The following is a 67,514-nucleotide window of genomic DNA, read 5'->3' as shown; positions in this document are numbered from 1 at the left end:
AGAGGCAGTTTACTCGCTTGCCGTTGGATCCTTACAAGGCACCCCGACCTACGTCCACGATATCTCTGTCTCTTTCTCATGCGAATGACAGGGATTTGGGCCTTGTCGGGTGTCTGTAGGATATCCTTCGCGGCCGCCTCGTTGAAGAAAAAATCTTCGTCCAATACGAGGTGAGTAATCGCTGTCTTGATATCCAGAAGCTCTTTTTGGTTATGCGACTATGGCAGACACATTATGTACAAAATAAATTACAAATAACGCGGAAAAACACACATAATAGTACAATTGGTTAGAGGGCTGTAAAACAGCAGCCATCTTCTCCGGCGCCATACAGTGGGGGAAAAAAGTATTTAGTCAGCCACCAATTTTGCAAGTTCTCCCACTTAAAAATATGAGAGAGGCCTGTAATTTTCATCATAGGTACACGTCAACTATGACAGACAAATTGAGAATTTTTTTCCCAGAAAATCACATTGTAGGATTTTTAATGAATTTATTTGCAGATTATGGTGGAAAATAAGTATTTGGTCACCTACAAACAAGCAAGATTTCTGGCTCTCACAGACCTGTAACTTCTTCTTTAAGAGGCTCCTCTGTCCTCCACTCGTTACCTGTATTAATGGCACCTGTTTGAACTTGTTATCAGTATAAAAGACACCTGTCCACAACCTCAAACAGTCACACTCCAAACTCCACTATGGCCAAGACCAAAGAGCTCTCAAAGGACACCAGAAACAAAATTGTAGACCTGCACCAGGCTGGGAAGACTGAATCTGCAATAGGTAAGCAGCTTGGTTTGAAGAAATCAACTGTGGGAGCAATTATTAGGAAATGGAAGACATACAAGACCACTGATAATCTCCCTCGATCTGGGCCTCCACGCAAGATCTCACCCCGTGGGGTCAAAATGATCACAAGAACGGTGAGCAAAAATCCCAGAACCACACGGGGGGACCTAGTGAATGACCTGCAGAGAGTTGGGACCAAAGTAACAAAGCCTACCATCAGTAACACACTACGCCGCCAGGGACTCAAATCCTGCAGTGCCAGACGTGTCCCCATGCTTAAGCCAGTACATGTCCAGGCCCGTCTGAAGTTTGCTAGAGTGCATTTGGATGATCCAGAAGAGGATTGGGAGAATGTCATATGGTCAGATGAAACCAAAATATAAATTTTTTGTAAAAACTCAACTCGTCGTGTTTGGAGGACAAAGAATGCTGAGTTGCATCCAAAGAACACCATACCTACTGTGAAGCATGGGGGTGGAAACATTATGCTTTGGGACTGTTTTTCTGCAAAGGGACCAGGACGACTGATCCGTGTAAAGGAAAGAATGAATGGGGCCATGTATCGTGAGATTTTGAGTGAAAACCTTCCATCAGCAAGGGCATTGAAGATGAAACGTGGCTGGGTCTTTCAGCATGACAATGATCCCAAACACACCGCCCGGGCAACGAAGGAGTGGCTTCGTAAGAAGCATTTCAAGGTCCTGGAGTGGCCTAGCCAGTCTCCAGATCTCAACCCCATAGAAAATCTTTGGAGGGAGTTGAAAGTCTGTGTTGCCCAGCGACAGCCCCAAAACATCACTGCTCTAGAGGAGATCTGCATGGAGGAATGGGCCAAAATACCAGCAACAGTATGTGAAAACCTTGTGAAGACTTACAGAAAACCTTTGACCTGTGTCATTGCCAACAAAGGGTATATAACAAAGGATTGAGAAACTTTTGTTATTGACCAAATACTTATTTTCCACCATAATTTGCAAATAAATTCATAAAAAATCCTACAATGTGATTTTCTGGATTTTTTTTCCTCATTTTGTCTGTCATAGTTGACGTGTACCTATGATGAAAATTACAGGCCTCTCATCTTTTTAAGTGGGAGAACTTGCACAATTGGTGGCTGACTAAATACTTTTTTTCCCCACTGTACATACACCTCCATACATACACCTCCGAGTGCAACTTCTCCCAACTATCCAAGAACAGTTTGGTGACGACCAATGCCTTTTCCAGCATGATGGAGCACCTTGCCATAAGGCAAAAGTGATAACTAAGTGGCTTGGCGAACAAAACATCGCCATTTTGGGTCCATGGCCAGGAAACTCCCCAGACCTTAATCCCATTGAGAACTTGTGGTCGATCCTCAAGAGGCGGGTGGACAAACAATACCCCACAAATTCAGACAAACTCCAAGCATTGATTATGCAAGAATGGGCTGCCATCAGTCAGGATGTGGCCCAGAAGTTAATTGACAGCATGCCAGGGTAGAATGCAGAGGTCTTGAAAAAGAAGGGTCAACACTGCAAATATTGACTATTTGCATAAACTTAATGTAATTGTCAATAAAAGCCTTTGACACTTATGGAATGCTTGTAATTATACTTCAGTATACCATAGTAACATCTGACAAAAATATCTCATAACACTGAAGCAGCGAACTTTGTGAAGACCAATACTTGTGTCATTCTCAAAACTTTTGACCACGACTGTACATAATAGCTATCCATTGACAGCTTTGCCTAGATAGAAAGTTATTTTCTGTGTAAAATATGCAAGTACTCACTTCAACAGCAAATATAAATGCACACCTTACTCCTCCACGTAAGGAAACGCTAAATGCCAGCTTGCCTACATTTACTTTCTCAGGAGTGTCTACCACACAGAAGTACCTGCTGTAGTTCTGCAGCATGTCGAAGGCTGTGTGGGTGAAGAGGGCCGTCCCGGCCACGGCCTGATAGCACGAGTTCTTCTCAGGGTAGCGCAGCTTCTCGACCACACACTCACAGTGCCTTAGCAGCTCGTCCAACCCCAGCTCCCTACACACCACAAGGATAGTAGAGTTCGACATGTCGTTTGTACATACGCGGTCACTCAGCCTTTGCAGGGGCAGAAGAGTCCATAGAGTCAAGGAACTGTTCAAGGAAATCCTTCAACAGGCGTTGCAACTTGAGGCAGGTAACTTAAGTCATTAAAAGCACTGTTAGAAAGTGAGCACATGTACAGTAGCTATATGTCGGCTTACACCTACCTGTACTAGCCAAAGTAGGCATTTGTTATGTCCAACTGAAAGAGACCAATGGTGAAAATGGAGTCTCTTACCGCCGAAGCAGTTGGAACTTGGCCTCGTTGGTGGAACAGAAGGCCTTCAGCTCGGTGAAGGCAGAAGGAACAGGCTGTCTGGAGAGGGTCTGCAGGGTGGAGATGGAGGACGGGAGCCTCTGGACCACCGAGAGAAACTCCTGGACAAAGCAGTCAATCTCCTACATAAACAACAGTCCAAGATAGTTAGAGGGGTAATCAGAGGGTGAGATGAAGTAAACAAAAAGATTAGGAAAAAAAAATAGTAAATCCTGTCGCATCAAAAAAGCATTATTCATATGCTTGTCGAAGTTGTACAACCACCAACCAATTAGGCAAAAGACAACCAAAATCTACAACCGTAACAAAAACAACAGTTTGCTCACCTACTCAATCTACTGGAAATTGTTTTGCCAAGAATGTCCATTTAGTTACTCTAACAGCACAACACTGTAGCCGAAAACATTAATTATATCGTCTCAAAACAGACTGCCCTCAGCAGTACTAATGAATAGTTAACATGGGTGAATACCCAGTCGAACATGAGTGAATATGATCAAATGGCAAGAGGAGAGGGGGCCGCCTTTCACTTGGTAATGAGGTCCGCTGATTGCACTCTGCAATTGCGCAAGCTTCACCAAGGTAACAAACAATGGATCGGGGGCCACATCACTGAAACTCATGAATGAAAGATCTCCCCACAGATGACGCAGTTGAATCACTGACTGCACACTCATCTCTCTATATAGATTCATTAACTGAATCTACCACAGATGTTTACTAGTGGAATAAATAAGAATTTAGCTTGGCGCGGAAGTCTCCCCCTCTAGTCATTTGATCCTCAAGACAGACAGCAAAAGCAGAGGATAGGAGCCCCCAGTGAGGTCGTCCATCAACCCCTGATGGGGAGAGGAGGACAATGCTGCCGTGTGTTAAACATATTAGTGGAGTTATGACTGATCCTAAGACCTCCAGATAATCTACCCGCCAAAGCTCACCGTGACAAACAAGACTGCCCTTTTAAGAAGATCACATTACACTATTGACAAGACAAGTCATGTATTGCATAAGATTTATCATGAGAAAAGTCTTGGGTGCTTATTCTACAGAACGAGTAGTGACACTAGTAATCCATGGAATTCTTTGAAAGAAAACTGGCATGAGAATTCTGGTGAGATTATATGCCAATGAATGGGCACAAGCATTTTACAAATGGCATAACTTTTCACTTGACCAATAAGCAAAATACCACAGGATAAAATGAAATACAGTCCATGTAACTGATTGTAAGAGACAAACCTTGATAAAGGTCACCCAACTCCGATGACAGTAAACCAGGTAGCCTCCTAAAGCTGCAGTCAACTGGCTTCTATCAATGTAGTTGGAAAGGTCAAAGACCTCTTTCAGCAGAACTCTCTGTTGGTATTAAAAGGATGTTTAGCCCCACACACACACATCCTAGTTTCATGCTATGTACTATGAAAGGTGAATTCACAGTCAGTGAACCCCTCTTACCTTAAAGGGAGCAACATATGACTTTGATGGTACCAGCAGTTTCAACAATAGTTTCAGAACATCTTTCTTTTTCGGTTGAATTATGTATACAGTGTGTGCGGTCCTCCTATGAAACTAGATGGGGCGAGAAATGAATGTTACACTTTCATCAATATTAATTAATGACAAGTCAAAATCACACACATTCTAGTAGTACAACTTGGGTGGGGCACACTGAAAGCCTTCCCTGATGTGGAATTGTAATGAGCACCACTGTTCTGTCAGTGGCCATGACAAATGAGGATGACAAACTGACCTGAAGATTCACTGCACCATTATCAAAAATGACTAAATCAAAATGTACACATTAGTATGTTTGTGGACATTAACAGTCTGCCATTTGATTGTCAACATGATAAAAGTAATCAGACAAAGAAAGCCACGGACCACGGTGAATTGTGTATTGCAGATTTCCGAACAAACACATTAACCAATTTAGCTCAGATAATGCAATTCCTCATGCAATTCCACTAGAGTTTATTAAATAACTGAAGGCATATGATCCAGCATGTGATCTCCCTCCCCCAACACAGCTTCAGTGTTTTAGCCCTGAAGAGCAACATCAGAAAATAACACTTAATGAGACAGGAGTACCAGAAAGGCCAATCTGAGGTGGAGCTATGAGGTGCTGAACAACATTATTGTGGTTGAACTGGACACAGCAATAAAACAGACCCACTTTTTGTCAACACTTCAAAGACAAAAATCTACTTATTTTGAATTGTGCAGAAGTGGATTGAGGTGTACTAAATACCATTACTTTATGAACCAACTATGACCATTACTGTAACGCAATGCCTTACAATCCATCTAAAACATGAAATATTTGTGTCTGTACAAAATATGAAATGCCGACTCAAATTATTGTTGCAAAATGATAAAATAGATACCTCAAGGAGAAGAAGAGTTTCAGCGATGAACCTTGTTGTAGTAAGAGTGGCTTGTCTCAAATCAGCCACAACTGAAACCAAACTCTCCTTCTCCTGTTTCTTACTATAAAAACAAAGTGGTATTAGTACGGCTTAACATGACTAACTGTTTTGTTTGTGCAATCATCTTAAATTGACATCCTTCTTAAAAACACACACAATTACATTGTAGGTACATACTTGTGCAAACTGAGGAAGTAGTGTATGAAGTCAACCACTTCAGATTTGCTTAGATCTGAAAGATTGCCATGAGCATCCACAGGGAACATAACCAGAGGACATCCATGCTGATCAAAGGCACCTGTTGACAGAAGTCCAATAATTTCATGTGCACATTGTTAGAGTTCATGTTTTGCTATTGTTTTGTTACATTTTGCACATTGTAACAAATAATGAATAGAGTATTTATTATAGCCTACCAGGGAAAACCACTGCTCCCGAGTTCAACACATGATCTGTAGGCAACGGTGGGGAGGGGGAGGCCCCTCGGAATTCTGAAAGGATTTGTGGGAAACGAATATTTACATTAGAAACATGCCTGGGAACAACTTCATTGGTGTTTTTCCACTGACTGTAGAAACCTGAGCGTCCGGTGCATTCCTAACCCCCTCCCCACCCAACTGCAGCCAATAAGTAGCAAAACTACCCTCGCTATAATACGTCAGGACAGAGTTTATTTGCAGGCACATTTTACACACTTCATTTACCACAAACACAAAGCTCTACCATCACACGTGACATTAAATTGCAACATTATAACTTCGTAATTTTGTAACAAATTCTCACGCTGCAGCGTGCACTTGACTCGATTCTTACCTGTTGCGTGGCGGCGGCTCATTGTGGTGTTCTCACAGTCCTATCCAAATGTTGAAGCCTTCGTTGTTATTTTTTATGACTTAACGCGAAAAAATAATTTAGAATTGATCCGCTCATATTTCCAAACTAAACAATCTAAAAGACAGCATTATATTTGAGTGTCGGCTGGACAAAAGACTTAGGATCTAGTCCACTTGTTTCCGCCATATTGCGCCCATTCTGAACCGGGTATCATGCGGTTGAGCAATCCCATTGAGTGGATGCTGCAAGCCCTCATTTATAACTTCAAAATTCGGAGGGCGGGGAAAGATAACGACAACGTCACATACATGGAGAGACGCCTAGCTGTTGACATTATGTGAACTAATGGCAATCAATGCAATGCTTTATTTATATTTTATTATTTTGAGATTAATGATCAGGCAATGCAAATAAAATAGACAATAGAACAATAAATGGCACGCACAGATTATTTCAAAGAGTTGTAACAGACAGTCGATCCTAATGAGAATGTAAATAATTCCTTGCATTACAGATTATAAAAGAAACCTTTACCTACCAAAGTTTTGTTGTTGTTGAAATCAACATGTGACCTGCCTATATATGACAGGTGCTTGTGATGCCTGGCATAATCACATGAACCCTCCATGGAAGTTTATTTTCAGATATCAAACACAAAATTACTGCAATTATTACACAAACAAATAGCATGTGGATAATGAGATTTATTGCAGTTGACCAATGGTGATAAGCCAAAGAGAAGCATTTTCTGAGCTTCAATTCGTTCACTTGTCATTCAACCTGTACATTTTCTTTGACGGGAGGATAAAGTCAGCTTGGTCAGGCTTCAATTCTTTAAACTGCTGATTGATGAAATGTTGAAATGCTGCCCTTGTTTCTTCCAGGTCATCCATATACACTTGCTTATCGGCTATAGCTGTGCGGAGGTCTCTGATGGTCTTGTCCAACAGAGTCTGCAGCTCTTGTGTTGACTCCTTCAGGGCAGTCAGTTCTGCCTTGTACCGCCCCTCTGCCTCAACTATGTTGCGTTGGGCAATATCCTTCTCCTCCCTGCGGGTTCTCTCGATGTTGCCAGCGATGCTGGATATCATCACTGCCCTCACTTCTGCCAGTATCTCATCTTTTTTCTTGCTGGCCACAGCCTTCGCATCCTCCGGTTGCAGCATAAAGTCCCTGGTGTAAACATGTCACATAATGAGTTTGTGAACGACAAGAGGACAATCATTAGCCAGTCACAGATCTATTTGAGATTTTGCCTACTCCTCCGTTGTCATCATTGTCAAGCCAAGCATGTTTGCCACGACAATTCCAAGATGGCAAAAACAGACTGGCAACCAGGCTAGAAAATGATGACTATGAAAAACACACAAATCTCACTCAGTACCCCAATTTACACCCATGAGCTGCTTTTGAAATACTGTAGCTATCACTCTGATCACATATGTCTACCAACATCTCCAGGATAGTGGCAGCGTGTGCAGTAGTTTGTTTCTCTTTTCTTCGAGTTCTCACAACACTCTTAGCATGCCGCTGTGCTATCTTCTCTATGGCCCCTCGGATTTCCTGAGAGGCCCTCTCTTCGTTTCGTTCGCGCAGTTTCTCAATGTCGGACCTGACCTTGCGCTTTGTTTTGATATCATACTCAACCAAGGTCTCCTGAGGATGTCATGAGGCAATTCAATTGATTACATAGGCTTACACATAGCCGACCCTACACTCTATTAAAAGATCCGAGCATCATGGCAATTGTAGGTCTACAGCTTTTTATGAAACAATTGATATAGTAGGCTACTCTATCACGCCTAATAGACATGTACAAATTACAATTGTTTTCCTGTGTTAAGTGTCATCATACCTGCAAATAAGAGTTTGCATTTTCCACTTTCCTCCTCAAGAGCTCTCTCTCCTTTCTGGCCAACTGAAGTGTCTCTAACACTATTTTCTCAATTTCCAGATCAGCCTGAAAGCAAGACTTATCAATAGCAAAACCTCTTCCACAGTATTGCGGTCCAGACCTAACGCAATGTTCAACAACAAAAAACAACAGATTTTTTTACCTTGCCCCACGCCTCCTCAGTAGCAGCTCTAATACACTCCTCCTTCTCTTTCTGAAACTCTGTCATGTAATACTGGTGTATGTTTTCTCCTATATCTGCAATTCAATGTGATACAGTCACTTAAACATCTGTTACAGGCTGCTACCATTGATAAATGGAGTGGATGTAGTAAAGGAGGTGTGGACATACCAATGATGTTTGAGTGAGTACTCAACTGCTTCAGCTCTTTCATTGGGTCTCCATACAAAGCTGTGGGCTCTCGCTTTCTTGCAGTGCATCTATGACCTCCTTTAGATAGAGAGGAAGGATGCTGTGAAGCTTTGAGGGTTACCACGTTGGTTTTCCATTGATCTTTGAGTGTGTCCATTTTAGCTTTTACAGTGGACCTCACAATGGTTATTGACGTTTTGACTCCCCCATGGGGCAGGATATCTTGCTTTAATTAAATCTAGCTACAGAGATCTGTTTGGAAGTACTAAAAATATTGCCTTGCTGAAGAAAACAACTAAGAATATATGACTCCAAATGCATGTGTCGGGAATAAGAATAATCCATTGTGATGCAATTCAGAACGCAAATGGCTCATTGAGACATTCCAATTACTGTATTTCTTCCCCGGGAGAGCTCTGGTGCCGTTTTAGCATTGGTCAGCTCCTAGCCCAACAATGGACTAAAAGAGCCTAACGTTACTCCATCCTAGAAACATAAATCCCTCTACTTTCATATCAAAATAATTTCACAAATGCAAAATACACAATTAGTGCACAGTTTTGACCGGTTTTAACAGTTGCAGCCGACCGTATTTTTCAGTGACAACACATTTGTGGCCTCTGTCCGCCGTTTATAGTGTAAGGAGACGCAGATTGCTAATTAACACAGGTAGTCGACTCGTCTTCCGTCTGTTTCCGTAAACAAGCGTTGTAACTTGGAAATGTAGCCGTGTGGGAACCCTAACCCTATAAAAGGTATGTAGTAATTTAAACTTTTGTTTAATATTTTGTTTTTATCCTGCTAATATGAAAGATACATTCCTTGTTTCCAAAACCGTACCGCAAGAGATGCGTGTTAACGTTGAAAGCTAAGTTTCGGCGTAGGCTCTTAACAAAACTCCCCCCTTCAGAAGATACTATCGTCAATTTTCGGTAGCGCGTCTATGACTTGGGTATTCAGCTCCTTGCTTGATGATGATTGCTAATTGCTCTATATGCTTTTATGAGTTTTACATTCTTGCCTTTACTCTAAGGTAAATTGTTATTTCTATAGTTTCATAAATGAATCCAAGAGCTATTGCCTAATTGTAACAATATTTAATAACCATCGTCATTTAATACACAGATCAAGTGCTTTCATGCCAAGCCATTTTTACCACAATAATTTTCAGGATATATTGCACATCTGATGTGATCAGTCCCATTTAGACGTTTTCCTCCTCATGTACTTCTCCCCTTCACTGTCAATAACTTCATACAGCTGCTGGTCGTTCTCTTTGGTGGCATGAAGGTAGCCCAGGTACCCCACACACAAGGTGATTGTCACAAGTCCAAATGCCATCACTGGCTTGTTCTGTAAAGGAAACACAATTGCATGAAAATAGAACAGACGATACTAATGAACAAATATACTCATTGTCCGTAATACAATTGTGACCAGAGAGTTTCAGTAGCTAGGCCTTACTGGTCTAATGAAGAGCTCTGGGTTGACAGCTCGGAAAAGCGTGGTGGTCTTCGCTCCTCTCAGGCCAGGAATCCTGAAGACACCTTCTTTCGGAGCCTCCTTACCGCTTCCAGATGACATTGTGCAATTACATGAGGAGATGGATACGGTTTACATTGATTGTATCTAGAAGTGCAAAGCGTTTGAGCAAACGCTATTAATGATAGAAAACATTCCGAACGACCAATAGCTCATCCACAACACGTCCATTTGTTTTGAAAGTCATAGCTAACAGTCAACGAACTCTAAGAAAAAAGGTTGTCTGCATGTTAAACGTCTTTACAATAATACAGCGCCACCTTGTGGATGGAGTAGGCTACACTATGGCGTCAGTCAGACGCTTGGTTTGGCATTTTGCTTAGTATACAGTATACAAAACACCCATCATAAACGATTTTATATGAACGTTGTTTCACCGAATTCCGAAAAAAAGTGTAACAGCTTTTTAGCCTTGAACAGGGGGAAAAGTGAGCATATCCATTACTACCACTCAAGTCACAGGACACCTGAAATACCTATAAAAAATGCATGGCACAAGTTCTCATTCATGACCAGTATAGCTACAAAGAAGTCAAAATTTGGAAGGGACATTCAAATAATCATTCAACTTAAATACAATTTAATATTACTTTTATTCTTTCAGCAACGCAACATGAACTCATGGACTGATATTTCCTACCACGGGTGACAGGTTCAGTGTTTAATGTGACCATGGTGACGCTGTCTGTCCTAGAACAAACTGTAGGGTTGACGACAGATGAATGAATGCACGTAGTGACTCATGAACGGTAGCTACAGGCTTTAAGGCATATTGAAAATAAACATACTGTAGTGTTAAATACAGGATGCTTTTACTTTCCTTTCTTTTTTTAAACCTTTCAGAAACAGTCTTTCATCTTAAACCTACCCAACAATCTAATAAAAACAATTATAGGCCACAGGCTAATATAAAAATACACATAGCCTACAGGGTATATTTAACTATACTTAGGGTTTTTGTATAGTGCTGCTCTTCCGCAATAGACTATCCAAACAAGCCCTCTGGGTACAAAATAGGTGTGGCCTCTCAGACAGGTGTGTTTGACGTGCAGATCGACTGCACCAGCCAGCATCGGAAAATTGACCCCCGAAAGATACAACACAAACAGAAAAAACTGGAATAGCCTGTTTATAATCGGTGAGTTAATTCTTGTATTTTCTTTCAATATTGTATTTGTCTGAACATAATAGTGTTCCTAAGATAGGTTTAGCCTATTTTACTGGCAAATGCGTACCATCACAGTTTTGATAGCCTAGGTTACTTTAAATAAATACATTAATCAGTGGCATTTATTCACTGGAGAGTAATTGCAAAATAGAAGCTTTCTGTTTTTGTAAAAGAGTAATTAATTTATACATGATGTGATGCTACTGTACTGCTACCCAGGAACTACAGAACCAGTAGATGTTGTCATTGTAAAAGTGTAGGCCTATTAAAGAGGAACATATTCCTTCCTCGGTAATTATAGCCAACACAGATTTCTTATAAACATGATATTTGCCCTTTCCATTCATTTGCTATCAAAACAAATGTTTATTTGGTAACACTGCATTACATTGTCCTTATTACACTGTCATATGTACAAGTAGCCTACAGTGTAATAAGTATAAATAATAATACCTGTTACTATTAATAGTGGAAAGAATGGTGAATATAGAAATGTAGCCTAGCCTCCTATGTGCAATGTACAGTTGAAGTCGGAAGTTTACATACACCTTAGCCAAATACATTTAAACTCAGTTTTTCACAATTCCTTACATTTAATCCTAGTAAAAATTCCCTGTATTAGGTCAGTTAGGATCCCCACTTTATTATAAGAATGTGAAATGTCAGAATAATAGTAGAGAGAATGATTTATTTCAGCTTTTATTTCTTTCATCACATTCCCAGTGGGTCAGAAGTTTACATACACTCAATTAGTATTTGGTAGAATTGCCTTTAAATTGTTTAACTTGGGTCAAACGTTTCGGGTAGCCTTCCACAAGCTTCCCCCAATAAGTTGGGTGAATGTTGGCCCATTCCTCCTGACAGAGCTGGTGTAACTGAGTCAGGTTTGTAGGCCTCCTTGCTCGAACACACCTTTTCAGTTCTGCCCACACATGTTCTATAGGATTGAGGTCAGGGCTTTGTGATGGCCACTCCAATACCTTGACTTTGTTGTCCTTAAGCCATTTTGCCACAACTTTGGAAGTATGCTTGGGGTCATTGTCCATTTGGAAGACCCATTTGCGACCAAGCTTGAACTTCCTGACTGATGTCTTGAGATGTTGCTTCAATATATCCACATAATTTACCATCCTCATGATGCCATCTATTTTGTGAAGTGCATCAGTCCCTCCTGCAGCAAAGCACCCCCACAGCATGATGCTGCCACCCCCGTGCTTCACGGTTGGGATGGTGTTCTTTGGCTTGCAAGTGTTCCCCTTTTTCCTCCAAACCTAAAGATGGTCATTATGGCCAAACAGTTCTATTTTTGTTTCATCAGACCAGAGGACATTTCTCCAAAAAGTATGTCCCCATGTGCAGTTTTAAACCTTAGTCTGGCTTTTTAATGGCAGTTTTGGAGCAGTGGCTTCTTCCTTGCTGAGAGGCCTTTCAGGTTATGTCGATATAGGACTTGTTTTACTGTGGATATAGATACTTTTTTACCTGTTTCATCCAGCATCTTCACAAGGTCCTATGCTGTTGTTCTGAGATTGATTTGCACTTTTCGCACCAAAGTACGTTCATCTCCAGGAGACAGAACGCGTCTCCTTCCTGAGCGGTATGACGGCTGCGTGGTCCCATGGTGTTTATACTTGCGTACTATTGTTTGTACAAATGAACGTGGTACCTTCAGGCGTTTGGAAATTGCTCCCAAGGATGAACCAGACTTGTGGAGGTCTACAATTTTTTTTCAGAGGTCTTGGCTGATATCTTTTGATTTTCCTATGATGTCAAGCAAAGAGGCACTGAGCTTGAAGGTAGGCCTTGAAATACATCCACAGGTACACCTCCAATTGACTCAAATGATGTCAATTAGCCTGTCAGAAGCTTCTAAAGCCATGAAATCATTTTCTGGAATTTTCCAAGCTGTTTAAAGGCACCGTCAACTTAGTGTATGTAAACTTCTGACCCACTGGAATTGTGATACAGTGAATTATAAGTGAAATAATCTGTCTGTAAACAATTGTTGGAAAGATTACTTGTGTCATGCACAAAGTAGATGTCCTAACCGACTTGCCAAAACTATAGTTTGTTAACAAGAAATTTGTGGAGTGGTTGAAAAACGAGTATTAATGACTCCAACCTAAGTGTACGTAAACTTCCGACTTGAACTGTATGATTTAAATAGATTTCTATTGTCAGATGATGCCCTCTTCATCATAACAGGCATAATTGAATATTGGTGGTCTTGTAGCTACAGGGTTATGTCCCAAATGGCACCCTATTCCCTACAACAGAGTGCACTACTTTTGAACAGCCTGGTCAAAAGTAGTGCACTATGTAGGGAATATGGTTCCATTTGGGACAGAGCTCCTTTCTACAGTTTCTCCCTCCTCCACAGGCTCATGTAATCAGAAAGAAGATGTCGAACTGGGGGTTTCTGGAGAACGTCCTGAGTGGGGTGAACAAGTACTCCACAGTCATCGGGCGCATCTGGCTCTCCATCGTCTTCATCTTCCGCATCCTGGTGTACGTGGCGGCTGCTGAGCAGGTCTGGAAGGACGAGCACAATGACTTTGTCTGCAACACCCAGCAGCCTGGCTGTGAGAACGTGTGCTTCGACCACTTCTTCCCCATCTCCCAGATCCGCCTGTGGGCCCTCCAGCTCATCATGGTGTCCACTCCCTCCCTGTTGGTGGCTCTACATGTGGCCTACCGTGAGAACAGGGAGAGCAGGCATGGCAAGAAGCTGTATGAAGACAAAGGTAGGATTGACGGAGGCCTGCTCTGCACCTATATCCTCAGCCTCGTCTTCAAGACTACCTTCGAGGTTGGCTCCCTCCTGGCCTTCTACTTCCTTTACAGTGGCTTTGACGTTCCCAGACTGCTTCGCTGCACCCTGGACCCTTGCCCTAACACTGTGGACTGCTACATCTCCAAAGCCACTGAGAAGATGGTCTTCCTCTACATCATGGGCTGCACGTCCATATTGTGTATTGTGCTGAATGTCTCAGAGATGGTATACATCCTATCTAAACAGTGCTGGAAGTGTTTTAGCAAGCGGTATATCCCTATTGAAGAGAGAGCCCACTGGCATTGTCATCACACTGTCCCAATCAGCAACAGTACCTCAACCCTTCATCCCACACCTAACAAAGATATAATGGGCTCACAAGATCCAGCTACAAAGGGAAACCAACTCATCCCCTCTTAAATTGCATTCAATTACCTAATAATTTATTGTGATCAGAATTCAGGGCTTCTTTTAACTTAAATGATTTCAGAAACTCTATGTAAAACTTGGAGTTATTCACCTTTAACCTTTTAACAGATACTGTTACTTTTAGTATTAGGGTCGTATTTAAGGCCTTTATGTCTCAAAAGTGTGATAATCGAATCTAGTATAATTTATTTGAAAACCACCTTAGGTATTATGATTCATTACCCAACAATCTAAAATGGTAGGCCCTATAGGCTAATAGAAAATAAACATGTAGGCTATTTGGATAGTGCTGCTCGTCTGCAATCGACTATCCAAATAATCTATCGGGATAGGCTAAATAATAGATATGGCCTCTCTGACAGGTGTTGGACGTGCAAATCGACTGCAGGAAGGTCGTTTCACGAAATGAGTGCTCTTTGCATCCCTTTGATATTTTATGTATAAATTGTGCACAAATATTGACATTTAAAAGCTTGTTATATCAAATTTAGTGCCCTTTAGTATAGACCATATGGATTTTTAATACGAATAAAGACTTCTGCATTTTGACATGTCCCTCTGCAACTTCTAATTAGATTAACCCACTTAACCCCAACATTTCTCAAATATTTCACCATCATTGTAAAGCCCTAGTTAATGCATTACTTTTACAGTCACTTCTGACTTTGGTATTATGATTAATGCAGAATAAAAATAATTCAAGCTTTACATTTCCACTTTTGGTGTTAATGGACTGCATCCCTACATAGACCATGCCTTTTTCCTTACCGACATCACAGCATTCATTTTGTGTTCATGTCATGGTCCCTAGTGGAGTCCATTTATGTAAATATGACAGTCAGTGTAATTCTAATCTATAAATTGGCAGATTCATTCCATTGCTTTCATCTTTCATGGGAGAGATACAGTATGCTAGCCGTGTTGTGATAAACATAACTTTGTTTGGTATCAATATAAAATGTTGAATTTCAGGTAATGCAGAACTCAGATCTTTCTTGATTAATGAAGAATAGAAACCCATACAACTTGAATTTAGTAATTGTGAGTTGTTTAGTGGTCAAGTAATATCACAAATCTGTTAAATGGCATTACTATTTTACACCAAGCACTTAACTGACCCTTTTCTGATTGTAGGAGCTCCAGGATTCTTCCATGTGTAATGTATCTCTTGTACTTACAGTGAGGGGAAAAAAGTATTTGATCCCCTGCTGATTTTGTATGTTTGCCCACTGACAAAGACATTATCAGTCTATAATTTTAATGGTAGGTTTATTTGAACAGTGAGAGACAGAACAACAAAAATCCAGAAAAACGCATGTCAAAAATGTTATAAATTGATTTGCATTTTAATGAGGGAAATAAGTATTTGACCCCTCTGCAAAACATGACTTAGTACTTGGTGGCAAAACCCTTGTTGGCAATCACAGAGGTCAGACGTTTCTTGTAGTTGGCCACCAGGTTTGCACACATCTCAGGAGGGATTTTGTCCCACTCCTCTTTGCAGATCTTCTTCAAGTCATTAAGGTTTCGAGGCTGACGTTTGGCAACTCGAACCTTCAGCTCCCTCCACAGATTTTCTATGGGATTAAGGTCTGGAGACTGGCTAGGCCCCTCCAGGACCTTAATGTGCTTCTTCTTGAGCCACTCCTTTGTTGCCTTGGCCGTGTGTTTTGGGTCATTGTCATGCTGGAATACCCATCCACGACCCATTTTCAATGCCCTGGCTGAGGGAAGGAGGTTCTCACCCAAGATTTTAAAGATTTGACGGTACATGGCCCCGTCCATCGTCCCTTTGATGCAGTGAAGTTGTCCTATCCCCTTAGCAGAAAAACACCCCCAAAGCATAATGTTTCCACCTCCATGTTTGACTGTGGGGATGGTGTTCTTGGGGTCATAGGCAGCATTCCTCCTCCTCCAAACACAGCGAGTTGAGTTGATGCCAAAGAGCTCCATTTTGGTCTCATCTGACCACAACACTTTCACCCAGTTCTCCTCTGAATCATTCAGATGTTCATTGGCAACCTTCAGACGGGCCTGTATATGTGCTTTCTTGAGCAGGGGGACCTTGCGGGCGCTGCAGGATTTCAGTCCTTCACGGCGTAGTGTGTTACCAATTGTTTTCTTGGTGACTATGGTCCCAGCTGCCTTGAGATCATTGACAAGATCCTCCCGTGTAGTTCTGGGCTGATTCCTCACCGTTCTCATGATCATTGCAACTCCACGAGGTGAGATCTTGCATGGAGCCCCAGGCCGAGGGAGATTGACAGTTATTTTGTGTTTCTTCCATTTGCAAATAATCACACCAACTGTTGTCACCTTCTCACCAAGCTGCTTGGCGATAGTCTTGTAGCTCATTCCAGCCTTGTGTAGGTCTACAATCTTGTCCCTGACATCCTTGGGGAGCTCTTTCGTCTTGGCCATGGTGGAGAGTTTGGAATCTGATTGATTGATTGCTTCTGTGGACAGGTGTCTTTTATACAGGTAACAAGCTGAGATTAGGAGCACTCCCTTTAAGAGTGTGCTCCTAATCTCAGCTCATTACCTGTATAAAAGACACCTGGGAGCCAGAAATCTTTCTGATTGAGAGGGGGTCAAATACTTATTTCCCTCATTAAAATGCAAATCAATTTATAACATTTTTGACATGCGTTTTTCTGGATTTTGTTGTTGTTATTCTGTCTCTCACTGTTCAAATAAACCTACCATTAAAATTATAGACTTATCATTTCTTTGTCAGTGGGCAAACGTACAAAATCACCAGGGGATCAAATCTGTACGTGGTCTTACATGTCTCTTAGCCATGACTTAACTTTTTTTTTTTTTTTTATAGATGATTCTACCAATTTCCCTCAAAACCATTTTTCCTCTGGGGGAATATAACGTTTTCTACTAGCCCTGTAATTTAAACAAAATGACATATCTGAACACATGCGATAGAAAGAAAACCCAGTGAGAAATGCAATCTGTAACAAAATTGTTTATCTCAATTAAGTTAGACTGCTGGTGGCAGTAGTTCATTGAAAAAACAATATTTACACACAACATTGTCTACGTACAAATTAACATTTACAAGGCATATGGAAACAACAACATTCACAAACTATACACATCACATTCCGTTTGTTTAAAGGACAATTTCATTAAATGTCTCATGGGGATACTTATCACATTACATTTTGTCCCGTTTCTCCCCCTCAATTTTAAATTTAGTTTGCAAAGGCAATGTGCTGGGAATATTCATAAATACAAACATGCTTAATTTTTCCTACCAATAATACATATAATATAAAATGAGCTCAATATATAAGAGACACAGTATTTTTACAGACTCAAGGTTACAGTAAATAACAATGTATCATTTTAAAACAACTTTCACATAGTCCACTGAAAAACTATGGATTTATATTTTGCAGTGAAAAAAACAAAATGAAAAGTATTATTGTTTTGGGCAACATTCTGCAGCAGGTTGAAAACCGTTCTAATCCTGAGTTACGGCGTTTTGATAAGAAAAACATTTAGCCAGTCACTTAAATACTAATCTGAATCTATTTCTCTAATATTACTGTGGGTCGCATTTCCTGGAGCTGCTTCAGCAGAGTATCAGCAACATCCGAAAAGGCTTTGTCCACTACAATTTTTACATTTTTAAGTGACGTCAGCTTCTGAGGGTTCCTGAACTCAAGGGTATCAAAGCCTTTTGGGTAGTGCAAGTATGTGTCTGATCTTTTGCACAACACTGTAGCGTTTCTCAGTCGAATCCTCTTCTTCAAAATATTTTTAGATGGGCTTGATTGCTCCAAGAACTTTAAGAAAGACACCTCAAATCCCATGGGCTTAAAGGAGGTCAATGTTTCACTTTGATCGTTAATTTCATCCTGGGTAAGGGTAGTACTAGAGGAGTCATAGTCGGATCCATTTTCTCCACAGTAAACCGCATTACTCCTTGTCAGCCTCTTGCGTTTTACAATTTTTTCAAAAACACTTTTCCGTGGACTTCCTCTCTTACGTTTCACCACCACAGAGCCATCAGATGCAGTTTCTGAACTTTCATCGTAAGAAGGTTTGGTGTCAGACAGTTCGCCCTTCCCCTTTCTCCGTAACACAGGTTTTGAATACTCGTCAAACTCACTTCCTTCTAAGCCTGTGTCTGCTGTGTCCTCACTGTCGGATATGTCTGAGGAGGTCTCAGACTTAGAGTCATCGCTCCTGGCAGTGCGGAGGTTTCTACGTCTTGGGTATTTCTTGCAGAATATGAAGTGGCTTCTCTGCTCTTCTAAGTATCGCTCGGACAGTCCGTGCCCCATGTAGTGCTTCATGATGCTCCGTTCGGACTTCATCACTGAATCACAGCCCTTTATCATGCAGGGGTATTGCAACTTGCATTTCTTTATGCACATTGCAGACGCTTCATCCTTAGTTTTCAAGGAGGGTTTTCCATATTTCGTCCAATTATTTGTCTCTGTTTTGTCCGTTTTCTTTTTGTCACCTCCCTTTTGTGTAATCTTTTTGTTGCTCTCTATGTTTTCTTTCCCATCGCTTGATTTAGTTATTTGGTAATGTGAATTCTTGGAGTCAGGTTTCTCACAATCTTCACTTTTCCGTTGGTTCATCAGTTGGAGTTTGTAAAGATCATGATGCTTTTTCATGGTGTGCCTCAGCAGGTTTGACTTTGTAGCGTAAGCACGGTCACAGCCTTCGACATCACATTGGAACATCCCATCCACAGGTTCCATTTTGGCGAGTTTTGCCTTGTCATGTTCTTTTTCAATATGTCCGATGTACTTCCAGAAAGCAATGAAGGATGCTGTGCACCCTTGCTGATCACAACGGAATCTGCCTAGGTTGATGTTGGACATTAGAGATCCTGCTTTATCCAGGCTGAACTTGTGAAGCTGGAGGTAATGCTGCAACATGTTCGGAACATCTTGGAATACTCTGGAGCAGTCGCTCACTTGACATCTGAATTCTGTTACCTCGTTTACGTCAACCTCTGGTTCCTCCTCTGTAACCCCCTCCTGCTTGATGTCCTTTTTCTCATCCTGTTCCTCATTTTGATCATTCTCATTGTTCATTTCACATGTGGACAGAGCAGACTGATGGACAGCCCTGTAATGGAGGATTAAATTATGCTGAATTGTAAAGGCTGCTGCACATCCTTGATGAACACAGCGATATGGCCTGTATGGACTGAAAGAATCATTTGCCTCAGACTTCTTCTCTTTCGTCTTCTTGGGAATTTCGACTTTAGGCTTTTCTACTTTAGGCTTTGGTCCTCTCTGCTGCTTGATTTTGGGTGTCTTTTCTAGCAAGGGAGCACAAACCTGAAGGGGATCTGATGGAGCCGGTGTCATTGAATCAGCTCTTTCTGCCAGATAGCCTTCAGATTGTTGACTGAAATGAGTAGGCATAGGCCTAGATGGAACTGGTATGTGTTGTCCGTTTGACCATTGATCTGCATCAGGAGCGGTCATTAAGGGCTGTTGGGGTATTGTCGAGCAGTGTGCGTTCATTTGATATTCAGACATTAGCATTAATGGAGTCTGATCATGCATGGGTATCCTTTGCATTGGTTGCATTCCCACGGAGAGGCTATTATCCTGATATCTCGGGTCAGCTATGCCTTGAGAAGTCTGCTGTTTGAAAGGCTGTGGGTGGTAGTCTTGTTTTATCCTTGCTCCTGAAGTAAACAACTTTTTTACAGTCACATCTTGATTGTGGCTCACATCCGGGAGTGAATTTTGACGTCTAATATTCTCCATTATTGAGTGGGGCGCTGTGGCAATCTGACCAGACAAAGGAGGCTCTGAATGCACACTTGGTTTGTCTTCGTTATTAGCAAATCCAACCGTGTTACTTGACTTGCGCTTCATGATTAGTTCTGCAATCTCCTGCTGTGTCAATCTGTGAGCTGTCTGACAGTGTGCCTTAAGGTTTGAATTTCGGGTAAAGGTTTTATCACACATTTGACAAGAGAATGGGGCAAATTTCCCATGGTTTTTCTTCATCGAATTGATCATCTCATTAGTGTACTTGTGAGTCTTGATGAGATGTTTTAAAATGGCATCTTTTGTCATGGCCCTGTATGTGCAGTTGTCACTCTCACAGGCAAACAGCTTTCTACAGCCATCAGGAATATGTGTATCCTTCTCTGTTGAGACATTAGGCTGGAATGATTCAGTATCATTGGAAATATCAGTGCAGCTAGGTTTTGTGGAGGAATATGTTGGAGCAGAATCACACACCTGTTGTTTGTCTAAGTCTAGCCTCTCTAATGCAGTCTGAATGTCCATCATCCAGTGTTGTTGGTTTGCAGGTGTTAGATTAGGACCAAGATCAACATCGTTTGCAAAAATGTTGGTAGGTGCAGGTGCCTCGTGGTGTTGAGAGGAAGCCTCTCTGAAATGAGTAAAACTCTTCATGGGGGCTGCTCCGTTCATTTGGGCAGATGATACAGAGGGGATTCCGTGATCAATCATCTTGGAAGGCTGAGGACTTTGACGTACTCCAAAATGTTGTACAACATTTGTTGTTGGATTGGATGACAACGGATTCAAACTGGCATGTGTTTCAGTGCTGCTTGTCCGAGATAAACCGCTTCTTCTTTGGAAGTCTCCAGCTAAAATCTGTTCACGCAACCTTTTCTTGACATTATGTTCCGTACTCTTCCTCCGTGTCTCCACCGGTTTGCTACTTGTTGCTGCTGGACTGTTATGAGGCTGAGGGTCTGGTGAAGTGATCTGCAACATGGGGTTTGTCATAAGGTTTTGTGCCAAACTGGCCATTGCAGCCAGAAGTCCATCATTAGACAACCCTCCCGAATTGGAGGCAGAATCAGAATTCCCCTTCACTTCTTTCATCTTCATCAGTGTTTCTGCTCTGAGTAAATTATCAATATGGTCTGTGGGAAGTCTGTGAAGTGAGACGGTAGGGTTGGTTTCTGCAAGCACCTGAGTGATAAGTGGCTCATAGAATGCACTACTGCCAAACCCAGGGTCACATGACTGCTGATGATATCCATCAGTATACGATTCATTTTCTGTCTTCACTTGGATATTTCCTGTGTGCTGTATGACTGTGCTTTCTGGCAAGCGTCCACCAGGTCCATAGGGGCCATAAGGATTTTGGAACGTTGGCTGGGGAATCGCTGAGGGCTCAAACATATTGGGAATATTTGGAGTATCCATAATTTGTTTAAGAATCTCATCAGGTTGTTGGCTGTCATTTGCATACGGTGCAGCAGGGTTATACAGTGAAGATGATGGGGGCTGAGTATTGAGAAGTTGCTCTGAATTGAGAAGATCAAGAAATGATGAAGGTAAGTCTGTTGTCAGGAGGTCAGTGTCATAGGCTTTGCAGTGTAAACGCTTGGACAAATGGCCTCCAAGTGATTTGGGATTTGTAAATTCTCTACCACACCTAGAGCAAATGAACTTTCCATCTTTAACAATGGCAGGCCACTTTGTTCTTTTGTTACGCTTGACTTTTTTGCCCATCTGATTTTTTTCAGAGTTTTTGGTGCCATCTTGAGATTCACTGTTGTTTCTTGCTAGCAATTTGTTTCCGGCAAGGACTTGCGATTCCATGTTGGTTTTCTGCATTCCTCTACTCCTTTCAGGGGAATTGAAATTAGAACATGAATTACTTTGAGTCTGCGGTGTGTAGGGAAGTGCAGCATTTCCCAGCTGATTTGAGAGACTTGAGTCTTTCAGAATGTCCACATAAGAGGGGAAAACAGGCTGAAGAACATTATCCATAGTTGTTGGTAGCAGTGACTCTGCTGGCCTTTCCATATTAGGTCGTATCATATGACGGGATGGAATAACATGAACATCCATTCCTCCACCAACAGCATCCATTTGTGGCATCCCTTGCAGGTTTGAGGAGGGATATACTTGTGAGTTATAACAATTCTGGTTTTGGTTGTTTCCTGGTGTTTGTTGCCATGGCATACTAGGTGGTGGATATTGAATGGGATTGTTCTCTAGCTGGGAGAGTACAATGGGATCTAGTATATTGTCCATTTGGTTGGGGAAAGCCTGGCTTTGGACAGCAGCTGAATGGGAAGTGTAAGACTGGTTTGAGTTTGGGTATGGGGGTGGCTGAATGACATTGTGGCTGTGAACTGGGACACCATTAGCCTGTTGATGTTGTAGTGGAGCAACAGAGTTACGGTTCCCAATCAGAGGCACACTTGATGGGGCAGCTTTCCTTGCTTTTTCATGTTCCCTTGTTTTTCTCTTAACAAGTTTCCATTCTGTATAAAACTCTGGGTGAGCTGCTTTCATATGCTTGGTAACACTTCTATAGGAGCTGTAGTTGCGATCGCATGTCTCCAAAGCACAGTGGTGTCTCTCTTTCTCTCCTTGGGGTGGGGCAGGAGTAGTTGGTAATGGGTGTTGCTGTGGGGCAGGAGTAGTTGGTAATGGGTGTTGCTGTGGGGCAGGAGTAGTTGGTAATGGGTGTTGCTGTGGGGCAGGAGTAGTTGGTAATGGGTGTTGCTGTGGGGCAGGAGTGCTAGGTAACGGGCACCGTGTATTCTCTGTTCTGCAACCAATGGCTGGCAAACGAGTTACTAGTGGAAGAAGTGTGTGAGAGACAGATGGGAGAATTTGAGGCATTGGAGTTGACATGTAATGGGAGGTCTGGCTTGCTGCTGACATGTTGTTAACAGACATGTGTGGTTGTTGTAGTTCTTGCACTGGTACTTGGTAGTCAGAATTGTAGTTCCTGGATTCATAATTTCCACCTTTGAGAAAACTCTGGACCTGACCTTGAAACACACTTGGTTGTTGGGCATGATGCAAATCCCCAGGATATTGGTATGAAGCTAATGGAGGATTATGTGGTGTGGGTCTCATATAGTCATATGCAGCAGTCTCTGAGGGGTCTTGGGGTCTATGTCTCAGCTGATTTGGGTCATGTGTTTGTGCATTTGTGGTAGACCGAATAACAGAGCTTTCTGAACATGGGTACAGTTCTTTTACTGGTGGCTCACTTTGAATAATGTATCGTCGATCATTCTGAACAGGACCTTGAGAAGCATTCAGCAGGTTGTCAATCGAGTGCTTCACCTCAACAGATGCTGGTGGATGAGAAGCCTCAACATCCTCTGAGAAGGAAGCCTGATCAGAAAGCATCCTCTGGTCCAGAAAATGAGAAAGGTCAGAGTCTGTAGCTGAGTATTCCTCCACTTTTGCGACATGTTCCTCCTGGTGCAGATCCAACTGTGACTGAGAATGGAACACTTTACCACAGTTAGGGACTTTGCAGGTGAACGTTTTGTAATGCTGTGACTCATGGTCGTAAAGCTTGTAGGCTTCATTGAAAATCTTACCACATCTAGGAAACATGCATCTGGCTTTAAATATGACATGTTCTTTTCTGTGTACAAGCAGCTCTGTGTTGGAGAGAAAGCTGGCCTTGCAGTTTAACTGTATGCAAATGTAAGGTCTGACACCACAGTGCACTTGCAAATGATCGTTAAGGTGGGTGACATTAACAAACTGGCGACGACAATACTGACAAATCACCTTTTTGTTCTGCATTTCAAGGAAGCGCTTTGCTTCATCGTTATTTCCATGTGCTTTCACATGGACAAGAAGATTTCGGAAATACTTGAATCCCTTTTTGCAGTTTGCGACAGGGCATGTGTTTTCCTCAGTGCTGCTTTCTGTCATAAGTCCAGAGACTTTGGTCTGAATTGATTCTGTCTGAAGCGACTCGCCATTTTGTTCTTGGGAATCGCTGTTTGCATCTTTTGTCCAAAGTAGATTTTCAGTCTTAGCTTTCAGAGCTGCAATAACAGGAGCAGCTGTTTTGGGATTAGCCAATTTTTTATTTGTTTTAATTGCAGCTAATCTTTCCTTGCATGATAGCTTTACATGTGATGCCACGTGTGGTTCCAATGTGTCTTTTGAGGTGAACGTCTCAGCGCATATCGGGCAGCTATAAAGTCCACCTTTGTAGTGAGTCTGTGCATGACGTACAATCCTGTGTCCCAGAAACTCCTTGTCACACAGAACACAGTACTGCATATATGCCTGCCAGTTTCGAAACCTGGCAGAGATGAACCCTTTCTCTCTCAGTTTCTTTGTCTCTCTGATTTTCTGTCTTTTATCGGTTATTTCATTCAGTTCATGTGTGGTGTCCATGAAGTAGTCTGTGACGTCTCTGAACACTTCCTCACCCTGGGCTGTGTCGTCCTCCTCCTCAGGGGTCTCTGGGATCTCATTGTCATTCAGTAAGTCAATGGACGACACAATGGAGGCCTCCTCGCCCATAAGGGTCAGGCAGTGACGCTTCAGTGTCTTCCAGTCCCAGAACTCAGGGTCAAAAGGCCACTGGGTCTTGAACACCAGCAGGAGCTCACAGCGGAGCGAGTTGGGCACAGGAAGACTCTCCTCCTCCAGCTTCTGGTCTGGCTCGTTGTACAGAGTCTCCACGGCATAGTAAGAGTCCACCGTGGGTTCCAGGAGGAACTGTGTCAGCTGGCAGGCCCGCTTTATCTCCAGATCAGTGGGCAGCAAACAGGAGATGGTTTTGCAAATGGTGGCCTTGGTGTTTCCATCACTTGATTCCAACTGTAGAGCCCGTATGCACATGTCAACGCACACTGGCAGTCCAACCTTGTCCACCTGTAAAAGAAAAACAAGGAGGGAAATTCACTCAATTTTAATTGCCTGTGAATTAATCAAGAGAGCACATACAGTGAGGGAAAAAGTATTTGATCCCCCTGCTGATTTTGTGCGTTTGCCCACTGACAAAGAAATGATCAGTCTATAATTTTAATGGTAGGTTTATTTGAACAGTGAGAGACAGAATAACAACAACAAAATCCAGAAAATGCATGTCAAAAATGTTTTAAATTGATTTGCATTTTAATGAGGGAAAGAAGTATTTGACCCCTCTGCAAAACATGACTTAGTACTTGGTGGCAAAACCCTTGTTGGCAATCACAGAGGTCAGACGCTTCTTGTAGTTGGCCACCAGGTTTGCACACATCTCAGGAGGGATTTTGTCCCACTCCTCTTTGCAGATCTTCTCCAAGTCATTAAGGTTTCGAGGCTGACGTTTGGCAACTCAAACCTTCAGCTCCCTCCACAGATTGTCTATGGGATTAAGGTCTGGAGACTGGCTAGGCCACTCCAGGACCTTAATGTGCTTCTTCTTGAGCCACTCCCTTGTTGCCTTGGCCGTGTGTTTTGGGTCATTGTCATGCTGGAATACCCATCCACGACCCATTTTCAATGCCCTGGCTGAGGGAAGGAGGTTCTCACCCAAGATTTGACGGTACATGGCCCCGTCCATCATCCCTTTGATACGGTGAAGTTGTCCTGTCCCCTTAGCAGAAAAACACCCCCAAAGCATAATGTTTCCACCTCCATGTTTGACGGTGGGGATGGTGTTCTTGGGGTCATAGGCAGCATTCCTCCTCCTCCAAACACAGCGAGTTGAGTTGATGCCAAAGAGCTCCATTTTGGTCTCATCTGACCACAACACTTTCACCCAGTTCTCCTCTGAATCATTCAGATGTTCATTGGCAAACTTCAGACGGGCATGTACAGTGGGGGGAAAAAAGTATTTAGTCAGCCACCAATTGTGCAAGTTCTCCTACTTAAAAAGATGAGAGAGGCCTGTAATTTTCATCATAGGTACACGTCAACTATGACAGACAAAATGAGAGAAAAAAATCCAGAAAATCACATTGTAGGATTTTTAATGAATTTATTTGCAAATTATGGTGGAAAATAAGTATTTGGTCAATAACAAAAGTTTCTCAATACTTTGTTATATACCCTTTGTTGGCAATGACACAGGTCAAAAGTTTTCTGTAAGTCTTCACAAGGTTTTCACACACTGTTGCTGGTATTTTGGCCCATTCCTCCATGCAGATCTCCTCTAGAGCAGTGATGTTTTGGGGCTGTCGCTGGGCAACACGAACTTTCAACTCCCTCCAAAGATTTTCTATGGGGTTGAGATCTGGAGACTGGCTAGGCCACTCCAGGACCTTGAAATGCTTCTTACGAAGCCACTCCTTCGTTGCCCGGGCGGTGTGTTTGGGATCATTGTCATGCTGAAAGACCCAGCCACGTTTCATCTTCAATGCCCTTGCTGATGGGAGGTTTTCACACAAAATCTCACGATACATGGCCCCATTCATTCTTTCCTTTACACGGATCAGTCGTCCTGGTCCCTTTGCAGAAAAACAGCCCCAAAGCATGATGTTTCCACCCCCATGCTTCACAGTAGGTATGGTGTTCTTTGGATGCAACTCAGCATTCTTTGTCCTCCAAACACGACGAGTTGAGTTTTTACCAAAAAGTTCTATTTTGGTTTCATCTGACCATATGACATTCTCCCAATCCTCTTCTGGATCATCCAAATGCACTCTAGCAATCTTCAGACGGGCCTGGACATGTACTGGCTTAAGCAGGGGGACACGTCTGGCACTGCAGGATTTGAGTCCCTGGCGGCGTAGTGTGTTACTGATGGTAGGCTTTGTTACTTAGGTCCCAGCTCTCTGCAGGTCATTCACTAGGTCCCCCCGTGTGGTTGTGGGATTTTTGCTCACCGTTCTTGTGATCATTTTGACCCCACGGGGTGAGATCTTGCGTGGAGCCCCAGATCGAACGAGATTATCAGTGGTCTTGTATGTCTTCCATTTCCTAATAATTGCTCCCACAGTTGATTTCTTCAAACCAAGCTGCTTACCTATTGCAGATTCAGTCTTCCCAGCCTGGTGCAGGTCTACAATTTTGTTTCTGGTGTCCTTTGACAGCTCTTTGGTCTTGGCCATAGTGGAGTTTGGAGTGTGACTGTTTGAGGTTGTGGACAGGTGTCTTTTATACTGATAACAAGTTCAAACAGGTGTCATTAATACAGGTAACGAGTGGAGGACAGAGGAGCCTCTTAAAGAAGAAGTTACAGGTCTGTGAGAGCCAGAAATCTTTCTTGTTTGTAGGTGACCAAATACTTATTTTCCACCATAATTTGCAAATACATTCATTACAAATCCTACAATGTGATTTTCTGGAATTTTTTTCCTCAATTTGTCTGTCATAGTTGACGTGTACCTATGATGAAAATTACAGGCCTCTCTCTTCTTTTTAAGTGGGAGAACTTGCACAATTGGTGGCTGACTAAATACTTTTTCCCCCCACTGTATATGTGCTTTCTTGAGCAGGGGGACCTTGCGGGCGCTGCAGGATTTCAGTCCTTCATGGCGTAGTGTGTTACCAATTGTTTTCTTGGTGACTATGGTCCCAGCTGCCTTGAGATCAATGACAAGATCCTCCCGTGTAGTTCTGGGCTGATTACTCACCGTTCTCATGATCATTGCAACTCCACGAGGTGAGATCTTGCATGGAGCCCCAGGACGAGGGAGATTGACAGTTATTTTGTGTTTCTTCCATTTGCGAATAGTGGCACCAACTGTTGTCACCTTCTCACCAAGCTGCTTGGCGATGGTCTTGTAGCCCATTCCAGCCTTGTGTAGGTCTACAATCTTGTCCCTGACATCCTTGGAGAGCTCTTTGGTCTTGGCCATGGTGGAGAGTTTGGAATCTGATTGATTGATTGCTTCTGTGGACAGGTGTCTTTTATACAGGTAACAAGCTGAGATTAGGAGCACTCCCTTTAAGAGTGTGCTCCTAATCTCAGCTCATTACCTGTATAAAAGACACCTGGGAGCCAGAAATCTTTCTGATTGAGAGGTGGTCAAATACTTATTTCCCTCATTAAAATGCAAATAAATTTATAACATTTTTGACATGCGTTTTTCTGGATTTTGTTGTTGTTATTCTGTCTCTCACTGTTCAAATAAACCTACAATTAAAATGATAGACTGATCATTTCTTTGTCAGTGGGCAAACATACAAAATCAGCAGGGGATCAAATACTTTTTTCCCCTCACTGTAGAACAATAGGGGTGGAGTTCTGGCTATACGACGCAAAAAAAACAGCGTGCCATGTTTTTCAGTCTACATACACCTAGAAATAATGAATGTATCAGGGCAGAAGCTTACCTCTGATTGAATGACTTTGATGAAGAAGAGGATGTGGAAGACGGTTGTGGACAGCAAAGACATCTGACGACATCTGTCCAGGAACGTCTCTACAGATGACTCCATCCGCTTCAGCAGTTTGCTCCAAAACAGTGTCAGCTCCCTGGAGAGGAAAGATATAAACAAACTATCTTAATAACAATAATTATATATATATATATTCTATAATACCTGAATTATCTGAAGAACTAAAGAAGAGATTGTGCAGTGCGTTTATTTTGTTACTACTGTATTTTAAATTGAAATGGGTAATAACACAATATTAATACATTTCATATGTCAAACAGAGATAGGAGGGGTGGGCTTTAATGCAAGAAATGTAGCGCTGTGATCTTACCAGGCACAGTAAGTGTCTCCTTGGAGAAGCTGACGTGTTAGAAAGGCAGAGCATAGGCTGAAGGCTCCCCTCTCATCCCCTTCCGACTCCAGGTTACAGATCATTTCTAGTGCATCACGGCAATCAACCTTGGAGAGCTGTCGATAAAAAGGAAGAGATACATTGCATTCAAATGATATTTCAATGTGGTATCCAACAGTTTCCTCTTGTCTGCCTCAAGCTGCATATACATTTTTTCCATTGAATGGCCTGCCCTCTTGTGGACAAAAGTCTCAATTTTATATACTAGAAAACAATAGAGGACAGAGCCATTCTGATTGGTGCAATGAATCCACGGAGGCCTGACAGTTAAATCATTAAAATATATATGGGTCCTGTTCAAAAGTTGTGGACTATATAGGGAATAGGGTGCCATTTAGGACCCAACCTGTTTCTAGCAGACTGTCCCAACCTACCTCCTCCATTAGTGGTTCCTGTGCTGAGGCAGAGCACAGGCAGACCAGGTACATCTGCTTAAAGTGCCCTTTTCCTTCAAACTCAGGACACTCTGCACAAGCCCTTGCCAGCAGTGCAGCCCTCTCCATGTGGTTCTCCTTGATAAGGTGCTTTACTCTCATCTCCAGAAGAATGGGTCCCTCCAGTTGAAGGAACTTGTGAACTAAAGAAGAGGATATTCAGATTCGTACAGAGACAATACAAATACAATTCTGATATAAAATGCTGGTTCAAATGTACAAGACTTGAATAACAACTAGTATCCAAAGTTGTTCCTGGATCTAGACGCACCGTTGTGCACAGGGATTTCTTTCTTTACAGTAGTAAAAGAACACTCACCCTCCTCTGTTTGTGGCGACTCGTTAGAGAGGAGACTGTGCAGGGTGCTGTTGGTCCACACACCAGTCTCCTGGGCCACGGCAGACAGGAGGGCCAGCTGTGTGATGCCATTCTCCTTCAGCTGGGAGTGGGCTGACTGCAACACACAGGATTCACTCAGTTACAGTATTCTCAAAGCCGTAGGTACTTTAAGAAGCAATTACGCATGAGTACTAAGGACAAAATTAGTGGTGCATCCTTGCAACACACACAATATTATCTCAAAAACAGACCAAAAAATTGTATCTTATCTTAAAAGACCGTTTCCTGAACAGATGAAGTAATACAGTAATCCTACAGGGTAGTTTACATCAATATCGCATTGAAAATAAAAAGGAAACATTTCATCCTCTGCGTGACATGACTAAGCATTTTACCTGAACAGATGACTTGAACTCTTCCCACAAGGCATCTGGGAAATGTTCTGGCAGGGAGAGCAGCAGCTCTACACAGCTCCTGAACAACCAATATGAAATCAAATGAGCCACCCAAACAGCTCATTTCATGATGACTAAAGCCTTTATTTTGTGCAGTGATTTAAACATGATCATCTGGAGAATAAAGGCACGTCTGATTGGTAATGATCAAGAATCATAACAAAGCACTGTAAAACAAATAGCTGGAGGTGGTGTTAGCTAACTTTAACCAATGTTTTATACGATACAATTCTACATCTGAAATAAGGTATAGTACAGTAATTCATCTGATGTGCATTTCAAATTATGTTCTTCTAAAAATCTCATGGGTACTGATCTTACATGGAGAACAACAAGCAGGTTAAACCCCTTCACCAATAAGACAGGCATACTCACAGTGAGAGACGTTCAAGTACAAGGGGGACGTTTTCACACTGGGAGGAGAGGCAGGGGGAGGCCTGGGCATAGCTCAGCAGGGCCACTGTATACACCTCCACCAGGGGCAGGGGCTCCTCCTCCATCCTCCATCGACCAGCATACTCCACCAGAGTCTAGAGAGAGCGAGCGAGGGGAAGGTTACACTCAATTTTCTCTTATGCACTAATGATGTCATCCACAGAGAGCTATCCACAGAGAGCTACAGATGTTTGATATCTTTAGATGCAATATAGTGCCTATCACTCTACTACTGCCTAAATTAATTTGCAACAGGAGGGGGCCAAATTGCTACAATTAGCCTACAAATGTTTGTTGTATGTGAAATGACAAGCAGTTGTAATGCAACCTGTTTAGACCAGTAGAATAAAAGACTGAGCTAAGCTACCAACCACTTCTTCATTCATGGTGGATGTGGTTTAACAAAACTTGAGGCAACGTTTCTCCAACATCCTAAGGAATAGGTGTAGCCCCTTTCCATCAAAGCCGAGAGGGCTGGGCAGATGCCCACACAGAGAGCAGTGAGACCCTGGAGAGGCAAGACAGACAGATGGGCCTGGAGGAGAAGCCATGTTCTGAGCAGCATCAAAAGTTCTGACAGCTTCTCTGTGTCAGGCAACTCCTCCTCAGAGAGAACTAGGTTATAAATAGGTTCATGAGAACTGTGCAATGACGAATAAATCTGATTTAAGTGAGAAACCATACAACTTTATTCTGCTCTGGATGGAGAGGGCCAACACATTTCATGGCCTATGCTACATGTGTGTTATTATTAGCTACCCAGTATTGTTGAATTATTCACAATCTCAGTGTACCTTGGCATAGAAACAACAGTCTACGTTATTGTTAACGCCGCTGCATGGATGGACTTCGTCTCAGATGGCTCGGTAACAAAAGCCTGCTAGTGGAAAAAGCCTTTGCAGATTGGTGAGGCTATGGAGAATTCTCTCCAGTAACAGCTCCCTCTTTAGCTCTTCAGGAAATAAAGGCTAGCTGGAGACATGGCTGAGGCTAGCTAGATGCTAGAACATTGGGCTGGGCGATATGGCCTAAAAGAAATCTACATATTTTTTCAAATTTATGGGTGATTCACTATATATATATATATATATATATATATATATATATATATATATATATATATATACACACACAGTGGGGAGAACAAGTATTTGATACACTGCCGATTTTGCAGGTTTTCCTACTTACAAAGCATGTAGAGGTCTGTAATTTTTATCATAGGTACACTTTAATTGTGAGAGACGGAATCTAAAACAAAAATCCAGAAAATTACATTGTATGATTTTTAAGTAATTAATTTTCATTTTATTGCATGACATAAGTATTTGATCACCTACCAACCAGTAAGAATTCCGGCTCTCACAGACCTGTTCGTTTTTCTTTAAGAAGCCCTCCTGTTCTCCACTCATTACCTGTATTAACTGCACCTGTTTGAACTCGTTACCTGTATAAAAGACACCTGTCCACACACTCAATCAAACAGACTCCAACCTCTCCACAATGGCCAAGACCAGAGACCTGTTTAAGGACATCAGGGATAAAATTGTAGACCTGCACAAGGCTGGGATGGGCTACAGGACAATAGGCAAGCAGCTTGGTGAGAAGGCAACAACTGTTGGCGCAATTATTAGAAAATGGAAGAAGTTCAAGATGACGGTCAATCACCCTTGGTCTGGGGCTCCATGCAAGATCTCACCTCGTGGGGCATCAATGATCATGAGGAAGGTGAGAAATCAGCCCAGAACTACACGGCAGGACCTGGTCAATGACCTGAAGAGAGCTGGGACCACAGTCTCAAAGAAAACCATTAGTAACACACTACGCCGTCATGGATTAAAATCCTGCAGCGCACGCAAGGTCCCCCTGCTCAAGCCAGCGCATGTCCAGGCCCGTCTGAATTTTGCCAATGACCATCTGGATGATCCAGAGGAGGAATGGGAGAAGGTCATGTGGTCTGATGAGACGAAAATAGAGCTTTTTGGTCTAAACTCCACTCGCCGTGTTTGGAGGAAGAAGAAGGATGAGTACAACCCCAAGAACACCATCCCAACCGTGAAGCATGGAGGTGGAAACATCATTCTTTGGGGATGCTTTTCTGCAAAGGGGACAGGACGACTGCACCGTATTGAGGGGAGGATGGATGGGGCCATGTATCGCGAGATCTTGGCCAACAACCTCCTTCCCTCAGTAAGAGCATTGAAGATGGGTCGTGGCTGGGTCTTCCAGCGTGACAATGACCCAAAACACACAACCAGGGCAACTAAGGAGTGGCTCCATAAGAAGCATCTCAAGGTCCTGGAGTGGCCTAGCCAGTCTCCAGACCTGAACCCAATAGAAAATCTTTGGAGGGAGCTGAAAGTCCGTATTGCCCAGCGACAGCGCCGAAACCTGAAGAATCTGGAGAAGGTCTGTATGGAGGAGTGAGCCAAAATCCCTGCTGCAGTGTGTGCAAACCTGGTCAAGACCTACAGGAAACGTATGATCTCTGTAATTGCAAACAAAGGTTTCTGTACCAAATATTAAGTTCTGCTTTTCTGATGTATCAAATACTTATGTCATGCAATAAAATGCAAATTAATTACTTAAAAATCATACAATGTAATTTTCTGGATTTTTGTTTTAGATTCCGTCTCTCACAGTTGAAGTGTACCGATGATAAAAATTACAGACCTCTACATGCTTTGTAAGTAGGAAAACATGCAAAATCGGCAGTGTATCAAATACTTGTTCTCCCCACTGTGTGTGTATATATATATATATATATTTATTATTTTTTTACGTTTTAAAAAAGGTCAATGCATTTCAAACAGTCAGGAATAATCTAAAGAAATAAGGGCTTGTAAAATTATACCTAGGCTAAATATACAGTGCTTTCAGAAAGTATTCACACCCCTTGACTTTGTTACAGCCTGAATTTAAAATGGATTAAATTGAGATTGTGTCAATGGCCTACAAAAAACACCCGATAATGTGAAAGTGGAATTATGCTTTTAGAAATTTTTACAAATTCATTAAAAAAGTGAAAAGCTGAAATGTCTTGAGTCAAAAAGTATTCACCCCTTTGTTGTGGCAAGCCTAAATAAGTTCAGGAGTAAAAATGTGCTTAACAAGTCACATAATAAATTGCACAGATTATCTTTTAATGACTACCTCATCTCTTTACCCCACACATTCAATTATCGGTAAGGTCCCTCAGTCAAGCAGTGAATTTCAAACAGATTCAACCCCAAAGACCAGGGAGGTTTTCCAATGGCTCGCAAAGAAGAGCACCTATTGGTAGATGGGTAAAAATAAAAAAGTAGACATTGAATTTCCCTTTGAGCATGGTGAAGTTACTAAATGACACTTTGGATGGTGCTTTAAAACGGTTATAGAGTTGAATGGCTGTGATAGGAGAAAACTGATGGATCAACAACATTGTAGTTACTCCACAATACTAACATAAATGACAGTGAAAAGAAGGAAGCCTGCACAGAATACAAATATTCCAAAACATGCATCCTGTTTGGAATAAGGCACTAATGTAAAACTGCAAAAACATTGGCTAAGAAACTAACTTTATGTCCTGAATACAAAGCGTTTTGTATGGCGCAAATCTAACACAACACATCACTAAGTACCACTTCATAGTTTCAAGCATGGTGGTGGCTGCATCATGTTATGTGTATGCTTGTCATCGGCAAGGACTAGGGAGTTTTTTGGGGGGGATAAAAAGAAACGGAATAGAGCTCAGGACAGGCAAAATCCTAGAGTAAAATCTGGTTCAGTCTGCTTTCAAACAGACACTGACAGACAAATTCACCTTTCAGCAGGACAATAACCTAAAACACAAGGCCAAATATACACTGGAGTTGCTTACCAAGACAACATTGAATGTTCCTGAGTGGTCTAGTTACAGTTTTTACTTAAATTTACTTGAAAATGGCTGCCTAGCAATGATCAACAACCAACTTGACATAATGTGCAAATATTGTACAATCCAGGTGTGCGCAGCTCTTAGAGACTTACCCAGAAAGACTCACAGGTGTAATCGCTGCAAAAGGTGATTCTAACATGCATTTACTGAGGGGTGTGAACACTTATGTAAATGTGATATTTCTGCATTTAATTTTCAATAAATGTGCAACATTTTCTAAAAACATGTTTTTATTTTGTCACTATGGGGTACTGTGTGCATATGGTTGAAAAATAATATATTTATTACATTTCTAATTCAGGCTGCAACAAAAAAATGTGGACTAAGTCAAGGGGTAAGAATACAGTGCATTCGGAAAGTAGTCAGACCCCTTGACTTTTTCCACATTTTGTTACAGCCTTATTCTAAAATTGATTTTTTTTTTATGTCCTTAATCTACACACAATACATTGGGTTGTTTGAGTGGCACGCCATATTGCCAATTTTGACTATGTGGCTGTGGAATCTTCGTCTGGCTGATAGCTCTCACAGCTCTTCCATTCGCTGTCTAACTACGTGCCTGCAGATCATCATGTCAATTCAAACACTCAGGTAATTAGAACTAGCATTTGGCCTAGCTAGGCCAAGGTAGATAAGGTAGGTTGACCAGCCTCATCCTGAGCATAGCTGACTAACGTTAACTTAGCTAACTACACAGCCACAAATCTTTGCTTACTAGCCCACGTGTATGGTAGCTACATTTGAGCTGTGACTGATCAGTAACTTTCATATTTGGCTAGCTAATGTTATTTAAGTCATAACGCCTGAAAAGCCGGTGTTTGGAGGATATATTGGCATGGGTGTTGTTAGGCCAGCAAACTGTGCCAATATATCCTCCAAACACCGGCTTCAAGGGCATTATCACTTTTATACAACGGGTTAATAACATATTCAAATAATGATTGACATTTTCATACAAAACATTGATGAATTTATTCATACCATTTCATTCTTCCACGAGATATAGTCCCGACACAAATCTATGGTTGCTACCCAAGTCGGCTGGTCGTTCGTGCTATCGGTTCGGTTGCCAGAGACGCAACCCAGCCGTTAAGTATTTTTTTCTGTATCTATGGACATAGAAAACGTGCTCTCTCGTCAGGTCACTGTTGTTCAGAGGAGCTAGCCAACAACACAGCTAAAACTTCAAATTGAAGCTGGAAAGACCGCAAACTAGCTGCATCTCGTTTCGTTTTCCCTGTTTTCTATTGACATTTCTTTGTATATATCCATAAAAATTATGCCAGCTGATTCATGATTTTGACCTGCTGAGATTTAATTTCAACATTGAAACAATGTTGCAAATGTCAGAGAAACAGACAAAGTTTATACAAATATCTGCTGTTGAAAACCAAATGCTAGCCTAAAAGAAATGGGAGATAATGTCTAGATGCTTTTTATAGTGGAGATCAAGTTTATAACTTGCCTGGCTGGGCTGGTGAGACAGTGGATTGCGCAGTGAGATGGAACAGAGTAAATAGGCATTTCAATGTCATAGCTTTAGCCGGTGGTAACTTGTGGAATAGACACCGGCTGGAATATGGTTTTAACCAATCAGCATCCAGGATTAGACCCACCCGTTGTATAAAGCTAGTTACTACAGGGTGAATGTGTTACCTTGTCGGGCAATGATGAATGCCCCAAAATGTCAAGCCCCAACTTGGGCATCATCTTGACGTGTCTCTGAGATCAGAGGTCCCCTGGACTAAGACTCCAACAGTTCCTGGAGGATGTTGGATCAGAGAAGACCTTCAGAAATGTGCCACTGCAGAAAAGAAAATGACGACGCTGCCTTCAGGGAAGTGAGAGAGAAGCTTGTGGATGATGTCTGTCATTTAGTGTCTCAGCATTTTGGAAACCTGGAAATGGGAATCTTGAAAGCAGCCTCCCCTCTCTTTGACCACTCCAGCTGGCCAGATGACCTCGATGTACTCGCTATATTTGGTCTGGAGGAGCTGAAGTTGTTTACAGACCACTTTAGCCACATCCTGGAGGCATGTGAGGACTTCAAGTCCTCCACAGATGCAACACGTGAGTGGCTGGAGCTCAAGGTAGCTGTCCACCGCCACAGGTGCTGTGGCAGCGCCTGCTGCAAGCTACTGTTGGGAGGCCAGACCAGTCCTCCCACATCAGGGTAATGGTAGAGATAATGCTGGTCTTTCCCATGAGCTCATACAGCTGTGAGCAAGGGTTCTCGGCCATGAAGCACATCAAGTCAGACTGGCGGTCCAGCCTGTCCACCAGCATGATGAACAGTCTGCTGCTGAGCTCTGTCCATGGCCCGGAGACTGAGCACTACATCGCATAGAGGGCCGTGAGCAAGTGGTGACACTCAAAAAGGTCAAGACGACCATTCAGTGACTGAAGAGGGAGGGTGAAGCAGAGAAAGTGAAGGCTGGGGAACACACATACTTTACTGTATATTATTGTTATGTTGTTTAATGGGGCAGCTGGTGGTGGATCGTAATCTCTAACTTAAAATGACTCAATAACCAGTTCACAATAACATTGTTCCCTCTTAGATATATTGTATACATGTGGTTAACATGTTCAATTAATACATTATAATGTGTCTGTTTTCATCAAGGTTTGTTCTTAACAAATTAAGTGTCTGTATCAGTCTCAGAAATACACAAATTACTTTAAAAGCACTGCAAATGATCTAGACCCATGTTGGCATATAAAAACATAAACATTAAAGTATTTCATTTTGGGAGGGTTCAAGTTCAGTTTGGGACAGTTGAAATTGCACTTCGGAACGGTACCGGGACGGTGAGGAAAAAAGTTAGTCGCGAGCCCTACCTGCCAGGCCAGTCACCTGCAGGAGAGAAGTGCAGGGAGGCAAACTCAGCTATGCACAGGCAGCTCCATTAAAGCGGCAATCTTAAGTTGAAACAATAATAAAGTGCCTCCCCGCCCATGTTTTGGCAAAAAGCTAAGGGATGGGGCTAGACAAATGTTTACCACGCTCAAATTCATAGACAGAGCTATGGATGCAAGGACTGAACATCCATAATATCAAAACTATAGTTTTAACCAGGTTGAGGCTATATGGTGTTTGTTTACATTTACTTTGTTTACAAACAATGGAGTAAATCAAGCTTATATTTTGGGTTCTGATGGGATAGGACAGTTGAACTAAGCTCATGAGGCATTTATAAGTTACAGTGGGGGAAAAAAAGTATTTAGTCAGCCACCAATTGTGCAAGTTCTCCCACTTAAAAAGATGAGAGAGGCCTGTAATTTTCATCATAGGTACACGTCAACTATGACAGACAAAATGAGAAAGCAAAATCCAGAAAATCACATTGTAGGATTTTTAATGAATTTATTTGCAAATTATATTATGGAAAATAAGTATTTGGTCAATAACAAAAGTTTCTCAATACATTGTTATATACCCTTTGTTGGCAATGACACAGGTCAAACGTTTTCTGTAAGTCTTCACAAGGTTTTCACACACTGTTGCTGGTATTTTGGCCCATTCCTCCATGCAGATCTCCTCTAGAGCAGTGATGTTTTGGGGCTGTCGCTGGGCAACACGGACTTTCAACTCCCTCCAAAGATTTTCTATGGGGTTGAGATCTGGAGACTGGCTAGGCCACTCCAGGACCTTGAAATGCTTCTTACGAAGCCACTCCTTCGTTGCCCGGGCGGTGTGTTTGGGATCATTGTCATGCTGAAAGACCCAGCCACGTTTCATCTTCAATGCCCTTGCTGATGGGAGGTTTTCACACAAAATCTCACGATACATGGCCCCATTCATTCTTTCCTTTACACGGATCAGTCGTCCTGGTCCCTTTGCAGAAAAACAGCCCCAAAGCATGATGTTTCCACCCCCATGCTTCACAGTAGGTATGGTGTTCTTTGGATGCAACTCAGCATTCTATATCATAGGTAGGACTGGTGGAGTTGTTGCACATGCAGCTAACAAAAACATATGGAAATGTCTGCTCTACCCAAAATTACAACCAAATAATTGCAGCATTACCGCAAAAATGGAAGAGTAAAGTGGAAGGGGGAAAAGCAAGGAACTTGTCTGTCGGCCCTGCATTAAAGAATATAATTGGTTAAAGAAAATTGTGATAAATTAAACTGGTATACATTTTTATTTAAGGACCAAAGGATTGACAGCCGTCCCATATAGATTGCAAAATAGTTGGGAAGAGATTTTTGACGTACCGATTCCATGGCATAGTGTTTATGAACTGATACGCAAAACGACGCCGGATTCAAAACTTAGACTTTTTCTATTTAAATTATATCAAATTCTTGCTACCAATAGAATGTTATTTATATGGGGGATACAATCTTCCCAGCTCTGCAGATTTTGCTGCGAAGAGACAGAATTATTAGATCTGATTAGATTTGTTTTGGTACTGTCCATTTGTAGCTTGTTTTTGGACACAGGTCCAGGAATGGCTAAAGGATTGCAATATTTACCTGGAGCTAACCCTGCAGATAGCACTACTGGGTGATCTGAAAAGTCATAGCCAATCAATCAATAACATAATAATACTTTTAGCAAAAACATGTATTTTCAATCTGTAGAAACAATGAGAATTGAAGGGTTCAGAACTTTTGTAAAACATCACAGTTGAAAAATATATGGCAAATAGAAATCCAATATGGATGGTGTTAAGAGATCGATGGGTGGTGTTGAATGGAGTTGAAGGATGGGACTAATAACAACTAATAACAAGATAACTAATGTAAAGCATACCGTGTCCATAATAAGTATATAGGTTGAGAGCTTTTGTGAAAGAGCACAGTTAGAAAGATATGTGGTCCTCTGTAGCTCAATTGATAGAGCATGGCGCTTGTAACGTAGTGGGTCCGATCCCCGGGACCACCCATACGTAAAAATGTATGCACACATGACCGTAAGTCGCTTTGGATAAAAGCGTCTGCTAAATGGCATATTATATGGCATATAGAAGCAAACCGGATGGACATCATGAAAATTATTGGAGAGGTTGAGGGTAGAGGAAGTTCAGGAGTAAAAACAAACAAAATAGAATGATTGTAATATTGACTGTGTCCATAAAATGGATATAGTATGTATAAGCTGGAAGTAGAGGCCTAAGCATTGTTGTTCACTAGTTTACTCCAATTAGGGGTGGGGTTGGAAAGTAAAAGGGAAATATATATTTTTAAAGGATATGTATATGTGTATGTATATATCTGCAAGAAAAAAAAACATATGGGGGATTGGAAGTGATGCAGACAATTACATTGATGGAAGTTACAATCTATCTGCAATATTAAAGCTGATATACCCCCCCCCCAAAAAAAAATATATATTGTTTTTGACCAAGTGCGCATGTGCCTAATCCACCTCTTCTACACCTCCTGCAATATTAGTAATGGAATTAAAACACGCTAAATAAAGCATTCCTAGAATTATAAACTGGTTGGTTCGAGCCCTGAATGCTGATTGATATACCACGGCTGTCAGCCAGACTGTATACCATGGGTATGACAAAACATGTATTTATACTGCTCTAATTACGTTGGTAACCAGTTTATAATAGCAATAAAGCACCTCGGGGGTTTGTGGTATATGGCCAATATACACCAGCTAAGGCCTGTATCCAGGCACTCCACGTTGCACATAAGAACAGCCCTTAGCTGGGGTATAATGGCCATATACAACACCCACTCAGGCCTTATTGCTTAAATATACAATCAATCAATGTAAAAACTAGGGGTGTAAATGTTTAAACGTCTACACCCCTAGTAGGGAAATTGGGATCCCTAATGGAAAAATCCCCCCCCAAAATTAAAAGCTGGCTCACCTGCACTTTCTCTTCGCTAATGATGTGAGTGTGTGTTCAGTCTTAGGTCTGTTGAGTGAAGAATATCCTAGCCTATTCACTGATGATCGGCCCTGCTTTACGGAAGTTGCGAGGCATTGTAAGCCAAGAAATTGCGAAATTCCAAATGATGAGCAAAATGTTTAAATGAGGCAAAAAGATCACACTTCTACAAAATCGAACAATCCAAAGAAACGTTGGCACTCTCTGAAACTGCTGGGCTAAAGCAAAAGGCTCATAACCAAAGCAAGTAACGTCAATCTGAGCAAAAATTGTCACTGACAGAGCTTCAGAGTTCCTCTGTGGAGATGGGAGAACCTTCCAGAAGGACAACCATCTTTGCAGCACTCCACCAATCAGGCCTTTATGGTAAAGTGGCCAGACGGAAGCCACTCCTCAGTAAAAAGGCACATGACAGCCCACTTGGAGTTTGCCAAAAGGCACCTAAAGAACTCTGACCATGAGAAACAAGATTCTCTGGTCTGATGAAACCAAGATTGAACTCTTTGGCCTGAATGCCAAGCGTCACGTCTGGAGGAAACCTGGCACCATCCCTACGTGACGCATGGTGGTGGCAGCATCATGCTGTGGGGATGTTTTTCAGCGGCAGGGACTAGGAGACTAGTCAGGATCGAGGCAAAGATGAACGGAGCAAAGTACAGAGAGATCCTTGATGAAAACCTGCTCCAGAGCGCTCAGGACCTCAGACTGGGGCAAAGGTTCACCTTCCAACAAGATAACGACCCTAAGCACACAGTCAAAACACAGGAGTGGCTTCGAGACAAGTCTCTGAATGTCCTTGAGTGGCCCAGCCAGAGGCCGGACTTCAATCCAATCTAACATCTCTGGAGACCTGAAAATAGCTGTGCAGCGACGCTCCCCATCCAACCTGACAAAAATTAAGAGGATCTGCAGAGAAGAATGGGAGAAACTCCCCAAATACAAGTGTGCCAAGCATGTAGCGTCCTACCCAAGAAGACGAGGCTGTAATCACTGCCAAAGGTGCTTCAACAAAGTACTGATTAAAGGGTCTGAATACTTATGCAAATGTGATATTTCAGGGGCTACAGTGGACTATGCTTTGGAGGGGGAGGGGCAGGTAGCCTGCACACATACTGGCAAAGATTTTCAGCTGGCCGCTTACACTGGATTTTTGTTGTTGTTGTGGTAATGGGGGGGGGGGGGGTCCGGAATGTAAAATAACGTTATTAACCGGTTCCCATGCTTCAAAAAAAATTATGCTTCTGTTCCGGAACAGTATAGATCACTTTAGTTCCCAGTTCTGATTCTGTCCCTCGAAAAATTTTATTTTCCGATTCTGTTCCCTGAACCGGTTCCAACCCCTGGTGGTAGACGTAACTTCATTGCCCGGCCCTAGCATTCACACATATGCAATAGGACCATTGTTCTTCATTGTGAATAGACTGGGAATTTTAAGATTTTATCTTACCCTTTAATGGAAAACCGAGTTTAAAAAAATGTCTGTTTAAACGTTATACAAAATTGTCTATTTGTCACATCCCTAACGTACCCTATATTGTCTACTTAATCTACTTACATTAAATATTATTGTATCCCGTGTAGTGCGGGTGAAACAGATTGATGACCTTCAAATCAAAATCAATTACCTTTCCTGATGCTGGTTCAGCCGACCTGTGCGCGGCAGTAATAAGGGATTTTATTGGAAGTGCTAGAGAGGTGGATTTGGCGCATGTGCACTTGGTCAAAAACAATACTTAAGATTCTTTCCAGACAATGCATTTTTTCGGTTGCATGCAACTTTTTTTGGAAGTATATACTGGATGTAACTGCAGTAATAACAATAGTTACTCAGCGAAACTCCATTCTTTGGTAAGTACCGAACGTATTTTGACATTATTAAGCTTGAAAAGCTGGTGAATGGCAAGGTGAATGGCTGCTTCCTGGGCTTAAAAGGAGAATCGCCATATTCAACATCTCCTGTAAACCCAGATTCTGGTTCAGTCCTGATCCTGTCAGCTTAGAGTAGCCTTATTACTTGATAACAAAAACAAGGCTCCACATCGCGGATCAGATCCACAGATAAGTTGTAAACCCACATATGCTGGTAAAATGTTATATTTTCAGTGTGTCAGCACAGGGATATAATCCATCAAACCCTCAGAGAGAGAGAGACATAGCACAGCTGCCAGACACAGGATGTATCCCAAATGGCACCCTATTCCCTATATAGTGCACTACTTTTGATCAGAGCCCCATGGGCCTTGGTCAGAAGTAGTTCACTATATAGGGAAACGGGTGCCATTTGGGGCGCATCCACAGCTGAGGTCAGAGGTCATGTGTATTTGATTTCATTGTAAGCTGCCCAGTGCCTGCAATAAGCTGTGACTGGGATGTGTTGGAGGATCTGCTGTTCTCCTGGCTCTCTCCACAACCCCTAAACATACCGCTACTGTCTGAAACCTTGGCAGTGACCACAGTAGGCCTTTATAATAATAATAATAATAATAATATGCCATTTAGCAGACGCTTTTATCCAAAGCGACTTACAGTCATGCGTGCATACATTTTTGTGTATGGGTGGTCCCGGGGATCGAACCCACTACCTTGGCGTTACAAGCGCCGTGCTCTACCAGTTGAGCTACAGAGGACCACTGCACTGGCCAACATAAATTATAACTGGATGTTTGGATTATCACACAACTTTCTTTAGACTGGAATCTAAAGAAAAGGTAGCCTTAGAATTGCAAATAAGTAAAACCATCAAGTGTTCTCTTACCTAGGGTAAATAATCAATTTAGCGTATATAAATGTAATACAGACTATTAATGTATTGTGATTGTAATTATGTAATAATGCCTCAATAAGACTTTCCTCGTGAGGGGCGCTAACTAAATACATAGAATCCCATTTACCACTCCATTTTGATCTGGTCCAATTTAGGTAGAACGGAGGCAGGAGGGGTACCTGGGCTGCCCGGTAGACATCTGGTAGAAAGCACAGACTAACACCAACAGCACAGTGGGATCATCCATATTCATCCCCATCCATGCTGTGACCAGGGGTAGTGGCCTGTCTCAAATGTCTCTACTCTCCAGACAACACATGGCATCCTGAGACCGAGCCGGGGTCAGGTGGGAGGAGGAAACTGACAACACCTGACACACTCAGCTGCATGATGCTTGAAAGAGCACTACCCCCAGGTGCTCTGCTTGATGAGCAGAGTGGAGGCTGGGGAGCCATGCATATCTAGGAACCCAGCTAGGCACCTGGGGGTAGTGCTCTTTCAAGCATCATGCAGCTGAGTGTGCCAGGATAGAAAACAAGCAGTTCTCACACACAGACAGGAAAAGGGAAATGCAAAACAATGTAAGCTGTTTGAAAAATAATGCTGTATTGTCATGAATCGCCAAGAGATACTTTTTTAAAAGACGTTATTTTGTAAACACGTTGTGCTGAATTCAAATGTACATGGTGGGAGATGAATGCCAATTTAAGTGTGAAAATCCGTGCCTACTGCAGTGGCGCTCATCTGTTCTCTCTGTGTCCTTCCATCCTCCCACACAGCGCAAGGACAGTTGTTGCCTCTAGCCACAGCTAATCACACATGCTTGATATTCTACTGCAACAATGGCTGCCACATCAAAGTCCAAAAACTCTGTATGTAACAAGATTCAACAGAATGATAAACAGCATGCTAATGAGGTCTGCTACTGTTCTTTTAGACCTCTGTTCATGTTTGTTACAATGCAAATTATTATTGTTACTGCAATTCAAGTTGGTTTAGCCAGGGCCAGCTCCAGGCATAAGCGGTCGCTTAGGGCCCCAGGCCGCTAGGGGGCTCCAAACCCCAAAAAAATAAACACGTTTTTGGGGGTCGGGGGGGGGGGGAGACTCAGTCAGGGTCTCAACTTACTGTTGAGAGTTATAATGGCAGAACACACAAGGTGCAAGTTCGAAATTTGGTTGTGCATGAGCAATTCTCATCTTATGTCAGTCACTCAATTAGCCATGTCAGCTAACCATTTTTTGATTGGCAAGTTAGTCTAGCCAGCTATCTAAAGTTGTAGTAATCATGGCCGAATACCCAGGGGCGCTGTCCTCCAGGGGGCCCCTATTGATTTTGTTAGTCACTCTCACTCAGATATCATTAACATGGCATAAGTCATGGCAAAATGTATAGAATTGCAGGTAATTTACTTGAAAACGTAAATGTTTCTCTCTGCCGTGAAGAGGGGGGCCATGTTTTGCCGTGAGGACTCTGGAGGACTTCTAAAGTAATTTTACTATCACCGCCTCAGTCATGAATGGTACAAGCCCTTGACTATGAGCTAAAAAATTTACATGAAAACCAGGTGTATGGTGAAGTAATACAGTTCTCATTTTTCTTCTTCATCTGACACTACCCAGTCAACTGAAAACTTGGCCAGATGAAATATGGGTCAGTAAACCAATAGCTACATGAAAGGGGCAAGAAAGTAAAAGTGGGGCAGCCTCAGTAGCGCATCAGACTTGATGGGAAAATGTGTTCAGCGAAATCAAAAGGAGTTCACACCGTAACATAATAACCTAACTCAGGTGTTTTCAAACCTTTCCTCTGGGACCCCCAACAGTCCATGAATTTTACCTAGCCTATACCATAGCTATAACACACCTGATTCAAACTTTTCAACTAATTTCAAACCCTTGAATAGGTGAATCTGGTGAGGGCTAGCAACAAAATTGTGAAACGTCTGGGGGTCCCCGAGACGAGAAGGTTTGAAAACTACTGTCCTAGTTAAATCAATAATAATTTATTTTATAACCCACATTAGGAACAATGGCTAAATGGATACAGTTCCAGTTTGACAATCCGAGACCATGCAGACACAAACACCCCACATTTATTTGAGACCTGTCAGCAAAAGATGCGGTGGTGTGTGCAGGGCCTATCCCATTGCAGTGAAGGCAGAACAAAGCCATTTGTTCGCTAGTTAGCTACTAGCTAGCTAGCTACTTGATTAACGTTAGCATACTAAATTAGTAGCTAGCCAACTACAAAGCTGAGACAGGCATGGTCAGTTTAACGTTAACTTTATCAACGGCCATAGAAGTCAGCGTCCCTGCGTAAGCTATACATGACAAAGCAAGGCTGATGATGCACCTCCTCACTGCGCCTATAATTCAATAAGCTAGCTAGCTATGTCAGCACAGTATCAAAAGGGTAACTAGGCTAGACAGTGTCAACATCAAATCAGTTAGCTGGCTAACTGGCGTCAACTACCGCAACGTGCGAACGTTAGTCACATAACACAATAGCACCAGCTAGTGTTACAACAAGTATACGTATGCTTATTTTACAGAAATAATTAAACCGTTTCCCCATTGACAATGGCAACATTATCCAGGATTGGAAACTAGCTTTAGCTAGCTAACGTTAACTATGCTAATGCAAGGCTCGAGGGTTATTTTGGAATCGCCAGCGCGCACAGTGAAAGAAAGAACTTACCTGGCAAAAGTGTTGGCAATACTGAGTAGACGACTGAGCCGGAGAGTCCGTACTGTTCTTCAGCGCAATTGCTAATTTTAGCAATTTCTCTCGGAGTGCCCCAATCGTTGCACTGGTATCGGTCTGTGCGCTGAGGTTTTGTTCGGCCTCTTCGTCCGCCATCTTCACACCCAACTCCGTCGCGTACCACTGCCGCGTACGCAGACAGCATGTGACCAGAATAATTAACGCACGCATAATGAAATGCCACTGTAGTCCACGGAGGGGCGTAGCAGTTTTGACAACTCTGTGGTAGGTAGCAGGCTGCACGTATGTTTTTTTTGCGTGCAGGCACTTAACTATTATAAATCAACAAAACTTGAAGACATCAAGAGGCCAATCAATTATGAACATTAGGTTATCAGCTCAAAACATCACTTCAGTGAATGATTGTATTCATCATTACAATCAGGTAAGGTAATAATCTATCAGTCTTATAAAGCCCTTAAAAAATATATATATATGGGTGCAGAAGTCAGTTTCTCGCACAGGTCTTTGGTCACTCACATACCATCTATTGTAGCCTAGTATGGAGGGATAAATACCTACAGTGAAATCAGTGGAGGCTGCGGAGGGGAGGACACCTCATAATAATGGCTGGAACGCAGGTGTGCCTGTATTTCGCAGGTGCGACTGGTGTAGTAAAACCAATTGAGACAGTAATGTGCAGTAATGTCTAACAAGTAATATCTAACAAACCAAAAAAGTGTTAAACATGACAGCTTTGCACACTATTGGCATTCTCTCAACCAGCTTCACCTGGAATGCTTTTCCAACAGTCTTGAAGGAGTTCCCACATATGCTGATCACTTGTTGGCTACTTTTCCTTCACTCCGCCGTCAGACTCATCCCAAACCATCTCAATTGGGTTGAGGTCGGAGGATTGTGGATGCCAGGTCATCTGATGCAGCACTCCATCACTCTCCTTCTTAGTAAAATAGCCCTTACACAGCCTGGAGGTGTGTTGGGTCATTGTCCTGTTGAAAAACAAATGATAGTCCCACTAAGACCAAACCAGATGGGATGGCGTATCGCTGCAGAATGCTGTGGTAGCCATGCTGGTTAAGTGTGCCTTGAATGCTAAATAAATCACAGACAGTGTCACAAGCAAAGCACCCCCAAACCATAATACCTCCTCCTCCATACTTTACGGTGGGAACTACACATGCGGAGATCATCCGTTCACCCACACGACGTCTCACAAAGACACAGCGGTTGGAACCAAAAATCTCCATTGCTCGTGTTTCTTGGCCCAAGCAGGTCTCTTCTTCTTATTGATGTCATTTAGTAGTGGTTTCTTTGCAGCAATTCAACCATGAAGGCCTGATTCACACAGTCCCCTCGGAACAGTTGATGTTGAGATGTGTCTGTTACTTGAACTCTGTGAAGCATTTATTTGGGCTGCAATTTCTGAGGCTGGTAACTCTAATGAACTTATCCTCTGCAGCAGAGGTAACTCTGGGTCTTCCTTTCCTGTGGCGGTCCTCATGAGAGCCAGTTTCATCATAGCGCTTGATGGTTTTTGCGACTGCACTTGAAGAAACTTTCAAAGTTCTTGAAATGTTCCGTATTGACTGACCTTCATGTCTTAAAGTAATGATGGACTGTCGTTTCTCTTTGCTTATTTGAGCTGTTCTTGCCATAATATGGACTTGGTCTTTTACCAAATAGGGCTATCTTCTGTATACCACCCCTACCTTGTCACATCACAACTTATTGGCGCAAACACATTAAGAAGGAAAGAAATTCCACAAATTAACTTTTAACAAGGCACACCTGTTAATTGAAATGCATTCCAGGTGACTACCTCATGAAGCTGGATGAGAGAATGCCAAGAGTGTGCAAAGCTGTCATCAAGGCAAAGGTGGCTATTTGAAGAATCTCAAATCTCAAATATATTTTGATTTGTTTAACACTTTTTTGGTTATTACATGATTCCATGTGTGTTATTTCATAGTTTTGATGACATCACTATTATTTTACAATGTAAACACTTAAAAAAAAAAAGAAAAACCCTTGAATGAGTAGGTGTGTCCAAACATTTGACTGGTAGTGTACATATGAGATGAGTAATGCAAAATATGTAAACATTATTAAAGTGACTAGTGTTCCATTATTAAAGTGGCCAGTGATTTCAAGTCTACGTATATAAGGCAGCAGCTTTTAATGTGCTAGTGATGGCTATTTAACAGTCTGATGGCCTTGAGATAGAAGCTGTTTTTCAGTCTCTCGGTCACAGCTTTGATGCACCTGTACTGACCTCGCCTTCTGGACGATAGCGGGGTGAACAGGCAGTGGCTCGGGTGGTAGTTGTCCATTATAATCCTTTTGGCCTTCCTGTGACATCGGGTGCTGTAGGTGTCCTAGAGGGCAGGTAGTTTGCCCCCGGTGATGCATTGGGCAGACCGCACCACCCTCTGGAGAGCCCTGCGGTTGTGGGCGGTGCAGTTGCCGTACCAGGCGGTGATACAGCCCGACAGGATGCTCTCAATTGTGCATCTGTAAAAGTTTGTGAGGATTTTAAGTGCCAAGCCAAATTTCTTCAGCCTCCTGTCTGTGTGAGTGGACCATTCCAGCTTGTCAGTGATGTGTATGCCGAGAAACTTGAAGCTTTTCACCTTCTCCACTGCGGTCCCGTCAATGTGTTTGTGTATGCATGTGCATTTATAAGCCATGATTATTATTGGTCAAAGTTTGTGTTTACGCAAAGAGCAAGAAGCATTACTTTAAAAAAAATATTTTTATTTTGAAAAGCACAACATCACATAGCCAATGGACACACTGCATGTAACTTTCCTTCATATGTTCCCTGATGGGACTATTCTGTAAGTTCAACCTGGGCCTGCAAATCTATGCATGCTCCTTTCGTCTGAGCAGTTTCTTAAAGGCCAACTTAAAATCCTCATTGAAGCTGGTGTAAAGTAGAGGGTTAATAAGTGAGTTGATGTAGCCCAGCCAGGTTAGGAAGTCTGATACCTGGGGGGAGGCAGTTATGACCTGTAGGCCCACAAGGAGCTCCTTCAGAAAGAAAGGCAGCCAGCAGAGGATGAAAGCCCCGAGGATGAGGCCCAGGATACGTGCTGCCTTCCTCTCCCGGGAGGTACAGATCTGGTTCCTCTCATCTGCCCCATCCATATCTGTCTCAAATGAGGGTATACGGATGGTGTCATTGAGCCTGTCAAACTCCAGAGTGGGGTCTGAGGTGGATAGGTCCGATACGCAGAAGGTGTGTGCCACACGGCAGTGGTTCAGAGAGTTCTGGCTGTCAGTCTTCGTCTGGCTTCGGCTGCTTAGGTACCGCGATGAGCCCCGTTTCTGATAGAGCGTCTTAGCAGCATTGTAAATCCTATAGTACAAGATGAGAATAAGGGTCATGGGGATGTAAAAGGCCCCGAAGGTGGAGTAAATAGTGTAGCCCACGTGGTCATGCTCTATGATGCACTGATTTGGGCCGTGGCTACCGGGCCTGTGTCTCCAGAAGAGGGGTGGAATGGATATGAAGACTGAGATGACCCAGATGATGCCCACCATGACAGCTGCCCGGCGGGCCGACCTCTTACGGGCGTACTCGATGGCCTTGGTGATAGCCCAGTAGCGGTCCAGCGCTATGACACACAGGTGCAGGATGGAGCAGGTGCAGCAGGTCATGTCCACACTTAGCCAGGCCTCACACACCACCTGGCCCAATGACCAGGTCTCTGTGGCAATGTAGAGGATGCTGATTGGCATGACCAGGATAGCCACCAGGAAGTCAGTGAACGCCAGGGAGCAGATGAGGTAGTTGGCAGGCAGGTGGAGCTTCTTGGTGGTGCAGATGGCTGTGATGACAGCACTGTTGGCTAGCATGGTGAGGAGGGTGAGTAGCCCAAGAATAACCACCAGCACCACCATCCTATCTGTGAACACCACCACAGGGAGAGCGCTGGCTGGGGCTCCTGTGCTGTTGGTGATATTGGGCCCTGTGGAGCTGTCCCCAAGGTACCTCTCCATCTCCATCTTCCCCAGACAGGGCCAGCTCTCCCCCTGTGCTGGGCAAACTCTGTCCTAGGAATAGGATCCACACTATAGGTCAGTGGTCACCCTGTAACACACAAAACAGACATATACAGTACATTAGTTAGGCCTCCTGTAGCTCAATTGGTAGAGCATGGCGCTTGCAACGCCAGGGTTGTGGGATCGATTCCCACGGGGGGCCAGTATGAAAAATGTATGCACTCACTAAACTGTATGTCGCTCTGGATAAGAGCGTCTGCTAAATGACTAAAATGTACAAATCTAAATTAGAAAGTGAACATATTTCATAATTGAACATGTACACACAACTGTCACAGTGACCTTAGTGAAAACTTGTTTTCAGTAGGATACTTTCATTAGAATTCAAACAAGTACGCTAGATGTCATTTTATGTTATATCTCTTGTGTAATAACTGCTTAACACTGGAGGGTACAGTGTTTCTTTGCTCTAGCAAACTTTAAATGAATCTTTGTTTTTTTCACCTGCCTTTTTAATCAACAGAGATGCCCTTGGTAATTGGAGGTTGTTATACAATAGGAGAAAGATAGACAATAAATGTAAAATAGTGCAGCCCATGGCAGTAATTGAGCTTCTGAAAGGTGAGGGGTTTGGATTTATAGTGGAGACTTGTTAATGCAATATCATTTGGGAGATGAAAAGCCACTTAACACAGCAAGTACTTATAAAACCGAGGGGTCCTAAAGTGGAGGACACACTGATAATTGTCACTGATATATTTTTTGTTTTGTCTATAATTAAACATATATAAAGATATTTTACTGTACCAATCAGGGGGGAACTGTTAAAACACCCTGAAAGAGAATACAGAGGAAAATATACAGAACAGTGAGTGAATATAATAACAAGAACAACTCCAGCACACTGGTAATCTTGATGCTTCCACCAATGTAATGGATCATTTTGACCAAGGTTTCAGTCTAAATCAACCTTCATCAGGGTGAGTGAACATAGCATGTGGCAAGTGTAAATGAGACCTAATGATGTAAAATGGTTGATCTATCTCATACAATGTCTCTCGTCCACTCTGAGAGGCAGAAATATTGGCCTTTCTATCTGCAGTCAGGCTTGAGAGACTGCTGAAGGACACAGCTTGAGGAGGCCAATTCATTTAGCTAGACTCGGTAGACGGAACATTTCAATGGCAGCTGTCAGCATTGAGATGGTTCACTACTGCCCCTAGTGCACCTCTTAGTACAGACCTCGCCTGAGTCAATATAATTACTGACAGATGGGCCAAGGCAGGGTGCCCAGGCTGGTAATGATTTGCATTAGTTAACAAAGCAGAATGAAATTACTAAGACCATCCACTTGGTGAGAGTACAGGGAAACACAGCAAGGATAGTTCAGGAAAAAAGTGTTGGAATTTATAATACAACTCATTCAACATGATCTAATTTTAGAAGTCTAAAATTACTTTAGAGGTCAATCTAAATGTCACACAAAAATATTCCTGGTAAATGAGAAAGATTCAATTTTCTCCATAGTTGTATTTCAGTGGAGTTTTTGAAAGCTACCAAAATGTAATGATAAAGAGCTAAACATTTTAAGTAATTAATGGGCTAGACCTATTTCAAAAATGTAATCTAAATTACTTTGAATGTACCAGTAAGATATGTCTACCGCTGTATTACTCAGCCTGAAGCAATATTTTCAGACCATTTAGTCAACAATGGAGGTGTCCAGAGGCCTTTCCCTTAACTGCACATACAGAACTAACATCAACAACATGCACGCCAGTCTTTCCTGGTTGAGGGTTGACAAGAGATTAACTGCTTCTCTTCTAGTTTTTATGAGAAATATTACTGTAATGAAAATTACAGATTGTCTGCATAATCAAGTAACATTCAGCTCAGACACCCATATATACCCCACAAGACATGCCGCCAGAGGTCTCTTCACTGCAATGCACAGTATTATATAGAGCCATGATCACATGGAACTCCCTTCCATCTCCAATTACTCAAGCAAACAGCATAATTACCTTTAAAAAATATTAAACATCTCATTGAATGGCGGGGACTATAAGGGGACACACACACACACACATACACACACAGACACACTCAAACACACACATCATTTGTTTTAGTTGTATTGTTTGTATATCGTTGTATTTAACATTTGTGTGACTGTCCTTGTCTATCAGTGTACCAGTGGACCCCAAGAAGAGTAGCTGCTGCCTCTGTAAAAGCTAATGGGGATCCAAATAAACAAAACAAGAAAATGTAGGTTTGAAAAAGATCACGTTTTTGCTATGAGCCAATGGGGTAACCTAGTTAACCACAGGTTGTTTTCCCCACAGGCGGGCAGGGCCGCGACGTTCTATCTAATACCGACTGGGACTATGCCTTTCAAAGTGGCTTTCCCCTCATCACTGGCTTCACCTGTCAAGCACTCTCTGAGAGAATACAGATCAGTCTGTGCAATGCATCCTACTGCCTCCCCCTCAGAGCCGAGGAGAGCTGCCTTCATGTAACAACTCAGTCTGGCATCTGAAAGGCAATTTCCACTGAGGAATAGGGTCAGCACACCACTGTCACATCATTTATGGTACAGGAGAGCCAAGAGCTAGCACATTTTGATTTTATCCATGGCTCTGATGACAATCCTTTGTTGCTGATATTTCATTAAAGTATTTTAGATAGAACTTGGTCCAGTGCTACTGCTTGTTACTTCATTAATAAGCCTTGACTCAATTCTTATGAATATTCATCTTCAATCTTATTCACATCAGAGTATGTAGACAACAACCAGCAACCGCTTCTTCAAAATGCTTTTCATGTATCTTGAGGATGAATAATTGCATATTGGCTCAATAAAGATATCACTCAGACTCAATTCAACATTACACTCCTTTACTATGTGTGTAGTTGTGTGTAGTGTGTATTAATAATCCTTTAGGTGGAGAATAAATACCCATTTCCTCTCATTGAGACAGTTATGATCAAATGCAATTTGAACACATGTTGCTTTTCTATACTCTACCTCCCTGGGGAATGAACACGTCTCAAACACTCCCATCATGTTGTATTGACATAGAATCAGTCAGTGGCTTTGAGATTGTCACACACCAAACAATCATTTTTTCCCTTTGGATTATTTCCGTCTCTGATTCGAGCAACGATGCTGCAAAGCTGTCATTAATAACCTTTTACTGCAGTGGGCTAAATCAGGGTCTCACAGAGTGTTGCTTGGTAGTCTTAAACAACTCAACTTTGAAACAAAAGTATACAACTAACACACATGATTATAGGCTTAAAAAAAGGAGACACCTGTACCATGCCAAATATAGACATGAAATGTATTCCATTTTGAGTTTGCATCCCAATATTACACTTTATATACATCACAGAAGACTGAAATATAACAAAACCGCAAGGCTGTCATTAAACATGGGTTTAGAATCAGAATTAATGAAGCATTTAGTCGTCCTTCTGAAGAGTACCAAGTCCCTCTCAAATGTAATGCAAAAACTCTGTTTTAGAGACTGAAATAACTCTGCCTCGGATGCCCCATTAGTTTCCACTGGGAAGGAAATAAAGAAAACTCCAAAGCCACAAATCTCTTCCACATGCCATATGCTGACCCATGTCCATGACCTGCTTCCACATGCCATATGCTGACCCATGTCCATGACCTGCTACCACATGCCATATGCTGACCCATGTCCATGACCTTCTACCACATGCCATATGCTGACCCATGTCCATGACCTGCTACCACATGCCATTTGCTGACCCATGTCCATGGCCTGCCTACTGGCCTAAAACAGAATCTGGGCCAACCCATTACTGAGGTCAGCTTCAGCATCACATACCCAATGTAATGCTGTTGATGATCTTTCAAGAAATGGGCACAAATCCCGCAGTTTGGCAGTTTCAGATGAAGGGACAGAGAGTAGGGCTATGATGCATTGGGGCATAGAGTCCTAATAGAGTCAAGAATCATAGGGAATAAATAAGACATCTTTGTCATCTATTTGTCATCACATTTGAATCACAAACTGATACATTACTGTAGTGTAATAATACTGACAGTAGCGTATAAATTGGACCACATAAATCATTTAAAGCACCTTTTGAGAGCAACTAATCAGCCTAATAAAGATTGCTATTTTTCACAAGATCTGTGTAAAAGTAATTGCTGTAACACAGCCAAGCCTTGAAAAGCCTGTGAGCTAAATGAATAATTTAACAGGACATTGTTTTGTATCACACAAGACCAGGGTAACATTCACAACAACAATTTATAATGCCAACTGCTGCGGAGAACATTAAAGCCTTCTATTTTCTCCTTTAAAACAGCAATCATCAGTTGAAACAATAACAAAGCGTGCTCCCCGCCCCTGTTTCTGTAAAAAGCTGAGGACTGGGGCTGGAGAAATGTAACCACTCTCAAATGCATAGATAGAGCTATGGATGCAAGGACTGAGCATCCATGATATCAACATTATAGTTTTAACTATATTTTGAGGCAATATAGTGTTTGTTTACATTTAATTTGTTTACAATCATTTCAGTAAAACAAGCATATATTTTTGGTTCTGATGAGGCATTTATAAGTTATATTCTTCAAGCATCAATGTTCTCTACTGCACTTGTTATTATAAATGGATGTTGTGAATGTTACCCTGGTAATGTGTGATACAAAACAGTGGCCTGTTGAATAATTAATTAAGTGGTAAGCAAGTTATGTCCAAGAAAACAGATTTTCACCAATGTAAATTAAATTTATTGTGTTAGAAGTTTCATGACGCTTGTATCTAAACCAAGGCAGATCATTTAAAAATTGTTCTATACATCAGTTGGTGTCTCTGTAAGTTTCAGGTCCTAAATCTGGCATGAAAGTGCACCCTTGCAGCTGTGTGGGCTAATATAGTCAAAATGCTTGCCTTGGGGTAAGTTGGGCCAATGGTTGAGCCAATGGCAAGTTGAGCAAATGTAAGTGTTTTCTTTCTAGTCATAATGCAAGGCATTATAGCTGGGATATGAGGTAACAAAGGCCTATGTTAAAAGTGTGTGTTTTGTGTTAAGCCTGTGTTAAAAGATGCTTAAAATTATTAAAAGACAAAAAGCGATTGTGATTGTGTCACGTCTCCTCCCGTTGCTCCCTTCCGGCGCTCTGATTCGCCGGTCTACTGAGCCACAGGTCTGAGCGCACCACCTCGGCAACACCGGAATGGAAACCCAACGCACCCTAATCACCTCCAGCACACCTGCACCTCATCATCTCATCACCACCCCTATTTAGGCCTGGACTGTTCTGGATGATGTTGTGTGTGATTGTTTAGCTTCGTGTCGTTTACTCTATCGTTGTCATTGTTAAGTAAACCTTGACCTTGTTAATTCCTGCGTCTGCGTCCTGCCTCTTCGTATACTCAGTACACGTCACAGAATCACACACCTAACGAAAATGGATGCAGCAGTAGTTTCCCAGTGCCTCGACCAGCACCAGCAGTAGCTTGCCCAGTTGAACGCTGCCATGAAGGAAGTGCTCCAAACACTGCATAATCTGCCCAGCGCTACGGTTCCACCTCAGGGAGCGGCGAGTGCCCCCAATCCACCTGTTTCCGTGCTATTACCCACTCCTGCGGGAACACTCACCCTACCGGAGCGCTATGACGGTAAAACTACTAAATGTAGCGGCTTTCTGCTACAGGTTTCCCTTTATCTGGCGCATCAGCCTGGGGCATATCCATCTGACCAAGCCAGGATAGCGCTGGTGATTTCGCTTCTTAAAGGAAAGGCGCTGGATTGGACCATGGCAGTCTGGGAAGGAGAGGAGGCAGTGGCACTTCCCTACCCCATCTTCCTCGCTAGGTTCAGGGCGGTGTTTGATCATCCCATGGAGGGAAAGGACGGGGGTGAGCATCTCCTCCATCTACAACAGAGAGAGGGGCCCGAGTACGCTCTGAGCTTTCGCACGGTGGCGGCGTCTTCCGGCTGGAATGAGCGTGCTCTGCGTACGGCCTTCAGGAGAGGCTTACGGGAGGACATCAAGACGGAACTCGCATGTCGGGACGACAAGATGGACCTTGATACCCTCATCACCACGTCCACCGTCTTGTCGACCTGTTGAGAGAGATAGACGGCATTCCCAACACCTCCCAGAGCCTCGACGCTCACCCCATCTGAGCTGTGGAAGCCGCCCTGATTCCGAGTCCTCACCCATGGAGGTGGGCAGCACCCCCTACACCACCACGGACCACAGATCTACTGGCGGCTCCCTATCTAGGCGTTATGACTCCCGTCGCCGCTCCGTGAGTGTTACGTCAGCTCCTATCACAAAACCATTGTTTTTAGTTCCCATAACGGTGACTGGTTATTCCTTCTCTACCATTTCTACCGCAATGATAGATTACGTATCAGTGGGGAACCTTATAGATAGGTTGCCCTCCGTGCCACTGCCATCTCCGTAACACGTCACCTCACTGGACAATAAACCCCTTGGATCAGGCACCATTACGTACGTCACTCTCCCCATCACCATCACCATTCCCACACTACTGGAGCACCACGAGGAGCTGGCATTCCACATCATCACGTCACCCTTCACCGGACCGTCTTGGGATTTCCCTGGCTCAGACTACACAACCCCACTATCAATTGGAGCATCAAGAGGATCACAGCCTGGTCCACCTCATGCCGGAAGAACTGCCTGCCGGTGGTTTGTTGTTCCACGTCAGTGGAGAGTCCGGAGTCCGCCCTCCAGCCCAACATTCCACGTGAGTACGCAGATCTCTCCAATGTCTTCTCTTCATTAACGGCTACGTGTCTCCCTCCTCACAGGCCCTGGGACTGCACCATGTATGTGGTGGAGACCCTGAAACAGGGGTTCATCAGACACTCTACCTATTCTGCCTCCGCCAGCTTCTTCTTCGTGGCCAAAAAAGACGGAGGACTGATACCATGCATTGACTACCGGGGGCTGAACGCAGTCACCACCAAGTACAGGTACCCCCTCCCTCTGGTTCCGTCGGCCATCGAGCAGCTACGAGGGGCCCAGTACTTTACCAAGTTGGACCTGAGGAGTGCCTACAACCTGATCCGAATCCGGGAAGGACGAGTGGAAGACGGCATTCAGCACTACCTCAGGCCACTATGAATACTGCGTCATGCAATACGGCCTCGCCAACGCACCATCTGTGTTCCAGTCCTTCGTCAATGACGTGTTCCGGGACATGCTGAGTAGACAGGTGGTGGTGTACATCTACGATATCCTGATCTACTCGGCTACGTTCGAGGAGTACGTCAAGGACGTCCGAGCTGTCCTACTCCGCCTCTGGGAACACAGCCTGTTGGTGAAGGGGGAGAAATGGGAATTCCACCAACAGGCCATCTCCTTCCTGGGATACCGGATCAGTCCTCAGGGGGTGTTCATGGAAGGAGTGAAGACGGACGCCGTCAGGTCATGGCCAGTTCCCACCACCATCAAGGGCCTACAGAGCTTCCTGGGCTTCGCTAATTTCTATCGGCGTTTCATCAGGTCCTTCAGCTCCATAGCCGCCCCGCTCACCTCTCTCCTTAAGGGTGGGCCTCAGATGCTGGCCTGGAACCGTGAGGCTGACGCTGCCTTCAAGAGGCTGAAGGAGAGGTTCACCACAGCGCCCATCCTAAAACACCCAGATCCATCTCGTCCTTTCATCCTGGAGGTGGACACATCGGAGGAGGGCATGGGTGCGGTCCTCTCCCAGCGGCACAGTAAGCCAGAGAAAATGTATCCCTGTGCCTTTTTCTCTAAAAAAGCTTACCCCCGCAGAGAGGAACTATGGAGTTGGAGACAGGGAGCTGTTGGCGTTGGTCCTCGCTCTGGAGGAATGGAGACACTGGCTGGAGGGCAAAGTCCATCCATTCCAGATTCTTACTGACCACCGGAATTTGAAGAATATACGGGCAGCTACACGGATGAACTCTCGTCAAGCCAGGTGGGCCCAATTTCTCACTTGTTTCCAATTCATTCTGTCCTACCGCCCAGGATCCCAGAATGTGAAGGCCGACGCACTCTCCAGGATGCACCATATCGGAGAAAGGAAGGATCTGGGGGGTCCTATCCTGCCCTCGTCTCTCATCGTTGCTCCTGTCGTTTGGGATGTGGACGAAGACATCCGCCTGGTGGCTCAGGAGGACCCAGCGCCTGTCAACGCCCCTCCGGGGCTCATGTATGTACCCACCAGTGTCCGGGACCGCCTGCTGATCTGGGCGCACACCACCCTTACGGCAGGGCACTCTGGTTCTCTGCATTCTCTAGCCCAAAAACACTGGTGGCCCACCGTTCCGTATGTGCCCAAACGAAGACACCTCGGAACGCCCCAGCAGGCAAACTAGTTCCTCTCCCAGTGCCTCAGCGACCTTGGTCACACCTGTCCATAGACTTTGTCACCGACCTTCCACGTTCTGATGGCTTCACCACAGTCATGGTGGTCGTAGTTCAGTTCTCCAAATTATGCCGTTTTTTGCCACTAACTGGTCTTTCTCCTGCTCTCCAGGTCGCTGAGGTCCTGTTCCAACAGGTCTTCCGGCATTATGGACTTCCGGAGGACATCGTCTCGGACCGTGGCCCCCAATTCACCTCCCGAGTGTGGAAGGCTTTCCTGGAGAAGATCGGGGCCACGGCCAGCCTCACTTCCTGGTATAGGCCTCACTCGAATGGGCAGGTGGAGCGCATGAACCAGGAGCTGGGGTGGTTTCTTCGTTCCACTGTCAGGACCGGCAGGGTGAGTGGGCGAGGTTTCTTCCTTGGGCAGAATATGCCCAGAACTCCCTTGTTCACTCCTACATGGGGCTCACTCCCTTCCAGTGCGTCCTGGGGCACCAGCCGGCCCTGGCCCCTTGGACACCCAGCCAGACCGATGCGCCTGCTGTCTACAAGTGGTTCCACACGGCCGGACAGGTCTGGGATGCCGCCCATGTCCATCTCCAGAGGGCCATTCGTCGGCAGAAGGACCAAGCCAACCTCCACCGCAGTGAGGCCCCTGTATTCCAGCCTGGAGCTTGTGTCTGGCTGTCCACAAAAAACCTCCCTCTCCTCCTGCCCTGCAAGAAACTGAGCCCCCGGTTTGTGGGGCCGTTTTAAGGTCCTCCGGCGGATAAAAGAGGTATCATACTGGCTGCTCCTTCCCCGTCACTACCGTGTCTCACCCACTTTGTGTCTCTCCTCAGGCCGGTGGTTGACGGAAGTCCGGCGTATGCGGTGAGGGACCTGCTGTACTCCAGGTTCCGTGGGGGACGGCTCCATTACCTGGTGGACTGGGAGGGGTATGGTCCTGAGGAGAAGCTGGGTTCCGGCTGGGGACGTTCTGGACCCCAACCTAATTTGGGACTTCCACCGCCCTGACCGGCCCGCTCCTCGTCCTCGGGGTCGTCCTCCTTGCCGGCGACGTCCAGCGGCTGGAGCCACGCGTCCGGGGGGGAGGGGTACTGTCACGTCTCTTCCCATTGCTCCCCTCAGGCGCTCTGATTCGCCGGTCTACTGAGCCACCGGTCTGAGCGCACCACCTCGGCAACACCGGAATCGAAACCCAACGCACCCTAATCACCTCCAGCTCACCTGCACCTCCTCATCTCATCACCACCCCTATTTAGGCCTGGACTGTTCTGGATGATGTTGTGTGTGATTGTTTAGCTTTGTGTCGTTTATGCTATCTTTGTTATTCCTGCGTCTGTGTCCTGCCTCTTTGTATACTCAGTACACATCACAGATTGTATTGAATTGTGTTTGGGGAAAAAATATGGTAGTGGTAATATTTAATTCAGTACAGAAATGTGGAGGCGGCTTAACTTACCTTGTCCCGCGGATCAACTTACCCAATACCCGGGGTAAACTGTGCCAAGGGACCACTTTGTTTGGACAAGCTACAGTGGATATAAAAGGTCTACACACCCCTGTTAAAATACCCGGTTTAAGTGATGTAAAAGAATGAGACAAATATAAATCATGTCAGAACTTTTTCCACTGTTAATGTGACCTACAATATGAACAATTCAATTGAAAAACAAACTGAAATCTTCGAGGGGGAAAAATGAAAGATAAAAACCTTACAATAACCTGGTTGCATAAGTGTGCACACCCTCTTATAACTTTGGATGTGGCTGTGTTCAGAATTAACCAATCACATTCAAACTCATGTTAAATAGAAGTCATTACACACCTGCCATCATTTAAAGTGACTGTGATTAATCACAAATAAAGTTCAGCTGTTCTAGTAGGATTTTCCTGACATTTTCTTAGTTGCATCTCAGAGCAAAAGCCATGGTCCACAGAGAGCTTCCAAGGCATCAGAGGGATCTCATTGTTGAAAGATATCAGTCAGGAGAAGGGTACAAAATAATTTCCAAAGCATTACATATACCATGGAACACAGTGAAGACAGTCATCATCAAGTGGAGAAAATATGGCACAACAGAGACATTACCAAGAGCTGGACGTCCCTCCAAAATGTATGAAAAGACGAGAAGATCCCTCCAAAATGTATGAAAAGACGAGAAGAAAACTGGTCAGGGAGGCTTCCAAGAGGCCTACAGCAACATTAAAGGAACTGCAGGAATTTCTGGCAAGTACTGGCTGTGTGCTACAGTGGGGGAAAAAAAGTATTTAGTCAGCCACCAATTGTGCAAGTTCTCCCACTTAAAAAGATGAGAGAGGCCTGTAATTTTCATCATAGGTACACGTCAACTATGACAGACAAATTGAGAATTTTTTTTCCAGAAAATCACATTGTAGGATTTTTAATGCATTTATTTGCAAATTATGGTGGAAAATAAGTATTTGGTCACCTACAAACAAGCAAGATTTCTGGCTCTCACAGACCTGTAACTTCTTCTTTAAGAGGCTCCTCTGTCCTCCACTCGTTACCTGTATTAATGGCACCTGTTTGAACTTGTTATCAGTATAAAAGACACCTGTCCACAACCTCAAACAGTCACACTCCAAACTCCACTATGGCCAAGACCAAAGAGCTGTCAAAGGACACCAGAAACAAAATTGTAGACCTGCACCAGGCTGGGAAGACTGAATCTGCAATAGGTAAGCAGCTTGGTTTGAAGAAATCAACTGTGGGAGCAATTATTAGGAAATGGAAGACATACAAGACCACTGATAATCTCCCTCGATCTGGGGCTCCACGCAAGATCTCACCCCGTGGGGTCAAAATGATCACAAGAACGGTGAGCAAAAATACCAGAACCACACGGGGGGACCTAGTGAATGACCTGCAGAGAGCTGGGACCAAAGTAACAAAGCCTACCATCAGTAACACACTACGCCGCCAGGGACTCAAATCCTGCAGTGGCAGACGTGTCCCCCTGCTTAAGCCAGTACATGTCCAGGCCCGTCTGAAGTTTGCTAGAGTGCATTTGGATGATCCAGAAGAGGATTGGGAGAATGTCATATGGTCAGATGAAACCAAAATAGAACTTTTTGGTAAAAACTCAACTCGTCGTGTTTGGAGGACAAAGAATGCTGAGTTGCATCCAAAGAACACCATACCTACTGTGAAGCATGTGGGTGGAAACATCATGCTTTGGGGCTGTTTTTCTGCAAAGGGACCAGGACGACTGATCCGTGTAAAGGAAAGAATGAATGGGGCCATGTATCGTGAGATTTTGAGTGAAAACCTCCTTCCATCAGCAAGGGCATTGAAGATGAAACGTGGCTGGGTCTTTCAGCATGACAATGATCCCAAACACACCGCCCGGGCAACGAAGGAGTGGCTTCGTAAGAAGCATTTCAAGGTCCTGGAGTGGCCTAGCCAGTCTCCAGATCTCAACCCCATAGAAAATCTTTGGAGGGAGTTGAAAGTCCGTGTTGCCCAGCGACAGCCCCAAAACATCACTGCTCTAGAGGAGATCTGCATGGAGGAATGGGCCAAAATACCAGCAACAGTGTGTGAAAACCTTGTGAAGACTTACAGAAAACGTTTGACCTGTGTCATTGCCAACAAAGTGTATATAACAAAGTATTGAGAAACTTTTGTTATTGACCAAATACTTATTTTCCACCATAATTTGCAAATAAATTCATTAAAAATCCTACAATGTGATTTTCTGGATTTTTTTTTCTCATTTTGTCTGTCATAGTTGACGTGTACCTATGATGAAAATTACAGGCCTCTCTCATCTTTTTAAGTGGGAGAACTTGCACAATTGGTGGCTGACTAAATACTTTTTTTCCCCACTGTACATGTGACAACAATCTCCCGTATTCTTCATATGAATGGGCTATGGGGTAAGGTGGCAAGACGGAAGCCTTTTCTTACAAAGAAAAACTTCCAAGCCCGGCTGAAGTTTGCAAAAACAAACATCAAGTCCCCCAAAAGCACGTGGGAAAATGTGTTATGGTCTGATGAAACCAAGGTTGAACTTTTTGGCCAATATTCCAAAAGGTATGTTTGGCGCAAAAACAACACTGCACATCACCCAAAGAACACCATACCTACAGTGAAGCATGGTGGTGGCAGCATCATGCTTTGGGGCTGTTTTTCTTCAGCTGGAACCGGGGCCTTAGTCAGGGTGGAGGGAATTATGAACAGTTCCAAATACCAGGCAATTTTGGCACAAAACCTTCAGGTGTCCGTTAGAAAGCTGAAGATGAAGAGGAAGTTCACCTTTCAGCACGACAACGACCCAAAGAACACATCCAAATCCACAAAAGCATGTCTTCACCAGAAGAAGATTAACGTTTTGGAATGGCCCAGCCAGAGCCCAGACCTGAATCCAATTGAACATCTCTGGGGTGATCTGAAGAGGGCTGTGCACAGGAGATGTCCTCGCAATCTGACAGATTTGGAGCGCTTTTGCAAAGAAGAGTGGGCAAATATTGCCACGTCAAGATGTGCCATGCTAATAGACTCCTACCCCCTCAAAGATTTCAGTTTGTTTTTCAATTGAATTGTTCACGTTATAGGTCACATTAAAGGTGGAAAAAGTTCTGACATGATTTATCTTTGTCTAATTTTTTTACATCACAAGAACCTGCCATTTTAACAGGGGTGTGTAGACTTTTTATATCCACTGTATGTTTTTAAAACTGTAATGTTTACATTAATTCAGATATTTTTCAGGGATGCACAACATCCTGAAATACAGTATATGTAGATATCTTTGTTAGAAAGAGCACTATATTTCCTCTTGACAGTGATGCTGAATGTAACAAATGGCTCAACTTACCCCACTCTCCCCGACATATTATTCATTTATAAGTAAAAGAAATGGATGCAGCAACTGCATATTTCCCCTTTAATACTGTTCCACAAACACAGAGCCAGAACTCAGAACTTCGTAGTGTAAAATACAATAATTCCCAGGAGGGAAACGACAAATTACTGTAATTCAGAGCCATGATAAAACATACTTTCTGAGACCCAATGGCACCCTATTCCCTATTTAGTGCACTACGTTTGAATTGGCCCTGGTCAAAAGTAGTGCACATTATAGGGTGCCATTTGGGATGTAGCCACAGGCTTTTACAGCTTTGGTACATTTGAGGTAGAAGACTGAAGGACGACATCTAAATCACTCACTGACTATGCTGACTGGGCTTGATTTTGTAGGGAGCCAGGCAAGTCACACTCAGGAAGTCAGCAAACGATGTTATTACTCAGCCATCATCTCACCAGGGAAATGGATGGCTTTTCAGGAGTGGAGATTGCAATGGGGATCTTGCATTATTATAAAACTGCCTCCTGTATCACAAGTTGTGGGGGAACAATCCATCATCAACACACACTGGAAACCCATCATCGCCAATAATGGTCTGATTCTATCATTCAAACCTGTTAATGATCTATTTGCTAAGCCCATTGCTAGAGATGGGGGAAATTAATGCAAAATTGATAAGGAAAATGAAGATAGACAGCAATATGTGAAGAAAATAACCTGGAGAAAAGAGATGATGGGAAATAGAAATGGAAAGATAACTATGATAGGTCAAGGGAAAGGTCAAATGTATCTTAGTCAAATGACTAAAATGTAAATGTAATCTCCATTTACAATTCATATCCAATTAGATATGTTATGACATCCAGGCATATTATTGGCACCTCCACTAGCATCCTGCTCTGGAATGCATTCTTCCTATTAGGGAGTTTAGAGACATTGTGCATCCCAAATGGCACCCTAATCCCTATGTAGTGCACACCTTTGACCAGAGCTCTGGTCAAAGAAGTAGTGCAGAGCTCTGGTAAAACGTAGTGCACTACATAGGGAATAGGGTGACATTTCAGATGCAGGAAGATGAACAACTGTTCATAACAGGTAGAAGGCTTTATTTTCAGCTGGCACTAAGGAGGCGCAACTGTCAAACGCATGTTCGTTTGCAATTTTGTAAAAACTGGCGCACTGGCATTTTCAAGCCCTAACGCCAGGTTCGGAACTGTACCTGTCTAACATCAGTTCGCTTGCGCTGAGGTAGGAGGGGTGGCAATATTTGAGGTGTGTCCTTAAACAGGAGCGCAAAAGTGACAATTTCATGCAGTGCTAATGTGATGTTTTAAGACCCACAAAAAGCAGGTCTTAACGGTAACACAGTTGATAATGCCATGGATTGTGAGAGCGGAAGCGCAGCCTATCCAGCCATGACGCAGAGTGCCCATGGAATGAGAGATGTGCCTTTTGTGCCGGTGAATCTCGTATTTAGAAGCATACGATTGGTTTCCCCACATTTCGTTTAATTTGATTAAAAACAAAGTATAGCCTACCCTCCTCTTAATCCAGGCTGGTTTAGCAGCATCGCATAGGTGCGTCTTTTTATCCTGGTTATTAGCCAAAAGTAACCTATAAATAAAGGGGGTTGAAATGGTCTACTGAAGGTACTCTGAAATCTTTTCTTGGTTTTTGCCCTCATGCTTTTTCATTATTTACAATTCACATACTTGCATTTCGTTTGTTCAAGTAGGCTATCCATCCCCATTTCAAAAGAGCGCCCCTTGTCCGATTACCAAAGACAGGCTATTCCAAACTATTCAGTCCTCTTATAATGCCACATGAATGGCAGTTTTTTTTTGAAAATCTACTAAAATCTGCGTCGCACATAGGCAACAATACAATATAGCCTAGTATTTTGTATAGACGTGCAAATGTTATGTGTAAAGACATTTAGGTCTACGTGTGCTGTGCACACACTGCCATGGAACGAGATAAGCTATTCATGATATCATGTTTCTGACCCGATCCTATTTAGAAATATTGTGGTTGGTTTGAAAAACAGATTGATTGTCTTTCGTTTAATTTGATTAAAACACAAACTTATTAGAACAATTCACCTTCCATGGGTTTATGGTGAGAACATACATGGTGTGAAAGAAGGAGTCAGGCGCAGGAGGTAAAGTACCGAAGTCCAGAGTTTAATCCGTTTGCATAAATCAAACGCCCCAAGCGTCAACCGAAACTGTACAAGGGAAAACATCCACCTTGGCAATAATACAGTGAAATGTAGCTCAACCGAGGGAACACTTATACACATACTAATTAGGGGACTGAGCACCAGGTGTGTGTGATTGACAAGACATGACAAGTGGAGTGATGATTAATGGATCGGCAGTAGCTAGTACTCCAGTGACGACGAACGCCGAAGCCTGCCCGAACCAGGAGGGGGGGCAGCCTCGGCGGAAGTCGTGACAGTACACCCCCCACCCCGACGCGCGGCTCCAGCAGTGCGTCGACCCTGGCCTCGGGGACGGCCAGGAGAACGCGGAGCAGGGCGAGTCGGATGGCGACGGTGGAAATCCCTCAACAGGGAGGGATCGAGGATGTCCCACCTTGGGACCCAGCACCGTTCCTCCGGACCGTACCCCTCCCACTCCACGAGATACTGAAGGCCCCCTACCCGACACCTCGAATCCAGGATGGAACAGACCGAGTACGCCGGGGGCCCCCTCAATGTCCAGAGGTGGAGGAACCTCCCGTACCTCAGACTCCTGGAGCGGACCAGCTACCACCGGCCTGAGGAGAGACGAATGAAACGATAATCAGGGGGGAGTAACAACCTGTATGTCACCTTGTTTATTCTCCTCAGGACTTTAAACGGCCCCACAAACCGCAGGCTCAGCTTCCGGCAGGGCAGGCGGAGGGGCAGATTCCGGGTCGAGAGCCAGACCCGATCCCCCGGTACGAACACCTGCCCATTCCACCTGCCCATTGCTCTCGGGGTGAAAACCAGAGGTCAGGCTGACCGAGACCCCCAGACGTTCCATGAACACCTTCCAGACTCTAGACGTGAACTGGGGACCTCGGTCGGACACTATATCCTCTGGTACCCCGTAGTGCCGGAAGACGTGAGTAAACAGAGCCTCCGCAGTTTGTAGGGCCGTGGGGAGACCGGGCAGAGGAAGGAGGCGGCAGGACTTTGAAAAGCGGTCCACAACAACCAGATTCGTGGTGTTACCTTGGGAGGGGGGAAGATCAGTGAGAAAATCAATACTCAGGTGAGACAATGGTCGTTATGGAACTGGTAAAGGTTGTAGCTTACCCGCTGGGAGGTGCCTAGGTGCCTTACTCTGGGCGCACACTGAGCATGAGGAAACATACACCCTCACGTCCTTAGCCAAGGTAGGCCACCAGTACTTCTCGGTCAGGCAGCGCATTGTACGACCGATACCTGGATGACCAGAGGAGGGTGACGTGTGTGCCCAGTAGATCAGACGATCACGGATAAGCGCAGGCATGTACTGCAGCCCAGCTGGACACTGCGGTGGAGATGGATCTGTGCGTAATGCCTGCTCTATATCTGCGTCCATCGCCCATACTACCGGCGCCACAATGCATGAGGCCGGGAGTATGGGGGTGTTGTCTCTGAGCCTCTCGTCTGTGTCATACAGCCGAGACAGTGCCTCTGCCTTCACGTTCTTCGTACCCGGAATGTATGAGAGTGTGAAATCAAACCGGGTGAAGAAGAGGGCCTACCTGGCCTGGCGAGGATTCAGCCTCCTCGCTGCCCGAATGTACTCTGGGTTACGGTGGTCTGTCCAGACGAGGAAAGGGTGTTTCGCCCCTTCGAGCTAATGTCTCCACACCGTCAAAGCTCGGACAACAGCCAACAGCTCCCGATCACCAACGCCGTAGTTCTGCTCCACCGAGCTGAGCTTCTTAGAAAAGAAGGCACAGGGGCGGAGCTTGGGTGGCGTGCCCGAGCGTTGGGATAAGACAGCTCCTATCCCTACCTCGGACACATCCACCTCCACTACGAACGTTAGTGATGGATCGGGGTGAGCCAGTACCGGGGCTGAGGTGAACAGACCCCGCAATCTACTGAATGCCAAATCAGCCTCAGCAGACCAGCGGAGCCGGAACGGCCCACCCTTCAACAAGGAGGTAATGGGAGCTGCAACCTTGCCAAAATCCCTGAATAAACCTTCGATAGTAGTTGACAAAGCCAAGGAAGTGCTGCACCTCCTTTACCGTGGTTGGAGTCGGCCAATTACGCACGGCTGCAATGTGGTCTCCCTCCATCTCCACACCTGTGGTGGTAATGTGATATCCGAGGAA

The 67,514-nt window shown here is 43.6% G+C and overlaps 5 protein-coding genes across 6 annotated transcripts; 1 reads left to right on the top strand and 4 right to left on the bottom strand.

The window, feature by feature from the left end:
- Positions 1-7,084: 7,084 nt before the first annotated feature.
- On the bottom strand, positions 7,085-9,366 carry LOC311108441 (uncharacterized protein C6orf163 homolog). 2 transcript variants are annotated; one of them, XM_084151064.1, is made up of 4 exons: positions 8,647-9,366; positions 8,458-8,552; positions 8,256-8,360; positions 7,085-7,573 (listed from the first exon to the last, which is right to left on the bottom strand). In XM_084151064.1, the coding sequence occupies exons 3-4, from the start codon at positions 8,273-8,275 to the stop codon at positions 7,165-7,167; spliced, it is 429 nt and encodes a 142-aa protein (XP_084007190.1). In that variant the 5' UTR covers positions 8,276-8,360; positions 8,458-8,552; positions 8,647-9,366; the 3' UTR covers positions 7,085-7,164. The 2 variants fall into 2 exon arrangements, 1 of the variants encoding a protein (XP_084007190.1); XR_014610509.1 differs by lacking the exon at positions 8,256-8,360 and having other exon boundaries at positions 8,647-9,338.
- A 382-nt stretch (positions 9,367-9,748) lies between these two features.
- Positions 9,749-10,341, bottom strand: smim8 (small integral membrane protein 8). Its single transcript, XM_084151066.1, has 2 exons — positions 10,132-10,341; positions 9,749-10,020 (listed from the first exon to the last, which is right to left on the bottom strand). Exons 1-2 carry the CDS (start codon positions 10,249-10,251, stop codon positions 9,862-9,864), a joined length of 279 nt encoding a protein of 92 aa, XP_084007192.1. The 5' UTR covers positions 10,252-10,341; the 3' UTR covers positions 9,749-9,861.
- Positions 10,342-13,778: 3,437 nt separating this feature from the next.
- Positions 13,779-14,570, top strand: LOC311108302 (gap junction beta-7 protein-like; the record flags this gene model as incomplete). Its single annotated transcript, XM_084150929.1, has 1 exon — positions 13,779-14,570. The coding sequence occupies one exon, from the start codon at positions 13,779-13,781 to the stop codon at positions 14,568-14,570; it is 792 nt and encodes a 263-aa protein (XP_084007055.1).
- Positions 14,571-17,540: 2,970 nt separating this feature from the next.
- Positions 17,541-46,142, bottom strand: LOC311108556 (zinc finger protein 292-like). Its single transcript, XM_084151210.1, has 8 exons — positions 45,963-46,142; positions 30,665-30,819; positions 30,230-30,308; positions 29,814-29,949; positions 29,435-29,637; positions 28,980-29,116; positions 28,604-28,745; positions 17,541-25,213 (listed from the first exon to the last, which is right to left on the bottom strand). Exons 1-8 carry the CDS (start codon positions 46,122-46,124, stop codon positions 18,125-18,127), a joined length of 8,103 nt encoding a protein of 2,700 aa, XP_084007336.1. The 5' UTR covers positions 46,125-46,142; the 3' UTR covers positions 17,541-18,124.
- A 2,709-nt stretch (positions 46,143-48,851) lies between these two features.
- On the bottom strand, positions 48,852-49,997 carry LOC311108104 (5-hydroxytryptamine receptor 1E-like; the record flags this gene model as incomplete). The annotated part of the gene is made up of 1 exon (XM_084150742.1): positions 48,852-49,997. The coding sequence occupies one exon, from the start codon at positions 49,995-49,997 to the stop codon at positions 48,852-48,854; it is 1,146 nt and encodes a 381-aa protein (XP_084006868.1).
- Between the last annotated feature and the right edge of the window lie 17,517 nt (positions 49,998-67,514).

The sequence above is a fragment of the Coregonus lavaretus genome (genome assembly GCF_964263955.1).
Source record: "Coregonus lavaretus genome assembly, chromosome: 33".
In the NCBI taxonomy this organism is placed as follows: Eukaryota; Metazoa; Chordata; class Actinopteri; order Salmoniformes; family Salmonidae; genus Coregonus; species Coregonus lavaretus.
The sequence above is the reverse complement of the archived record's forward strand: the minus strand, read 5'-3'. Positions and strand labels throughout refer to the sequence as shown.

Coding starts and splice junctions, on each gene's coding strand:
- smim8 (XM_084151066.1), bottom strand. CDS start 10,251: ATGTCATCTGGAAGCGGTAAGGAGGCTCCGAAAGAAGGTGTCTTCAGG. Junction 10,021..10,131: donor CAGAGCTCTTCATTAGACCA/GTAAGGCCTAGC, acceptor TTTCCTTTACAG/AACAAGCCAGTGATGGCATT.
- LOC311108556 (XM_084151210.1), bottom strand. CDS start 46,124: ATGGCGGACGAAGAGGCCGAACAAAACCTCAGCGCACAGACCGATACC. Junction 29,117..29,434: donor AGGAACCACTAATGGAGGAG/GTAGGTTGGGAC, acceptor TTTTATCGACAG/CTCTCCAAGGTTGATTGCCG. Junction 28,746..28,979: donor GGAGACACTTACTGTGCCTG/GTAAGATCACAG, acceptor TTTCCTCTCCAG/GGAGCTGACACTGTTTTGGA.
- LOC311108441 (XM_084151064.1), bottom strand. CDS start 8,275: ATGCAAACTCTTATTTGCAG. Junction 7,574..8,255: donor ATGCAAACTCTTATTTGCAG/GTATGATGACAC, acceptor TGTTTACACCAG/GGACTTTATGCTGCAACCGG.